Below are 67,364 nucleotides of genomic sequence, written 5' to 3'. Positions count from 1 at the left end.
CCAGACCCAGAGTTCAGACCCCACGACTGGACCCTCCCCCACCAAAAAAAGTCTTGTGTCAGCTGGGTTCTGGTGGCTCAGGTCTGTAATCCTAGCTACTCAGGGAACTGAGATCTGAGACCTGTGGTTCAAAGCCAGCCTGGGCAGGAAAGCCCATGAAACTCTTATCTTCAATAAATGACTCAGAAAAGGCTGGAAGTGGTGACATGGCTCAAGTATAGAGCTCTAGCCTTGAGCAAAAGCAGCTCAGGGACAGTGCCCCAGTCCTGAGTTCAAACCTCAAGATCTGCACACACACACACACACACACACACACACACACAAACATTAAAAAAAAATCCCATGCTTCCAGGTGCTGGTGGCTTGTGTCTATAATCCTAGCTACTTAGGAGGCTCAGATCTAAGGATCAAGGTTCAAAATCAGCCCAGACAGACAAATCTAAGAGGCTCCTGTTTCCAATTAACCAGCAAAAAGCCAGAAGTAGAGGTGTGGTTCACGCAGTAGAGCATCAGCCTTGAGCAAAAAAAAAAAGTCAAGCAAATGGGGCACCGGTGACTCATGCCTGTAATACTAGCTCTTCAGGAAGCTGAGATCTGAGGATCACAGTTCAGAGCCAGCCCAGGCAGGAAAGTCTGTGAGACTCTCATCTCCAATAAACTACTCACAAAAAAGCAGAAATTGGTGCTGTGGCTCACTTGATAGAGTGCTAGCCTTGAGTACAAAGAGGCTCAGGGACAGAGCCCAGTCCCTGAGTTCAAGCCCCAGGACTGACAAAAAAAAAAAATTAAGCAAGAGAGGCAAGTGAATTCAAGCCACAGTACTGTATCAATATCTATAAATGTATATACATATTTGATATAGAATTTATTCTGTTTATTTATTATTCTATATAAGTATTGAATATATTATTGTGTAATATACTCGATCTAGACTATATAGTATAGAAAATATAATCATATAATATTCTAATTATATATTATGTACATTTATTAATAGATTATATATATATATAAATGTGTCAGGCAAATGTTCAAGTATACAAGGTGTGGCCCCATTCTTCTTCCCCCCCACACCCCAAGATCAAGTTCAATCTCGTCAACTGATCATTCAAGCCTCCCTCTATGTAATGAAACCCAAACCACCTTTCCAACGTTATCTCCAACAGCTCCCTGGCACCACAGGCCAGTTAGAGGTCACTTCTTCCATCCTTTCATCTTGGTACGCCACAGTTACACAGGCTATGTAACCTAGAAATCGGCAGCAAGCAAACAGGCTAAAGGCTGCAGGGAAAAATCGGACATGGGCAGGGGGAAACCAAGGCGGCCGAGAGCGCAGGCCAGACAGGAGCGTCTGCGCATGCGCAGAGGGGCCCGGGTCAACGCCTGTGATCCTCCAGAGCGCACTCTGCCGTTCCCAAGGGGAGGAGGGGGAAAAGGGGCGGGTCCCGCTTGTGCGTCAGAGATGGTACTCGACGCCCCATTGGCTATCCCACCCGCAATGGGAAGAACAGTCTGGAAAGGTGGTGGGAGGGGCCAGAGGCCCGAGGCTCAATTCGACGCGCTATTGGCTGACCTAGTAGTTAGGCGCTCAGGAAGGGAAAGAGAGGAGGGGGGAGGAGGAAGTGGGAGGGGCTTCGGGCAGGATCTACAGCCACATTGGTGTAGCAGGAGATAGCGTGTTGGAAGCTCATTGGTCATTGCGGGAAGGGGCGGGAAAAAAGTGGCGCGAGGCACGGCAGTTCCTCTCTTGGCTGCTTTCTCGTTCCTTCTCTTGGCCTCATCCGGGCCAAGTCTGGCTCTTCTCGAAGCTGTGGTAACCGTAGGGCTGGTGTCCAGGAGCGGACACGACCCCTCCACTCCCTGGGCCTTCTTCCCCCTCTTCCTAACACTGAATCCCCTTCCCCAGGCACCCTCCTTTGCCCTCCCCCTCCCCCCTCGCGCTGCTCGCGACCCCCATCTCTCCCTTCCCCCCTCCCCCGCAGGACCTCTGGGTGCGGGGCCTCGTGGCCTGCCCCCTTTCCTGGGACCCTGGAGCCGGATGGGGGGGGGTGTGACACGGATCCAGTGTTGGGGGGATGGGGGCTGCTGGAATGGGGGTGTACCTGAGTAATAACTATGAAAAAGAAGGGATGCGTGAGGTTTATTGTTAGCGCGTGGGATTCAGGAGCAGCCGTGATTTCTTGTGTTTGTGCGAGAATGCCTGTGGCCACCTTGTGGGGTCCAACGGAGAAACTGGCATCCAGAGAAGAGCACTATTGGCCTAGATTGGGGCTCAGCATGCAGCAGGGATCCAGAGAATGATGGAAAGAATGAAGGAATGATTGAGCCGAGCTAGTAAAAATGGGGCAGGCAGGTCCCTCACAATGATGTCGTTACTAGGAAGGGACGGTATGAGAACAAAACCAAACGGAAGGAGCACAGCACAGATTTAAGGCATGGTTTGTGCGAGATTAAAATTTTCAAGGGACAAAAATATTTTTAGGCCAGTGGCTGGTGGCTCATGCCTATAACCTAACTATTCAGGAGGCTGAGATCTGAGGATGGCAGTTCAAAGCCAGTCCCAGCAGGAAAGTCCCTGAGACTCTTTATATCCAATGAGCCCTCAGAAAGCTGGAAGTGGCTTTTTGGCTCAAAATGGTATAGTGCTAACCTTGAGTAAAAAGAGGTCAGGAACAGTGCCCAGGCCCTGAGTTAAAGCCCCAGGAGCAAAATAAAATTAATTAAATAAATAAATCAGAAGTGGGTGTGGTGGCTGGCCTGTAGTCATAGCTACTCAGGAGGTGAGCAGGAGAATGGAGAGTTTGAAGGGGAGGGGGAGTAGCCAAATTGGTAGAGAGCTTGGGAGAGGCCCTGGGTTCAATCCCCAGTGACCCAGTGTGTGTATTTGTGTACATATATATATAAATACTATATATACACACAGGTACTATAAATAAAACACTATGTATAAACACTACATATACATATATATGTACACAGGATATATACACAAGGAATTGCATAAATTCATAGATGGGAGTGGGGATTACCTCAGTGGTAAAGTACTTGCCTAACACCTGCAAGGGTTCAATTCCCTAGTACTTGGTGGAGGGGGGTGGAGAATCCAGCAGAAAGGGCTGTTTAATGAAAGCTTTTGAGGGGGCTGGGAAAGCCATGCATATGCCTGAAACTGAGATTCATCATGGGAAAGTGGGCAGGTAAGCTAAAGAAAAGAAGCTGGGCACTGGCGGCTCATGCCTGTAATCCTAGCTACTCAGGAGGCTGAGCTATAAAGATTTCAGTTCAAAGCTAGACCAGACAGAAAAGTCTGTGAGACTCATAGCTCCAATTAAGCACCAAAAACGCCAGAAGTAGAGCTGTAGCTCAAGAGGCAGAGCCTGGAGGATAAAAAGCTAAGGGATAGTGCCCAGGCCTTGATCAAGCCCTAGTACTGGCATGCATGTGCACACTCACGTGTGCGTACACACAAATCTAAGGAAGGAAAGGGATATGGGGATTTCTTAGGAAGGAAGATCCATGGAAAAGGTGAGAGGGTGAAGAGGGGAGAAACCAGGGTGAAGGCTAGGGCATATGACAGAGAGCCGCACATGCCTCCCTGAGCAGGAGGGGGTGGTTAGGGGAGGGCCCACACGGCCATCCTAACCTGCTACCTCTGCCCTTAGATCCATGGATCCAAAGGAAACACCTGATGCTCACCACGCCCCTGCTGACTCTGCTCCAAGGGGTGAGACCAGAGCTCCCCAGGGCATGGAGCTTATCCCCAGGAGAGCTGTGAGTCGCTCTCCGACATGTGCCCGCTGCCGAAACCATGGTGTCACTGCCCACCTCAAGGGCCACAAGCGACTCTGCCTCTTTCAGACTTGCGAGTGTCACAAATGTGTCCTCATTCTGTGAGTGGAAGGTCCAGGGAGAAGGGGCGGATGAGCCTCTGGAAAAATGGCTGACTGCCTGCTCGTCCTCTCCTCCTTTTAGGGAGCGCCGGAGAGTCATGGCTGCTCAGGTGGCATTGCGTAGGCAGCAGGAGGCGCAGCTAAAGAGGCACCTGGCTCAGGGACTAGTGAGAGGGGCAGCTCCTTTTAAAGCACTGAGCCGAGTCAAGAAAGGAGCTGCTGGACCAGTAGTCCCCCGTGAGTGTCTCTGGCTGGAATTGGAATGAGGGAAGATTCTCAGTCCTGCCACCAAATTGGTCTGTGACCCTGGGCTGCATGTTCCGCTCTTAAATCCTCCAGCTCCCCAACTATAAAATGTGATTGAATGTTAGGAGGATGCAGTGAGATGAGAGGTAGAAAATGATCAGCAGAGCCAGGTGTGGTAGTGCACGCCTGTAATCCCAGCTGCTCAAGAGCTTGGCAGTCTGAGGCCCGACCCCATGCAAAAAGGGCTAAGACCCAATCTGAAAAATAAAAGCAAAAAGGGTAAAGGGGGTATGGTTCAAGTGGTAAAGCACCTGTCTAGCAGGCCCAAGATCTTGAATCCCAAACTCTGTACCAAGGAGGGAGAGAAGAAAGGAGGGATGCAGGATGGGGAGGGGAGGGAGGGAAGGAAAGAGAGAGAAGGTGGGAAGGGAGGGAGGAAGAAGGAAGAAAGGAAGGAGCCAGATGAAATAAGACCTGTGTGTTGGGGTTAGTGTAGGCTCACTAAATCTCTCTGGTTGTTTACAGCTGGAAAGGAGAACATAGCCCCTCAGCCTCAGGGTTCCCATGGGGCAGTCCCACTGGCACTGACACCCCCTGGGAAGGTAAGAACCTGGCCTTCAGGGAGAGGCTCCCAACCTAGCTCCTGTGCAGACCCCTTCTCGGTGCCCTTCACATCTGGGTTCTAATCCCAACCTTGGCATGCTACCAACTCGTGAGCAGGTCACTTGTTTTCTGTGGGCAAATTAAAGAGGGTGGAACATTAAGGCCCAGCCCAGACATTTCCCCTTCTCAGAGCATAGCCACTCCTCCTCTAACCTTATACCTAACTCCAATCTGTGCCATCTGCCCTTCCAGGAGAACTGTGGGCCCCTGCTGCTCAGCTGTCCCCCAGAAACCTTGCCTTTGCCCTGGACTCCAGTGCCTCCAGGCCCTTGGGGCCCTGGACACTGGCTGCCCCCAGGCCTTTCCATGCCACCCCCAGTGGTGTGTCGTTTGCTGTGTCAGGAACCTGCTGTCCCTCTGCATCCCTTCGCTGGTAAGAAGGGAATTCAGCCTTCATTCAGCAGAAAGGGAAGTGGGAAAGGTCGCAGGTGAGAAGAGGGAGGAGAGAACGGTCACCTCTGAGACCTGAACATCTCATTCTCTTCCCCGCCTTAGGCTTTGACCCTGGCACTTCCCTCCGCCTGCCTGCACACGGGCCCCTCCCGCCTTGCCCAGGATCTCGATCGGTACTGACCACTCCTCTTTCTGGAGAGCCTCAGGGACCCCCTAACCTGCCCCACACGTGAGTAGGGACACAAGGATACATATTTATTCTGAGCCTACTTCTATGCTAGACACTGTAGTGAATGATAAAGATCTCAGATTAATAGGTCTGCCATTACCTATCTGGGAACTTTTGCACATGTCTGTACCTTTCTCAGCCTGGTTTTCCATATATAAATGGGAGATGTCATTACATTCAGGTTATAATTGTCATTCTGTTTTTCATAACAGTAATGTATGGGACACACCTAGCATGGACCCTGACCTTGATGAAATACTGGCTATCAGATCTTAAGCAGATAAGATGGAGTAGGGTTATGTGCTGAAACTGAGCACTAGGAAAGCCACAGAGGGCCAAGAAAAGGCCAGGAGCCATTAGAGAAAGCTTCTGGAAGTTGGAGCAAAGCTAATCTTCAAGTTCCAAAGGGATTAGAGAACCGGGGGAAGGAAAACTAGGTAAGACAGGGACAGAAACCCCAGTCCCTTTAGGCATTTTGTTCATTTTTAAAAACTGACACCAGTGATTTCCTGTAATCCTCACAGTATCTTTGGAGGGAAAAGCTGATAGAGATGTTCATTTTCTAGAAAACAAAGTAAGCCAACCCAGGGGACAAGACTTAACCAAGCCCTCGAAGTCTCCGAATCCTAGCCCAGAATGTCTGACCCTCTTTCCACGTGTACATGTCTGTTTACCCTCCTTGGCATCTCTCCCTCCTTTTAGATGCTCCACACTGATACTCCAGTCATGTGGTACCCCGGACACACTCCTGCTGCAGCCACAGGTCCTGGGGAAGAAGTGGTATCCTGACCCAGGGAGGAAGTGGAGATTGGGGAGGGGAAAAGTAGGAGATGAAAGGCACCAGGGGCAGAGGGAACAGTGGAAGGGCAAGAAGAAGCAAGGGTTTCCAGCCCTCTTCTCTCCATCTCCTTTGCAGGCCCCTGGAGCCTCTCGCCTGGCCTGGACATCTGCTTCCTCAGAGCGGCAGCTTCAGCGAGAGGCAGCTGAGGCCCTTGTGGGTCTGAAAGATTCATCCCAGGCTTCCCGCCTGACCCCTTCTGTCCCCCCCAATCCTGCCTGGATCTCCCTCCTCCACCCCTGTGGCCCACCAGGTAATCTTCTCTCTGAAAGGAGAGGACAGGATAAGGATGGTTGGGAGAAGGAAGTCACTAGGGTAAACAGAGACTAACCAAGATGAGGGGGTCAACAAGTTGAATGTCCTCTGAGCCAGGCCCCCAAGTTCCTCAGCCTGGCCTCTGAAATTACAGTTGAAGTTGTTTAGTATATCACTTTTGCCAGTTTTGTTCTCAACAACGAATGTTAAAGCCAAGGAAAATGAGGTCTTGGTCTCTAACTCCAGCCCAAGCCTCGTCTCCAGACCCTAGCTGTCTGCTGAAGTCTGGAGAGGGAGTGAGAAAGTAATAAACAGGATCTGGCCTGGGTAAAGGTGATAATTGCTTCTCGGAAGTTCCCACTCTAGTAGGGAAACTTGGACAGTTTCAGGAGGCTCAGTGGCAAGAACCTGAGGAGTTTTCAGGAGTAATATGTGGGGACAGAAAAGGCTGAGAACCCTAATATCCAATCACGGATTGGAAACTGTTGGAACAGGAAAAGAGGCTGAAGAGGCTCAGTTTGTGGGGCTCTGGGTTGCCAGGCTTAGGAGTCTAGAGCAGCAGCCTGCACAAGTGGATCTGTGGGAAAAGATAGGGATACATTAGACTCCCTGTGCTCTACAAAGACAAGTGTGTTGGCTGCAATGGAGAGGAGGGGCTGAAGAAAGCAAGAGTGGAGGTAGGAAAATTAGCAAAGAGGAATGAAGCAGGTGGAGGAGGATGAGGCCTGATTATTGCATGGGGTAAAGAGAGGGAACTACAGGGAGGGGGATGGATGTGACGTGGTCCTGCCCCTTCCTTCCTGACTATAGCTCCCGCTGGAGGAAGAGGATTCCAGCCTGTTGGCCCCTCTCTCCGACCCACCCCAGCTCCCTCCGTCTCTCTGCATATTGGGCGTCTGGGGTCCATCTCCCTCCTGAGCTAGAACACGGAGGCAGAGGCTGCCTCACCGAGGCAGGGCGAGGGATAGCCTGTAGGCACTGCATATTCGCTATTTTACTTAATGGATTTTTACATGGAGTTTAATATAGTACAAACCTCAGGATTCTTTTTTAAGCTTTCAGGTGCTTCAGTTAGCTTTTGGTTCCTTTTGTAGTGTGGGCATTTCCTTGGCTGATAGCGGATATTCACATACTCCTCATTGAGTTCTGGGACTTTTTTAGGTCCCTAAAAAAGGAGAAGGCTGTACAGTTAGAACTGACCAGAATCTAAGTACATTTTTTGCAAGCGTTCATGTTTGGTGTATACCTGTGCACTCATGTTGGTCTCTGTGCAAGTGAAAACAAGAGAGTATTTTCATTTTGTTTTTAGATTTGTGTAAGTAAGAAATAAACCTTTGCCAACTGAAGCCATTAAGACTTGGGGGTTATTTATGACCACAGCCTAACCTAATCAATCTATCCTGACAACCAAAAAAGACTTGTTTGACTCACTTCTCCAAGTTAAAATCACTTATTCAAGAACAGCCACTAGCTGGTTGCTGGTGGCTCACACCTATAATCCTAGATACTCAGGAGGATGAGCTCTGAGGATTAAAGTTCAAAGCCAGCCCAAGCAGGAAAGTCCATGACTCTTACCTCCCATTAACTACCAAAAAGCCAGAAGTGGAGCTGTAGCTCAAGTGGTAGAACACTAACCTTGAACAAAAGAAGCTCAGGGACAGTGTCCAGGCCTTAAGTTCATGCCCTAGGACAGTACACACACAAAAAGAACAACCACAAATAATTACAAGCTTGGAATTTTTTTTCTTCATTTGTGGGGCTTGAACTCTGGGCCTCGGCACTGTCCCTCAGCTCTTCAGCTCAAGGCTAGTGCTCTACCACTTGAGCCACAGCGCCACTTTTATTTTTTCCTGGTGATTTACTGGAGATAAGAGTCTCATGAACTTTCCTCCCCGGGCTGGCTTTGAACCGAGATCCTCAGATCTCAGCTTCCTGAGTAGTTAGGATTACAGGCGTGAGCCACTGGCACCTGGCTCTTGGATTTCTTTTTTCTTTCTTCCTCTCTCTCTCTCTCTCTTTTTCTTTCTTTCTTCCTTCCTTCCTTTCTTTCTTTTTGCTGGTTGTGGAGCCTGAACTCTGGGCCCGGGCGCTGTCCCTCAGCTCTTTCAGCTCAAGGCTAACGCTTTACCACTAGAGCCCACAGCACCACTTCCAGCTTTTTCTGCTTTATGTGGTGCTGAGGAGTCAAACCCAGGGCCTCATGCATGCAAGTCAAGCACTCTACCACTGAGCCACCTTCCCAGCCCCTTGGATTTCTTATTATGGCCAGATAAGAATATTAGAGATGGTGGAGGGTTCACTAATTCACTGATGCCATAACTTAAGTGCCTGCTCTGTGCCAGTCATAGTTTCCTGCTCACCAGAGACCCACAAATACAGGGCCAAACAGATTATATAAATGAGTAAAGAAGGCCAGATGGTGGCTAGCAAACTGAAAGTGTACGCCCTACCTAAGGGGCAGCTTCCTCTTGCCCTAGTGGATGGGTCCAAGCAGAAACAATTAGGTAAGAGTTACATCTTGGATTTTATTTTAACTCAAGGACTGAGCACTGTCCCTGAACTTCTTTTGCTCAAGGATAACACTCTACCACTTGAGCCACAGCGCCACTTCTGGCTTTTTCTGTGTATGTGGTAATGAAGAATCGAACCCAGGGCTTCATGCATGTTAGGCAAACATTCTACCACTAAGCTACCTTTCCAGTCCGCTTCTTTGGATTTTTTGAGGAAAAAAAAAAAAAAAAGCAGGTATTAGAGGCATCGCTCAGGTGGTAAGAGCATCAGCCAATGAGAGAAAGCATCAGATACTGAGTTCAAGTCCTCATCTTGCTTCCCAAAAGAAAAAACAATCCATAGAAACAAAGTTTCTATGTTCAATATCTTAATTTTCAAACATTAGCCGGGCGCTGGTGGCTCACGCCTGTAATCCTAGCTACTCAGGAGGCTGAGATCTGAGGATCGCGGTTCAAAGCCAGCCCGGGCAGGAGAGACCTTGAGACTCCTATCTCCAATAAACCACCAGAAAACCAGAAGTGGCGCTGTAGCTCAAGTGGTAGAGCGCTTGCCTTGAGCTGAAGAGCTGAGAGACAGTGCCCAGGCCCAGAGTTCAAGCCCCACAACCGACAAAAAAAAAAAATAAAATTAAATAAAAAAATAAAATTAATTTTCAAACATTGGCACAGTTTTTCTTTCCGGCCAGTCCTGGGGCTTGAACTCTAGACCTGAGCGAGCGCTGTCCCTGGACTCCTTTTGCTCAAGTCTAGAGCACTCTACAACTTTAAGCCACAGCACCACTTTCAGCTTTTTCTGTGATTAATTGGAGATAAGCGTCTCACTGATTTTCCTATCCAGGCTGGCTTCCAACCACAATCCTCAGATCTCAGCCTCCTGAGCAGCTAGGATTAGAGGCTTGAGCCACCAGCACTCCGCTGCCATTTTCTTTTTTAAATCTCGTCCTGGGGCTTGAACTCTGGGCCTGGGCACTGTCTCTCAGCTCTTCAGCTCAACGTGAGTGCTCTACCACTTGAGCCACAGCTCCACTTCTGGTTTTCTGAGTGGGCTGGCTTTGAACCGAGATCCTCAGATCTCAGCCTCTGAGTAGCTAGGATTACAGGCATGAGACACCAGCGCCCGGCTTCTTTTTCAAATCTTATGTAGGCCAAAAGCGTTATATATTCGAATCAGCTTTGGCTAAATGGAATGCCAGTATGATGCTGATCTAACATGACATTTTTCCAGATGCATAATTTCAAAGCCATGCAGGACAGAAGGAGGAGCCAAGTTAATCTTACCATTCTGGAGTTTGAACTGAGGGTCTTGCACTTCCTAGGGTGGTGCTGTACCACAGGTTTGGAAGAACCTGTGAAAGGTTAGAAGTGATCATTACACTGCTCTCACTTCACAGATACCTCACCACAGGCCTCCCTGCAAGGAATGCATTACAGAGAAACAGGCGTAAAGAGGTAATTGGCTTGTCTGAAATTTCAGGAAAGTCTTCTACAAGACAAGGGAGAAATTCCCTTTACCTTACTGGGCCTCAAATGAACAGATGATAGTTTTTATAAAGCAGAGAGTGAACAATTTGGGACTCCAGAGGACCAGCACAAGTCAGAAGGATTTTCTGAGTCTTTTTCTACTCAAGCAATCATTACATAATAAGATTTTACCTACACTGGTTTCTTAGTCCTTCTTTAACCATTCTGAACATATGAAGACCTGTTGAGCTATTCCAAAGTCCCATCAATTCCCACCTTTAAATAAACAGACAAAAAACTCAGAGGACATGCCGGATTATGGACCCTTTTTTCCTGATATTATCTATACACCTCTTTTTCAAGATGAATAACAGTGATAGTATCCAATTAGAACTTGTTCTCTTATTTGGAGCAGGTGAGTGGATTCTGCCCCCTAACCAATTCCAGAGTGACAAACCTACAACACTTCTCTGGAGGCATTGTAAGATATCAAAAGGTTTTAAGTCCACTTCGTATCTTCCATCACTTCCTAGTTGTAACTTAGATATATGATTGTCCCTTAATAGACCTGCCTAAGCCTTACTGCGCCATGCTCTCTCCGTGACAGATGGCCAAGCCCACACAGTCACAGAGCAGTGAAGCATTGCAACATGCAACATAGTTCACACTGCTGCTTAGGGCCAACCCAGGGTCCTCTGTGTACCAAGGTCACGCTGCTGGGAAGGGTGTAATTTGGGGATACAGGATGGCCTGAAAAAAGGAGGAAAGAGGGAAATGATAGAATTGGAACACAGGGCAGGTCTTCTCACTTCTCTGGAGTCTACCTCCTCTTCAGAGCTAGACTTGGCGAGGCTTTTCACCTCTTAATTAGATCAATTTATCTTTCAGCTCATTTGGACTTCACAGTGGGACCTGTGAGAGTAGGGCTGGCCTGCAGAGGTCAGGCTTGAAACAGGGCAGATAAAGAATTGCCCATGCTCCCACTCTGCCATGTCTCAGGAAAGCCAGAAGGCTCCTGCTCTCTGACCAGCCCATGGACTTACCACTGTTTCCTCTGCCACCCCCACCCTGCCCACTTCCCATTGCAGAATACCGAGAGGTGTTGCCCTGGCCCAGTAGAGGAGTAAATCTTTCCTTCCTAAGCTTTCTTCCTGTACTTCTCTTGGCACTGCAAAAATAAGTTTCCAAATATAAAGCATCATCCTTGTCTCCCCCCGCCCCCCCTCTCTCTTCATAAGACTCCTCCTCACGCCACCCAGTTTTTATTTCTGGAGTACATTTCATATTCTGTCCTTTTTTAATTTTTTTGTCATGGGGCTTGAACTCTGGGCCTGGGCACTGTCCCTCAGCTCTTCAGCTCAAGGCAAGCACTCTACCACTTGAGCCACAGTGCCACTTCCAGTTTTCTGAGTGGTTTACTAGAGATAAGAGTCTCACGGACTTTCCTGCCCAGGCTGGCTTTGAACCACAATCCTCAGATTTCAGACTCCTGAGTAGCTAGGATTACAGGTGTGAGCCACTGCACCCAGCTTATTCTGTCCTTTTAGAATTCACATTCTCTTTACTTCAGCCATCCATGAATTTGGTCTGTTCCTGATCACACTTCTAGTCTAAGGCCAACTAAACCAAGCTATATTCACACACAGGTTTCTGGCTCAACCAAGCAAATTCTGCACCCCTGTCTCCTTGTTGGCTTTATAGTCCCTGGTACATGTTCACATACACATAGTTTTAAAATTCACACCCTGCATGGAGTTTCATACATTCCTGAGCTCCTCCCCAAAGCAAGATTCCTCCTTTTCCTCTGTATCAGTATCTCTGAGTAGCTAGAATTACAGGCATGATCTACACAGGGAAACCTGTTTGTTTTTTTTTAATAGATATTAGCATTGTAATATGCTTATAAATGATTCCCTTTTTTGGGGGGGGGGTCCGGTCGTGGGGCCTGAACTCTGGGTCTGGGCGCTGTCCCTCAGCTCTTCAGCTCAAGGCTAGTGCTCTACCACTTGAGCCACAGTACCAATTCCAGCTTTTTTCTTTTTGCTTATGTGGTGCTGAGGAATCGAACCCAGAGCCTCTGGCATGCAAGGCAAGTGCTCTACCACTGGGCCATCTTCCCAGCCCACTTATAAATGATTTCATACGTAGTAGTTCAATGTGGAAATATATTTAATGTTTTCAAACTCAGTCTTTTCAACTTCAGAAAATAGCTATATACATTTATATTTTACTTTTTTGGCAAAAGCTAACCCAGTTTTATTGGACCACAAAGATCAATCATTAATGATGGGACCTAATAAGGATTGAATGAGATTATGTGGGTAATACAGGACTAGTCACATGATAAATGTCCAAATAATGTTAGGCATTCAATTTTATTTATTTTTTTTGTCAGTCGTGGGGCTTGAACTCTGAGCCTGGGCACTGTCCCTGCACTCCAGCGCAAGGCAAGTGCTTTATCACTGAGCCACAGTGCCACGTCCAGTTTTCTGGTGTTTAAGTGGAGCTAAGAGTCTCATGGGCTTTCCTGTCTGGATTGGCTTTGAACCGCAATACTCAAATCTCAGCCTCCTGAGTAGCTAGGATTATTACAGGTGTGAGCCACTGGCACCTGGCTGGCATTCAAAATTTCTATTGCCAGAATTAATACATAACACACTTATAGACGGGAGAAGTCTCAAAATAGGCAAGTGATGTGGGTCTCGGTGTCTTTTTTTTTTTTTTTTTAATGGTGGAACTAAACCAAGGATCAAGGGTAAAGAAGGGTGCAAATCTGTTGATTAAAGTGACACAGGTAAACAGGGCAGGCAAACTGAAGGTACAAGGTGAGCTTAAGGACTGCACTAATGAGTCCAGAACTAGGAGGCAGAGCCTTTGCTGCTGCTTTTTTTTTTTTTTTTTTTTTGCCAGTCCTGAGGCTTGAATCTGGGCCCAGGCACTGTCCCTGAGCTTCTTTTGCTCAAGGCTTAGCACTCTACCACTTGAGCCAAAGCACCATATCTGCTTTTTCTGTTTATGAGAGGAATCGAAGCCAGGGCCTCAGGCATGCAAGGCAAGCACTCTACCACTGAGCCACCTTCCCAGCCCCTCTGTTTTTTTAAAATTGTTTTCTTTTTCTTAAGTGCCAGTCATGGGCTTGAACTTAGGGCCTGAGCGTTGTCCACAAGCGTCTTTTGCTCAATACTAACGCTCTACCACCTTGAGCCACGGCACTACTTCTTGTTTTCTGGTGGTTCACTGGAGATAAGTCTCATGGACTTTTCCTGCCCGGGCTGGCTTCGAACCTTGATCCTCAGATCTCAGCCTCCTAAAGACATTACAGTCCTGAGTTACCGGCCCCCGGCCCCGCCTCTATCAGTCCCCGCCCTTATCTCCTCTCTGTTCCCCCTCCCTCCCCCCATAGCCGCCTCTTTCCTGCTTCTCTTTCCCTCTCCCACTGATGCAATGAAGTGATTTCCGCCCTTTCAAGGGCCGGTCTTCCGGCTCCTCCAACTCTCACGAGAACTGGCGATGGAACATGGAAAAGTGGTACCGACAGTTCTTTTTTGCCCTTCCTCTAGCTTTTTCTCATCACAGTTCCGCCCTTACTACTCCCACTTCCGGTTTGGTTAAAAAAAAAAAAACCCGGAAAACTGGTGCCGCCCGTGGTGGCCAGGCATCCTTCTATTTCCGTCTATTCAACTTCATCCCCATTACTGGCGACTACGGATGCAAACGCCTCATTCCCCAGTCCCAGCTGGAGCCTCACCCCGGGAAGGAAGCGCAGGACCCGCCCCCGTGCCCGCCCCCTCGGCCTTTCTCTCCGCCTCTCCACTTGCCATAGGCCCTCCCACCTCACCGAGCTCTCGCGAGCATTCATAACTCTCGCGAGACTTGACGCCCGACTTGTGCGCCCGGGAAACCCCGTCGTTCCCTTTCCCCTGGCTGGCAGCGCGGAGGCCGCACGGTAAGCTAGCGCTCCGTGTCGGGTTCGGTGTGGGACGGTGGGGAGGGACCCCCCCGGACCCGGGGCGCGTGCCCGAGCACTCCGGGGCACCCGGTGCGGGCCGCCCCGCCCCCTGGTGCCGCGGCCACGTGCGAGCGGCAGGCCCGGACATGCCCGCTCGGCGCGTTGCGGGAACCCCGAGGGGTCTAGCGGGTTAGTGGAGGGCTTCGTGGGGCGGCTCCCAGCACGGATCTCGGGTAGGGCTGTGTGATGGGTCTGTCTACGGTGTGTGTGAGGCGGGGGAGTAGGCCGGGCCGGGCTGGTGCGACCCACGGGGACCGTGAGGTCTAAGAGAACCGTGCGGGACTCGGGGTGGCCTGAGGAGATGACGAGAGGCTCCGATCCAGGTCACGGAGGAGCGGGCTTATCCTTGACCGAGACACCCCACGTTGGTCATCCCAGCGGCGCCTGTGCTCACGTGCTTGCCCGCCCTTCTTTCGCAGATGCCCGGAGTTACTGTCAAAGACGTAAACCAGCAGGAGTTCGTCAGAGCTCTGGCAGCCTTCCTCAAAAAGTGAGTGTGGGGAGAGGGGAGAGAACTGAGGTTTGATACTTCATCTCCTGCCATCCAGGAACTGGGCCCCTTGCCCCCAGTGTGAGGTCCGCCCTCTGGATGAGGCCTGGGTTGGTTATATTGAATGCCCAGCCACATCCTGACATCTTTCCAGATCTTGTTCGCCTACAGCTGGATTAGAGGGAAGGAGATTTGTGATTTTTGCCCATTTCTTGTTGTCTTGTTTTAGGTCCGGGAAGCTGAAAGTCCCCGAATGGGTGGACACTGTCAAGTTGGCCAAGCACAAAGAGCTTGCGCCCTACGATGAGAACTGGTTCTACACACGAGCTGGTGAGGAACTTGCTCTATGGCTGGGGATGGAGGGCTTGAGGACTCCCTGCCTCCTACCCTTCCCATGGGTCTCTATGTTGCCCCCATCCCAAATTGGCAATGGGAAGAGATACATTTTGCCTGGCACCACTTTGTACGTACGGGTGATGTGACATTTTGAAAACAAATTGGTGTTCCTGTTTTGCTTAGAATGTGTGTGTGATGAGAGAGAAAAACAACTGGGGCGTGAACTCAGCTGTTTTGCTCAAATTTGGCGCTCTACCACAGCTCCACTTCCTGCTTTTTGGTGGTTGATTGGAGCTTAGACTCCTGCCTGGGCTGGCTTTGAAGCTCAATCCTCACATCTCAAATCTCCTGAGTAGCTAGGATGACAGGACCCCAGGTTCCTTACAGAATCAGTCTCCCTTATCGCTTTTGTATTCCTAACTGGTACTTGATTGGTCTGCTCTTATTTTCATTCTTACAGCTACCAATAAGAAATTGTTTTTGTGCACAGTCAATGTTTACATTTCAAGTCACTTGTCTCTCTGTCATATTAGCTAGCTTTCATTCTGTCTCTTCTTTCTAAGTGGTTTGAGCAGGTTATTTCCTTGCCTTAAAACTTGACATAATTAATTGCATTTGCTGACTCCACAGTGCTAGGGTCACCTATCTGGACATTTCAAGATTCTGTAAACCCATCCTAATCTGGGGCTGGAGTACATGGTCTGGGTTGTGCGCAGATGGCCGTCTGTGCTGTAGTCTTCCCTGCCTTGATCTCTCAAGTCTGAAGCCTTCTTTTATGAGGTGGGAACTCCAGCCAGGCTGGATCTCATCAGCACAAAGGAAGCCGTTTAGATGCTGGCAAATCTTGAGATAAATTGATTTTGACCTTGGTACAAGTGGCCCAGCCCTTCAGAGCCTGAAGTTTTGTGTGATTGCAATGTATCAGTTGTCTGTGGGGCCCACTTAGCTTGGGCATGGGGACCACCATAATTGAACCATGGTCTCTGCTCTCTGGAGTTTGGAAGGCTAAGGTGCCTGTGGATTTAATAGGAGAGTCCTAACCATTTTTCCTGCTGGATGGGGCAGTCTATGAACCCCAAGTAGGGCTGGTTGGGTCTCTATGGTATTTGGTATTGGGAGGTTGCGCAACATTTATGTGCACCATCTTAATGATCTTGAACACAACCTCTCCCTTCTGAAAAGTTTTAGAAGGTTAGGAAGCCATAGCACGTGGATGAACGAAAACCCCGGATAATTGAGATGGGCTAGATGGCCACCTGACTGTTACCGTGGGCTTTCCTGCCCAGCCGCTCCGTGGCATGGGGAGATTGGCTTCTAAATCACTTGAGCCCAGGACCACCCTGCTGCATTGGTTTTTGTTGGGCTGTGCTGTGTCCGGTTCACAGCACACAGCTGAGGCAGCAGCTGTAACATACCCAGTGGATTGTTCCTGTCCATCCCTCTTGCAGGTGTTTGCTATCTTTTGTTCTAGAACCCAATGAGGTTCCGTCTCGTTGACCCCCATCCACTGACCCTTAACAGGTTCTCTTCATTGTCAATGAGAGACCAGTTGTGCCTCAGAGGTACCATGGTTTCCCTCAGTACCACAGGCTGCAGGGGTGCAGTAGTTGGTGGGAGGTGACTTGTCTCCTGTTCTCTCAGCCTGGCCCTCTGTTTCAGCTATGGCCCCCTCTGCGTTTTTGTGCTTATAGCTCTACCTCTAAAGTGCTAGGGCCTGGACCTGGGGTGAAGGGCGATGGAAAGGAGGGCACACAGTCTTTTCTAGGCTTCAGCATGAACAGGGCAGGTGGCAGGGATATACTAGCTGGCAAAGGTGATTTTCCACTCCGGGTGTTTCTATACAGCCCTGAGAAAATCTAAGCTGCCACTGAAGAGCTCGGTGAGCATTGTTATGACTGGTATCAGTCACTATGTGTTCCGGGCAAAGTGGGTCCTTTAATGGGCACAAGTTAGTCTGGGAACTATTAGAGCTTGGTGGATGCCTACTACTGATGAGCAATGTTGGGGTTCAACCCTCATCTGACTGCTTTGCTTGGCCTCCTTTGCAGTCTGCTGCTTTCCTTGTCTTGGTGCTGGTCCTGCCCGGGGTAGGAACTGGGGACAGGGCAGGGGGAAGAGCCGCCCAATCCAATCTGGTAGATGGACACAATACTGCCCATCCCTGGTTGGGTTGCTGGTCATTGAAGAAATGTGCCCCCAGTTCCCTCAGTTTTTTAGGGTGCTGGCTGGTGTCCAGGGCTGTTGACCTGAGAGCTGTCCCCAGGTCATACCATCCATCACCTGGCACCACTCCGGAGCGCCTCCCAGGAGGCTGTCATTGAAGCTGGGCGTTACTGTGGCCTGCTATGCAGGCCAGGGGCTGTGCTGGGACAGAAACTTCTGTGTGCTTGTGTAGGTGACTCATGTCTCCACCGTAGTGCTTAGGGCCCCTGCCCCACTGTCCCCACCTGAGCTCTCCAGGGTTGAGCTGCTTGTGGCAGTGGGTCCCCTGTCCATTTCTGCTCTGACAATGCCTCCCCCCTCAACAGCCCTGCCAGTGCTGGAGTGTCCTGGTTGCAGGCCATTCTGCTGTGGCAGAAGGGGGGTGGGGGGAACCCTGGGTCCTGTCTGGTGATGGTGCCTCTTCCTTACTAAAGGGTGACAGTAAGGTGTGTGTGTGCGCGTGCGCATGCACGCGTGCGTGCATATACCCACTTGCACAGGAAAGGCCTCTTGTGCTGATCAGGGTCCTCATGCTCTTCCACCTCCCCCCAGCATCCACGGCGCGGCACCTGTACCTCCGGGGCGGCGCTGGGGTCGGCTCTATGACCAAGATCTACGGGGGGCGGCAGAGGAACGGCGTCATGCCCAGCCACTTCAGCCGAGGCTCCAAGAGCGTGGCTCGCCGGGTCCTCCAAGCCCTGGAGGGGCTGAAAATGGTGGAAAAGGACCAAGATGGGTATGTTGTGGGGAGCCAGGGCCTCCTCCACCACTAGAGAGGTGCCCTTAGCCCTTGGAGGTGGGCAGGGGTGCCGCCAGAGAGCAGATGGTGCGGGGCCTCACCCTGACCTCTCTGGCTGACTTCCTCGGCTGCAGGAAGGTAATTTAGCGACTGTCCGCTTTCATTAGCCTGCTCGTTAACTTTTTCCAATTGATTTTTCGGGCTTTTGATCTAATGCTTGCACAAACGACACCCTGTCAGCTCCCAGGAGGGTTCCCACTCCTACACCAGCCAGGGCCAGCTTCAGGGCTTGGCTGGCATGGTGCCTAAGAGGAGGGGGGCTGAGTGTGTGACTCTTCCCTCCACAGGGGCCGCAAGCTGACACCTCAGGGACAAAGAGATCTGGACAGAATTGCCGGACAGGTGAGGCTGTGCACTGGTGTGACCGCCACCTCCCCTGGAGGGCACGGCTCTGGGCAAGAGAAATGGGTTTGTGCTGGAGCTGGAGGGAAGTTGGAATGCAGGGGGTAGATGATCCCGCGGCAAGTCAGCTCTTTGATTACTCCTCATCTTGCTGAGCACAGGCGACCTGTCCCTGTGTTGTCAGGCGACATCTTGAGCAATAGTGAGAACCCCAGCCTAGCACTGAGCCATGTCATTAAGTCAGATTCAAGAGTTGTGGACTGTTGAACAGTCAGTAAGTTATTAAGAATAAAGGAGTTGGGCCAGGAAGGTGGCTCAGTGGTAGAGCACTTGCCTTGCATGCATGAGGCGGCTCTGGGTTCAATTCCTCAGCACCACATAAGCAAAAAGAAAAAAGCCAGAAATGGTGCAGTGGCTCAAGTGGTAGAGCACTAGCCTTGAGCTGAAGAGCTGAGGGATAGCACGCAAGCCCAGAGTTCAGGTCCCACGACTGGACCCAAAAAAAAAAGAATAAAGGATCCTGGCACTTGTCGCTCACACCTGTAATCCTAGCTACTCAGAGGTTGAGATCTGAGGATTGGGTTTAAAGCCAGACCAGGCAGGAAAATCCTTGCGACTGATCTCCAGTAAATCAGCAGAAAACTGGAAGTGGTGCTGTGGCTCAAGTGATACAGAGCTGAAGAGCTCAGGGTCAGCACCCAGTCCCAGAGTAAGCTCCATGACCAAAAATTAAAGCTGTCAGCCCTCTGAGGGAGAATCCTGAGACTCAGGTCAGAACTGACTGCCAGCCCTTGCCCCTCACCTCACCTCACAAGGCTACTATGGGAGCTTATACTCCCATTCTACTTCTGGAGCTCCATAGGGTTATGGAGATGGAGTAATGCGGGGGAGAGGGCATGCAGGTAGGTACCCCAGCAGAAATCCCACTCACCTTTCTCTTCTGTCTTTTCCCACAGGTGGCAGCTGCCAACAAGAAGCATTAGAACAAAGATGCTGGGTTAATAAATTGCCTCATTCGTAATCCCGGTCTGGGCCTCTTGATTGTGAGCTTTAGCTTTGAGACCTGAGGAAGGTTATCCTGTTGTGAGGACTGGCCCGTGGCTCTGGGAGCTGCAGGGCTCCATGCCTGGCATGGCTTTAGCACCTGCTTTTGGCCTCTGGTTATTCCTGTCTGAATAAGATGGCTTTGGGGAGGTCCCTGCTGAGTCCTGGACTGGAGTAGGGAAGAAGGTCCCTAGATGTGTGAAAAGGGACCTGCGGGCCTCCCCAGTGGCCTGGCCACGTAGCCCTGTGTCTCCAAGTCAAGGCACCCTGGGCTTGGGTGGGCCTGCTTGAGGCTTCCCCAGTATTTAGGGAGGAGGTGTGCCCTCGTCTCCTGCCCTGCTTGTACATTCCCATTTCTAGGAGAGGTGAATTGAACATGGAGGAGACTCCCTGGCTGGCCAAAGATGCCTGTCATCCCTAGGAATAAGGGGAAACGCAAGATTGCAACCCAGACAAGGCAGAGCCCTGCCTTGGAGGTTTCAAGTGTTGGGCCCTGAATTCAGTGTCTCCACACCAAAATTGTAGGTGCTTCCTGGGGCAGGGCTGGCACAAGGCTGTTCCATAAATGTCCTGCTTTAGCCTCCCCAGTGCTGGGATTCCAGTTGGGTGCTACCCTACCCTTCCCCAAATTTACTTTTTTGGGGCTTGACCTCAAGGCCTGCCACTGTCCCTGTTTTGTTTTTGCTGCTCTCTGCTATTTGAATGCCTAGTGATGTTCCTTCTGTGGGACCCTATGCACCTTTCTTGTCTTCCTCAGCTGTGATGCTTATTCAGCAAAATGCCACCAACAGCTGGCTTTAAGCAGAATCCCAGGTAGGCACTCTTGGTCTAGCCATACTTAGTAAACAAATGAGTTGGGTGTGGAGGGTCACCTGTAATCCTAGCCACCCATATGGTAGAAAGATCTTCTGTCAAAAAATAACGATTGGGCTGGGAAGGTAGATCAGTGGTGGAGTGCTTGTCTTGCATTCATGAGACCCTGGGTTCAATTCCTCGGCACCACATAAGTAGAAAATGTTAGAGTGCTATCCTTGAGCTGAGGGGCAGAGTCTAAGCCCCACAACTGACAAAAAGTATAGCTCAAGTAATACAGTAGTTTCCTACTGCCTCTTCCCTATAGGGGGTTGACCATGCCAAAAGGTTTGTATTTAATAGAAATGTACCACCTGCTGGACAAATCCCTACCCCACCACCATCTCAGCCTAGGTGCTGGCCCTTAAGCTCCTTTTTGCTCAGTGCTTGTTATCTTACCACTCGAATTACAGCATTCCTTCCAGCTTTTTCTCATAGACAATTACCTGGTGTGGCTTTAAACCTTCAGATCTCAGCCTCCTGAGTAGCTAGGATTATAGGCATGAGCCACAGTCACCCAGCTAAATGTAAAAAATGTTATGTGCCTGTAACCTTATAAAATGAATACTTACATTGGGAATGAGCATAGATGAGGTAATTTGTGGGACTTCCCAAGGCTAGAAGTGTCAGAAACATTGGGACCTAAGCAACTCTCTGCAGCCTGTTACCACGCTGTCTCAGAAGGGAGAAAACTGAGACTCTGTGCAGGTCCTGGGCCTTCAACTCAGGACCTGGGTGCTGCCCTTTAATTGATTAGCTGAAGGCTCCATGATTTGAAGTCTCAGGAATTTTTCTGCCCGGAATGAATTTGAACTGTTATCCTCAGATCTCAGCCTCCTGAGTAGGATTACAGGCATGAGCCATCAGCACCTGGCTTGGAAATGACATTTCTTGATGTGAGCCTTAGACCATTGAGAATGAAAATGTTTCCTAGAGATAGGAGCACCCAGTGCCAAGCCTCAGGTATAAGTCAGAGCACTGGGTAAACTACAGATGAAGGTGCCCAGTCAGGCCACCTGGGCAGGAGAAGCAGCCTGCAAACCCACAGCTTCGCCTTGCCAGCCACAGGGGGGCAGACAAGAGCCTGAAAACCGCCCAGCATTGGAGGAATGCTGAGGGTGAATTCCTTTAGCTCCCAGCTCTAGACCTGGACTTCCTAGTGAGGAAGCCATAAGGAGAAACTGAGGCAACAGGGCACAAGGACTGGATACCTAGTGTTTTTAGACACTGGGCTTTAGACAGGGGCTAATGGCTCACACCTGTAATCCTATCTACTCAGGAGGCTGAGATCTGAGGATGGAGGTTCAAAGTTGGCTCAAGCAAGAAAGTTCAGGAGACTCATCTCCAATACACCAAGCCAAACAAGCTGGAAGTAGCCAGGCGCCAGTGGCTCATGCCTTATCATCCTAGCTACTGAAATCTGAGGGTCACGGTTCAAAGCCAGCCAGGGCAGGAAAGTCCTTGAGACTCTTCAATAAACCACCAGAAAACCGGAAGTGGTGCTGTGGCTCAAGTGGTAGAGCACTAGCCTTGAGCTGAAGAGCTGAGGGACAGTGTTCAGGCCCAGAGTTCAAGCCCCACGACTGACCAAAAATAAAAGTCTAGAAGTTGAACTGCAGCTAAGCCTTGAGTGAAAAAGCTCAGTGACCGTACCCACACCCTCAGTACAAGCTCCAGGGCTGGCAAAATAACACCAAACATTTGGGTTTTATACTAGCCAGGGGGGCAGGGCTAAGGGAGAAGAGAGTGAATGCAGATAAATACGGTTGGTGGTTTATTTACATGTATGAAAATAGAACAATGAAACCTTTTTGCAAATGTTTTAAGAAGTGTGGAGGTGAGGTTAATTAGGATACATTGTATAGATGTTACAATGACATTCTGCTTGTACAATTAATACATCAGAGTAAAATGTATCCTAATGTTTCTAAAGAGGAAAAAAAGGGAAACCTTTCTCTTTCTTTTTGGCCTGGAGCTTTATACCACTTGAGCCTTCAGCCCTTCTTTTTTTTTCTGTATTTTTCTGGCCTCAGGCACAATCTGCCTGTGGCAAACCTCATAGCTGAGAACACAGGCACCCACTACCATGTCCAGCTTATTTATTGAGATGGGGAGGGGGGTGGAGGGAGGGAGGTGTTTCCTTTTTGCCTCAACTGGCCTCCACCTGTGAGAGTCTCCTTATCTCCACCCCCTTGGATTATAGGCCTGAGCCACCTCACTTAGAAACTGTTCATTGCACATTGTAATAATTCCATAGCTTCACAAAGACAGGTTGTATCCACATTTCAGGGGGGAAAAAACACCGAGGCTCAACTGAGATGCAAAATAAAGACTTCTCCATTTACCGGTGGCTCACACCTTGCTACTTCAGAGGCTGAGATCTGTGGATTGAGGTTCATAAACGAGGCAGGCAGGAAAGTCTGTGAGACTGCTACCTCCAATCAACTAGCAAAAAGCCCGAAGTGGACGTGTGGCTCAAAAGTAGAGCAACAACCTTGAGCCAAACGCCAAAGGACAATGCCTAGGCCCAGAGTTCTAGTCCCAGGAGCAGTGTGTGTGTGCGCGCACACACACACACACACACACAAGGCTCAGGAGAGAAATGAACCTAGTCACCCAGGCAGTTGGATAAGGGTGCCCTTCCTAATTTGGTCTTCATGAGTGGCAGCATTTACTGAGCTACTACTACACACCAGACCTGGTCCAGAGCTATGCACACACAACCCTCCACATCCTGAGAGAAAAAGAGAGACAGAGCAAATGGGGGCTCAGATTTTGGAGGGGCAAAATCACCCTGCAGATTCTCTGAATTCCGGCTCTCTCAGGCTTCTTTCCCGGATTCACCATGGCAGTAACAAGCCACCTCCTCTGCACCCCAGCAGTCCTGTCTCAGGGGGGTTGTGGTCACCACAGGTGCTCCAGCTGCTCTAGGCAGAAACCTTACTACAGCAGGCAGCCAGAGAGCCGGGTAGTGGGGGCCACTGGAGCCCATCTCCGGTGGGGCTGGGCAGGAAATAAGGCGGGGCTTGGGGTAGAATTTGGTACCCTAAGACTGCTGTGACCCGGACTAACCAACCCACTTCGAGAAGATGCCTACAGGACTAGGATCACCACTTACCACCATCTTTGTCCTCTTACTGACCGCAGCCGGCCTGGGTATGTGGCTAAACGGTGGGCATGGGAAGGGCTGGAGGGAGGGGCCTCCGGATAGAGGAAGGGCACCCCCAAAGGGAAAAGAAGCAGAGCCAGGAGGAGCTGGGTGGCCGTTAGAAATGACATCTGGCCGGGCGCTGGTGGCTCAGGCCTGTAATCCTAGCTACTCAGGAGGCTGAGATCTGAGGATCACAGTTCAAAGCCAGCCCGGGCAGGAGAGACCTTGAGACTCCTATCTCCAATAAACCACCAGAAAACCGGAAGTGGCGCTGTAGCTCAAGTGGTAGAGCGCTCGCCTTGAGCTGAAGAGTTGAGGGACAGCGCCCAGGCCCAGAGTTCAAGCCCCACGACTGACAAAAAAAAAAAAAAAAAAAGAAATGACATCTGATGCTGGTGGCTCACACCTGTAATCCTAGCTACTCAGGAAGCTAAGATCTGAGGATTGCAGTTCAAAGCCAACCCAGGCCAAAAAAAAAGGCTGTGAGACTCTTGTCTCCAATAACCAGAAAACCGGAAGTGGAGTTATGGCTTAAAGTGGCAGAGCGCTAACCTTGAGCAAAAGAGCTCAGGGACAGCTTCTGAAGAGTTCAAGCCCTACAACAACTCCTTCTCTGCCTGGGTAAGTTTCCAATCTTGATCCTCAGTTCTCAGGCTCTGGAGTCACTGGGATTATAGGCGTGATCCACCAATACCTGGCTTTCATAGAGGATTTCTTGATGGTTGCACAAGGAAAATCATGGGTCCAGCTGCAGGTAGGACCCTAGACCTTTAGGGTTCCTGACCCACTCTCATTTCTCATCTGCAGGCCCTGGGTGCCAGGCTCTGTTGTGGCACAAGAGTCCACCTTCCATGACCGTGAGCACTGGGGATGAGGCTCGACTCTTATGCCTGCACAAAAATGCCAGCAACCTCAATGTCACATGGTGGCATATTCTCCAGAGCAACCAATCATGGCCCCCTATATTCTTGGGTCTGGGCCGAGGTGCCCAGGGCGAGTGGGTCATCTCGAAGGTGAACAAGACCCACGGGGGCATATACCAGTGCCGGGTGCAAGACAAGGAAATACCAAGACATTCCTGTGGCACCTACCTCCGTGTGCGTGGTGAGTGTGCAGATCCCCGGCTCCCACTGAGAACCCTCCTACTTTCTTCCCTTCTCTGTGTCCTACCTGGGCTTTGAACCAGCCACTAAGGGCTCAAGGTGCAGCCTGTGAGGGAGGGTGGGGAAGGGCAGGAGGGCAGGGATCTGAGTAGCAGCACCCCTTTTCTTCACAGAGCCACCCCCCAGGTCCTTCCTGGAAATGGGTGAGGGCACCAAAAACCGCATCATCACAGCCGAAGGGATCATACTGCTGTTCTGTGCCGTGGTGCCCGGGACACTGCTGTTATTCAGGGTGAGCCCCATCCCTAACCCACCCCCAGGGACCCACCACCCTCAACCCAGCCAGGGGCCTGGGTGGGCCAGAATGGAAGCTCCCAAGTGCCCAGCGGGTCCTCTGCTGTTTAAGATTCTTCCACCGTTTGGGAGAATCAGAGCATCTATCTCCCAGACCAGGGGCTCTCCACCTGCCGTCCCCCCTGCAGATGAAGACAGCCATAAAGCAGGGACAAACAGACCTGGGGGGGGGCTCCCAGAGTCACTTGCACTGGCTTTGCCGTCGCACCTTAGCCCACAGAGAAACAATTATTATTTACTGTACTTAAAAAAAAAAATTGGTGGTATTGGTGTTGAACTCAAGTTGAACTCTGTCACTTATGTCAGACCAGTTCTTTTTTCTTTGGCTTTAGTTAATTTTTCAGATAGGGTCTCTTGCTTTTGCCCACCAACCTCTGACCAAGATCCTCTTGCCTATACCTCACTTGTAGCTGGGATCATAGACATGTGCCATCAAGCCTAGCTTATTAGTGTGTGTGTGTGTGTGTGTGTGTGTTACTTGGGCTTGCACTCTGGTCTTCATGCTCATGCTAGGCTTTTTCTGTTCAAGGCTGAAGCTCTACCACTTAAACCATACCACCACTTTTGGTTTATTGATGGTTAGTTGGAAATAAGACTCCCACATTTGCTTCCCTGGCTGGCTTCAATCCTCAATCCTCAGAATTAAGCCTCTTCAGTAGTTAGGAGTATAGTCATCAGCTACCAGTACCCAGGTGTCTGTCTCTCTCTTTCTTGTCACTTATGGGGCTTGAGCTCAGGGCCTGGATGCTGTCTCTGAGCTCTTTTGTTCAAGATTAGTGCTCTACCACTTTGAGCCATAGTACCACTTCTGGTTTTCTGGAGGTTCACTGAAGAGAAGAGTCTCATTGATCCTTTTCCCTGGGCTGGCTTTGAACCATGATCCTCAGATCTCAGCCTCCTGAGTAATTAGGATTACAAGTATGAGCCCAGTTCAGATTTATTTATTTATTTATTTTTGTGACAGAGTCTCCATAGTTCATTACCCAGGCTGACCTTAAACCAGGATTCTCCTCTTTTCTTTTTTTCCCCCATCGTGGGGCTTGAACTCTGGGCTTGAGTGCTGTCCCTCAGCTCTTCAGCTCAAGGTGAGCGTTCTACCACTTGAGCCACAGTGCCACTTCCAATTTTCTAGTGGTTTATTAGAGATAAGAGTCTCAAGGACTTTCCTGCCCTGGCTAGCTTTGAACCATGATCCTCAGAGAGCCTCCTGAGTAGCTAGGATTACAGGCGTGAGCCACCAGCCCCCAGGATTCTCCTCTTTCCACCTCCTGAATAGCTGGGATGATAGCTGTGAACCACCCTACCCATTAGTTATTGTTGTAATTCACAAATAATAAGGCAGTGGAGACAAAAGGAAACTAGCTTTGGGTCCAGAGAGAGAGAGAGAGACCTACCATGCCCCATCCTCAGTATGCAGCACCTTGTGCCCCCCATCTCTTTCTGGGAAGATTCCCTCCTGATATCCAGGGAGGGTTGGAGAACTTTTGCTCCCCCCCCCTGCCCCGCCCCATCATCCCCTACAGAAGCGGTGGCAGAATGAGAAATTTGAGGCCGATGTTCGGGATGACTATGAGGATGAAAACCTTTATGAGGTAAGCAGAGAATGCGGATGGGGTAGGGGTGGGTGTATGGCGGGGGGGGGGTGTATAGCAGGGACTGCAGCCATCCAAGTGCTATGCCCACCTCTCCTCCTCCCTGCAGGGCCTGAACCTGGATGACTGCTCCATGTATGAGGATATCTCCAGGGGACTCCAGGGCACCTACCAAGATGTGGGCAGCCTCCATATTGGGGATGTCCAGCTGGAAAAGCCGTGACCGTGACCACCACCACCAGCAGCAGCATCCTCTCACCCTGCCCCTGGCTGTTGTGTGCCCAGCTCCAAGTCTGTCCTCTATGCCTGTCTGGGGAAATTCTCTTGTCTTTTTTTCTCCACTTAGCTAGCTTCCCTCTGCACTATCCCCCCCCCCCAAACCACCCCTCCCCTGGCTGCCTTTCCCAGGCTGTCTCCCCAGTGGGTAATGAGCCCTTAATCGCTGGGGAGGGAGCCCTTAAGAAGGCTGATTGTTGCAGCCTCGTTAGTATATCCCCCCCACCCCCCCAGCCCTGTCATGGCCACTTAACAGTAATAAATCCTCTCCAACAGCAGACCTTGGCAGGAGTCATGGATCTCAGAGGAACACCCCGCTCCAGCTCCTTCTCCAGCTCCTTCTTCCCCGGGACCCATGAGTCTGACTCAAGTTGGCCCCTCCTTTCCTCAGCCTCAGGATTCTGGACCAAAGCAGTCCCTGGCCTAGGCCCATTCCAGGAAGCTGAGGACTAGATAGCCAGCTTGGAAATGCCCCTCCTGTTCCCCCCCCCCACTTCCCCAGAGAAACAGGAAGTCTTTGGAAGGGGAAGTCCCCACCACACCAACAGAAGGGCTGGTTTGGCCCCTTTCCAAGCGCCCCTCATTTTCTCACCCCTCCCTTGTCCCTAAGCAAATGGGGACTGTTGGGGGAGTTGTGGCTACCAAATTTTGTGCGCATATCTAAGCTCTGGAAACACGTAGGCTACTATCTTGTGAGGCTGGCATCCTACTTCCCCAGGGAGGATTTAAAGAGTGTGTGGGCAGCCAGGTGCCTGTGACTCACGCCTGTAATCCCAGCGATTCAGGAGGTTGAGATCTGAGGATCACTTCAAAGCCAGCCTGGGCCTGAAAGGCCATGGGACTCTTATCTCCAATTAACCACCAGAAAACCAGAAGTGGTGCTGTGGCTCAAGTGGTAGAGCGCGCCTTGAGCTCAGGGACAGCGCTCAAGCTGAGTTCAAGCCCCACCTCTGACAAAAAAAAAAAGAGTCTATGGACCATCATGTGTGGATGCAGGAGCAATCCAGAGTCACACAGCTAGGGAAAGAGACAGACTCAGAGGGGCAGAAGGCCAGGGAAGAAGAGAGACAGAGATGCAGTGACTCGTGGAAAATGCAGACACAGACAGAGCCCAGACACCAAGACAGACAAGGAAAGAAGAACCCCAGGGAAAGTGGGGAACACTGAACTTGGAAGAGGCTGAAGGGAGACTCACTGGGAAAGGAGGGAAAGGACTGAGCCAGGTGTGAAATAGTCAAGACCTGGCCTGGTGCAGGTGGCTTGTCAGCCCAGCTACTCAGGAGGCTGAGATCTGAGGACCTCAGATCAAAGCGTTTGGGACAGGAAGAAGTCCACAAGTCTCTGATCTCAGTTCACTACCAAAAAAAAAAAGCCCAAAGTAGAGCTGTGGCTCAAGTGATAGAATGAGAGCCTTGAGCTTTAAAAATCTCGGTGACGGCTCGCAGGCCCTGAGTTCAAGCCCCGGGACAGGCACAAGGAAAAAAAAAAAGGTAGATGGGGGGAAAGCAGGGCTCAGAGAGAGGAAGGACCCGAGCAGGAAGAGCAGAAGACCCCACCTGGGAAAGGGAATGAGGGACCGAGATCCAGGGCGAGGGTCCCAGGCGGGGTCAGGCGGCCTGCGGCCGGGAGGGGGAGGCCGCAGGGCGCGGGGTTCGCCCCTGGCCCGCAGATAAGGCCAGGAAGTCGGGGGATTGGGAGACGCAGAGGATGGGGAGGGGAGAGGGATCGCGAAGTCCCCCCCCCCCCGCGTCCCGCGTGAGGACAGACAGACATACAAAGCATCCACGGAGAGCCGGGCGGGGCTAGTGCCCTCGGGGCAAGGAGGAGCCGGCGGTCGGCGAGGAGAAGGGGAAGGAAGCGGAGGTGCCGGGCGGGCGCGGGGCGCGGGCAGGAAGCAGGGAGGGGCAGCGGGCGGGGGCCTCCGGAAAAAAAGAAAAGAGAAAAAAAAAAAAACCGCCCCAACTTCCTGCCCCGCCAGAGCCAGGAAGCCGGAGCCTGGACACCGGGCCCGGGATCGCCCGCCGAGCCCGACCTCGGGCGCCCCGCCGGTCACCACCCCGCGCGGACACCAGGTACTGGAGGGGGAGGGGGTGGCCCCGCCCGGCCTCCGCCCCTCGGCTGCCCGGAGAAATGGGGAAGAGCGGGCTGCGGGGGTGCTGGGACGCTGCTGACAGCCGAGGGGCCCCCGGCTTGCAGCCTCAGAGCCCGCGGCCTCCTCTCCTGGGATCTCAGTGTACCCATCTGTCAAAGGGACGGATGCCCAACCAATAGATGGGGGTGGGGGTGGGGGTGAAGGATGGTTTAGGCTTCTCCCCTAGATCGTCCAGTGGAAGAAAGGACGATCACATCCATCTATCTGTGGGGAAACTGAGGCACGGGGAATCAAACAGATGGGTCCCTTTGTGACACTATCTATGTCCAGTTAATTTGAACTTGAACGTGGCTTCCGCCCGCCCTTACGCCGACCTCCAACCCTGCAGGCTTGAAGGTCACCCCCAAAAGAAAAACAATAACAAACTTCCGTGCAGGGCCGGTGTGAGGCTGAGCGTTGCAGAAAGGGTTTAGAAACTTAATTTTTTTTCCCGGGTCACTAATTATACCCTGGGAAATAGGTGTTGGGCAGAGAGAGCTGGACCCTTCTCTGCATTGCACGGAGAAGCAGATTGAGCCCTGGGCAGTAACTGCTTCTAGAAAGTTACATTGATGCCGGCGAGCCAAAGTTAAACTTAAGCTCAGAGTTTTGCAGCGGAGCGGACTGGCGGGATGGCCAAGGGATCTGATGGATCAGCGTTCGGAATTCGGGGAACTGGGGAGACAGAGAGGGGGACCTCCTCCGGGCTCCCCCCAGTTCGAGGTCCGGAGAATTGAGGTGTCGAAGATCGCCGAGATTTGCGTTCTGTCTGTCTGTCTGTCAGAGCCAGGAGTTTTGGGACCTCCCGCTCCCTCTGGCGGAGGGGGCGGGGCCCCGGGAGAGTGACAGGAGCAGTCGAGATGACGGAAACGTCAAGCCCTCCACGTCAGGCTAGAGCGGCCCTCATTGGCCAGCGTGGCGCCGCGGAGAGCTAGAGCGTCCGGCGCGGCGCAGTCGAGGTGTCGGGGAGGCCGATACCTGGACAGGCGTCAGGCTAGAGCGGCCGGCGGGAGGAGTGGGAGGAGTGGAGCTGAGCGCCCAGGCGCCTGGTGGGGCGGCTAGAGCGACGCGGCGGCGCGGGTGGGGGAGGCCTGGAGCTCGCGCGCGGAGGCTTCGGTTCCGGAGGCTGCCCAGGGGGGCTTCTCGGCCCCCCCCACCATCCGAGCAGGTGAGGGACGCGGCTCCAGACGGGCTCCCCCCGGTGGGCACCGGACCCCTGACGGTGCACTCTCTTCCCCCACCCCGGCATCCCTAGCTATCCACACTGCCACATCCGCTGGCATTTGAGGACCCCCTGGAGACCCCCTTCCCCCCCTTTAGGGCTCACGAAGGCCCTCCACGCTCAGTAGAGTTGACAGGGGTTTCTGGCTAGCATCCCTTAAACCTGGGGCCCTAATAAATAACAACAACAACAACAACTTTAGGCCCGGGACTTACTTCACACCTATCAAATTCTGTGCCCCCTCCCATCCCCTGCTTTTTTCCTATAAAACCAGCAACTTTCCCTCTGTAGTCGTGATGCCCAGATTCTTTAGACCCACCGTATTTGGGGTTGGGGTGGGAGGGGGAGATACACATTCCTAGAACCCTCTTCAGGTTCTCAGGTTCTTGGAGATTCTGGGCCACTTGACTTGGGAGCCCGGAATTCTGCACTAGAGACCTGGCACCTGTTCATGTGTACCTCCTTTTCTTCAGGACAACCTCACACATCTCAGCCCATGGATTCTTCTAAACCTGCCTTGACAGCTTCCTCCTTCCCCTCCCCCAGCCTCAAGCACACTGGGCCACCTCTGTCCACCAGAACTCTAGGCTGTCAGTTGCCTGTTGATCGATCTCACTTGATAGCTCTATCTTTGTAGGACCCTATATCCTAAACCTCAAACACTCCCATCCCATTTCTTATTTTTTGTCAGTCGTGGGGCTTGAACTCAGGTCTTGGGCGCTGTCCCTGAGCTCTTTTGCTCAAGGCTAGCACTCTACCACTTTGGAGATAAGCGCCTCACAGAATTCCACCAGGGCTGGCTTTGAACCTTGATCCTCAGATCTCAACTTCCTGAGTAGTGAGGATAACAGGCCAAAGTCACCAGTTACCTGGCTCCCTTTGTGGAGCTGCTTGCTCCAGTCTGTACTCCTGCCCAGGCCACACTGTCCACATGCCCCTCCCTGTCCTTCCCAGACACAGTAGACCTAATGTATCTCAGACCTTTGATTGAAGTACTGAGATTTTAGCTTCCTAAAGGTGGAGTGTGTGTGTGTGTGTGTGTAAATGTGTGTGTAATGTGATCAACTCTGGAGCCAGACTACTTGGTTTTTAAATCCTGTACCTTATGACCTCTGTCTCAGTTTCTTGTAAAATAGGGATAAGAATGACAGTAGTCCTCCCAAATAAAGCAAATCCAAGTCAGGAGCTGGGCATGATGGTACCCACAGCTATAATCTTAATTACCTGGGAGGCCAAGATTGGGAGGATCAAGGCCAGGCCAGCAAAAAGGTTAGCAAGATCTCATTTCAACAATCCTAGTTGTATGGGAGGTACACAAAGGAGGATTGCTGTCTGAGGCCTACCTGTACACAAACTCAAGACTTTACCTGAAAAATAATGAAAGCAAAAGAGTTGGAGGTATAGACTATAAATGGAATCCTTCCTAGCAAGCATGAGGCCCTGAGTTCAAATCTCCATCATCCCCCCCCACCCAAAAAATAATGTTGGCTTCATGAGGTCATTGAGAAAATGAAATTACTTAAAACCTTTAAGGTAATAGTGCTGTTTTTGTCACATACTGAGTGCATGTCACATACCGAGTGCATGTAAAGTGATAGCTCTTCTTTTAATTTTTTTTTTGTCAGTCATGGTCTTGAACTCAGGGCTTAGGTGCTGCTCCTGAGCTCTTTTGCTCAAGGCTAGTGCTCTACCACTAGCACTACTTCCAATTTTCTGGTGGCTAATTGGAGATAAAAGTCTCAGACTTGCCTGCCTGGGCTGGCTTCAAACCATGATCCTCAGATCTCAGCCTACTGAGTAGGTAGGATTATAGATATGAGCCACCAGCATCTGGCGATAGCTCTTATTTCTTCTTCCTCTTCCTCCTCTTTTCCTCCTCCTTCTCCTTCTTCCTCTTCTTCCTTTTCCTCCATTTTTCCCCTTCTTCCTCTTCTTCATCTTTCTCTTCTCCTCCTTCTTTTCCTTCTCTTCCTTCTTTTCCTTCTCCTCCTCGTCTATCCTTCCTCCTCCTCCTCCTCCTTCTTTCTATTATTATTATTATTATTATTGTTTTGTTGGTGGTGGTCATGGGGCTTGAACTCTGGGCCTGGGTGTTATTCCTGAGCTCTTCAGCTCTAGGCAGGTACTCTACCACTTGAGCCACAGCATCACTTCTGGTTTTCTGATGGTTTATTGGAGATAAGAGTTTCCTGGTCTTTCTTTGAACTGCCATCCTCAGATCTTAGTTCCCTGAGTTGCTAGGATTACAGGCGTGAGCCACCAGCACCCGGCTCTTCCTTTCTGCCCTGCCTGGCTTTGAACCAAGATCCTCAGAGTTCAGCCTCCTGAATAACTAGGATTATAGGTGGCAGCCACCAGTGTCAAGCTCTACTTCTGCCTTTTTGGTGTTTAATTGAAGATAAGAGTCTCATGGATTTTCCTGCCTGGAGTGGCTGGGAACCAGAATCCTCATATCTCAGTCTCCTCAGTAACTAGGATTACAGGAATGAGCCGCAAGCACCCAGATGCAATTTTATTTATGTAAAAAAAATTTTTGTCCGTTTTGGGGCTTGAACTTAGGTTTCTCAGTACTATCCTTGAGCTCCGTTTGCTCAAGGCTAGTGCTCTACCACTAAGCCACAGTGCCACTTCCAGTTTTCTGGTGGTTCGTTGGAGATAAGAGTCTCACTGATTTTCTTGCTCAGTCTGGCCTCGAACTGACTGCCATACTGAGATTGCAACCTCCTGAGTAGCTAAGATTATAGGCATGAGCCACTGGTGCCCAGCTACATAATCATTTGACAATGCTCAACTCTTGAAATTAGTCAGGCTTGGATGGTGGACAGCTACACATTATGGAAAAGAATAAATTGGATGCCTGGACAGGTGGACCCTTGGGATGGTATTTGGACATTGGAGAAGGCATCATTGTTTAGTAATTGGCATCAAATTATACCTCCCACTTATTGAGTACTAGGGAGGGGCCCTCTAGAGGAGAAAGCTGGCTCATGCAAGGAGGGTTATAAATAGCTTTGGGGTGTGAGATGCTGTCCCTCCCTCAATGGTCCACAGAAGACTTTGCTGGAAAGGTTCTGAGAAGAGTGTGGACATGGGAAGGGAGACTGAGAAAGGCAAAGAAAGGAAAGGATGGGAAGAGTCAGCTTGAGATCCAGAGCTAGATCCAGAGAAATTAGCATGGGAAGAGTGGGAAGGGAGGGAGGAGAGCAGGGGAAGGAAGGGAGCAGGGAGAGGAAGAAGATACAAGTGCCTGGACTGGGAAGGTGGCTCAGTGGTAGAGCGCTTGCCTTGCATGCATGAGGCCCTGGGTTCGATTCCTCAGTACCACATAAGCAAAAAAGAAAAAAACCGGAAGTGGTGCTGTGGCTCAAGTGGTAGAGCTAGCCTGGAGCTGAAGAGCTGAGGGACAGCACCTAGGCCCAGAGTTCAGGCCCCAGGACCAGACTAAAAAAAAAAAAAAAAAGATACAAGTACCTGAGAGTGGGCTGTTCAAGACCCTCTCTGTTTTTTTTTTTGGGGGGGGGCAAATACTGAGACTTGAACTCGGCCTAGCCATTGTCCCTTAGCCTTCTCCCCCTTGAGGCTGGTGCTGTACCACTTGAGCCACAGCTCCACTAGAGCTTTTTGGTGGCTATTTGGGATGAGAGTCTCCGGAACCTCAATTCTCAGACCTCAACCTCCTGAATAGATAGGACTACTGGTGTGAGCCACTGGTACCAGGCTTTAATAATTTTACATTTAAATATCAACAATGAGTTGAAACTGACCTTCTTTGTTTTTTTCTTTTTCTTTTCCTTTTTTAAAAATTTTCTGTCAATTGTGGGGCTTGATATCCTGGCCTGGGTGCTATTCCTGAGCTTTTTCACACAAGGCTAGCTCTACCACTTAGTGGATGTTTAATAAGAATCTCATGGAGCTGTGCTCACGCCTGTAATCCTAACTACTCAGAAGGCTGAGATCTGAGGATCACAGTTCAAAGCCAGCCTGGGCAGGAAAGTCTATGGGACTCTTATCTCCAATAAACCACTAGAAAACTGGAAGTGGCGTTGTGGCTCAAGCGGTAGAGTGCTTGCCTTGAGCTGAAAAGCACAGGAACAGCGCCCAATCCTAGAGTTCAAGCCCCACTATCACCCCCCCCCAAAAAAAAAGAAATGGAATTTCCTGTCCTGGCTGGCTTTGAACCTTGATCCTCACATCTCAGCCTCCTGAAATAGGTTAGGATTACAGGTGTGAGCCACTGGGCCTGACCCTGCCCTGATTTTTCTGGGACCAGAAGCCTAAGAAGCTGGGGATGATAGGATCCTGAACTAGAAGAGTCTAGAGTGAGGCCCCAGGTTCCTGAGGGAAAAGGGTTCACAGTTTTGTTTTCTTTTGTGTGAAAGAGTTGGAGGTTGGGGGTTCGCCTTTGTGACTTCCTGTCACAGGAAGTAGGGCTGGTGGGTTCAGAGGCAACATCCTGGCCTAAGCCTGTCACAGACCAGAGAGCTCCCCACACCTCAGGCCTCTCCTTCCTACCTTCCCCAGAACTAACTCAGCTCCACCTTCCTCAAGGCCCCAACCCCTTGGGACCAGCCTTTACCTCCCTTGGCCCTCTCTCTTTTAGAGACCCAAATTGCCTGCTTTCCCCACCAGTCCCCCCCTCCCCCAGGGCCAGGAACCCTGGGCTTCAGGGCCTGCAGCCTTTTCTCCCCCACATCCCCCAAGCGCCCTTCCTTGGGCTCCCCGCCCCCTGGCTGGCCTGTGAAGGGCTCTTTGTGGCCACACAGAGGCCCCATTGAGCTGGGTAGGCCGGGTGGGGGGTGGCTGTTTACTCACCTTCACACCTGGGCCAGGAATCTGTGAGTAACCTCCCCTCCCACCCCACTCCACCCCTAACCGCAGCCCCTCCTCTCCCCAGCCCTGCAAAGCCCTGGACATGGAAGACGTAGCCCGAGGGGCGGTGAGTATAGAGCTGGACTCAGCCAGGATTGGGGGGGGGGTGGAGAGGGTTGGCAGCTGCAAGGCAGGGAGCCCTGTAGCCTGAAGCTGTCTCTCCTCTTCCTCAGGCCCCAGGGCCTCCAAGACCTGGCCTAGTGCCCATCAGCATTATCGGAGCGGAGGATGAGGATTTTGAGAACGAGCTGGAGGCGGTGAGCAGAAGCTAGGGTGCATATGCTTCTGTGCGGTCCTTAGTGGGTGTCCTTCTTCCGTTCTTCATCTCTGCCCATCTTCTGTCTCTCTCCACCTTTCACCTCTAGTCTAGTGTTCAACCTTGAGTCACTGCTCCACTTTCAGCTTTTTTTCTGGGGCATGGTGTGTGGGGTAGTTAATTAGAGATTAGAGTCATGTATTTTTCTGCCTGGGCTGGCTTTGAACCGTGATCCTCAGATCTCAACCTCCTGAGTAGCTAGGATGACAGGTGCAAGTCACTGGTACCTCGCTTCTACTCCTCCTCTTCTTGGTCTTTGTCAGTTGTGGGGCTTAAACTCAGGGCCTGGGCATGGTCCCTGATCATTTTTGCCCAAGTCTAGTGCTCTATCACTTTGAACCACAGCCCCATTTCCGGTTTTCTAGTGGTTAATTGGCAATTAAAGAGTCTCATGGATTTTCCTGCCTGGAGTTGGCTTTGAACTGTGATCCTCAGATCTCAGCTTCCTTAGTAGCTAGGGTTGTAGGTATGAGCCACCAGTGCCCAGTTCTCTACCCTACTTCTTGTAGCCCCAACTTATCACTGCCTTCCCTGCATGAGATGCCATCCCTTCTCTGCAGAGCAGCATCTGATTGTGTCCATTTACCCAGCTGCCCTTACTGTCACCTTAACAGCACAGACACAGCTCCCCACCCACTTTCTACCCCATCATAGCTCCATTGGAGGACAAGCCCAAGCTCCCCTGCACCCCCCCCCCCTTCCGGCACTCAACCTCCCTGTCCCCATGACCAGAACTCAGAGGAGCAAAACAGCCAGTTCCAGAGCCTGGAGCAGGTGAAGCGGCGTCCAGCCCACCTCATGGCCCTCCTGCAACACGTGGCTCTGCAGTTTGAGCCAGGACCCTTGGTAAGGATGCCCAGGAAGGGAGAAGGGGGAAGGCTGGGGCAGGCAGGCACTCAGTGAGCTGCACTGATACTGATCAGCCTGGATGCTGATCAGCCTGGAGGGCATGGAGATCCAGATCCAGAACGTAAAGGTCATAGGGCAAGGCCAGACGTGGGGGCTCTGCACCGGCTGTGGTGTGAGTGCTCCATGGAATCCTGAACAAGTAGCAAGTACAGAGCATGCTCAGAGCAGGCTGTGTGCACAGCGGCCTGGCAGAAACCACGTCCTGTTCCCCTTTTGGGCCTGTGACAGCATCAGCCTCCCGTAGGAGACACAGCTCCTCCTGGGCGCTCTGGAGGGATGGATATCAGGCTGGTCTCCCCAGGGGTTGTCACCAGACAGGTGTTCAGGGTGGATATTCTCGAAAAGACTATGAGCCATTGTAGGTCTCGTCGATCCTGACAGAACCAGGGAACCTTCCTAATCAGGGTACCAGTGGCCCAGGCCTGTAATTCTAGCTACTCAGAAGGCTGAGAACTTGAGGCTCTAGGTTCCAAGTCAGCATGAGCAAGAAAGTCCATGAGACTCTTAACCTCCACATTAACCACATCATGAGGAAACAGGACCATGGGGAGCCACATAGAATCAAAAATATTGGCTGGGAAGGTGGCTTAGTGGTAGAGTGCTTGCCTAGCATCCATGAAGCCCTAGGGTTCGAGTCCTCAGTACCACATACACAGAAAAAGCTGGAAGTGGTGCTGTGGCTCAAGTGGTAGAGTGCTAGCCTTGAACAAAAGCAGCTCAGGGACAGTGCCCAAGCCCTGAGTTTCAAACCCCTGGACTGGCAAAACAAAACAACAAGAACAAAAATATTCCTGGTGTGCCACCTCTCCTCCTCTCTCCCCCTACCCGGAGGCTGCAAGGAAGATAAGGGCCTCGGGCAGTCAGGGTAGAAATCAGGGAGTGTTTCTCTACGGTAATTTTCTTTTTTTGGGGGGGGGGTGTCCGGTCATGGGGCCTGAACTCGGGGCCTGGGCGCTGTCCTTCAGCTCTTCAGCTCAAGGGTAGCGCTCTACCACTTGAGCCACAGCGCCACTTCTGGCTTTTTTCTTGTTGCTTATGTGGTACTGAGGGATTGAACCCAGGGCCTCAGGCATGCAAGGCAAGCGCTCTACCACTGAGCCACCTTCCCAGCCCGGGAGTGTTTCTCAAAGGAGGTGACAGTTGACCCCCCTAGCCCCAGTGTGGCTTTGCTGGGGGAGCAGGGGAGCCAGGAAGGAATAGAACCGTGCTCTGTGTCCTCTCCCAGCTCTGCTGCCTGCATGCCGACATGCTGGGTTCTCTGGGCCCCAAAGAGGCCAAGAAGGCCTTCCTCGACTTTTCCCATAGCTTCTTGGAGAAGACCTCGGTGAGACACCTGCTGCCCTGACCCTTGACCCTGGCCCCTGCTTGGTCCTTCCTGGAGACCCCTTTGTGCATCCCCTAAGCTCCACCCACTGAAGAACACACCCATCTGGGCCCTATTTCTGCCCATAAAGCATCCTGGCCCACAACCCTGTGGCCCCCCTAGGGCCTTCCCTCCTCCCACCTCACTCCAGTCTCCCCCCCGAGCAGGTCCTGCGGGTCGCAGTTCCTTCCAACGTCACCTTTGAGCTTGGTAAGGAGGAGCCTTAGGGATGAGGGAGGGTCTCTGGCTGGTTGGGCCAAGAAATCACCTTCATTCATTCATTCATTCATTCCTGCATAGTGGTGACAGCCCAAGGAAGCTTGGCTGTCAGGAGCCAGGGCCTCGGAAACGTGGTCCCGTGGTCCCCAGCCCCTAAATGTGTCCCTGCAGACCGCACTCGACTTGACCTCATCTCCGAGGACGTCCAGCGACGCTTTGTGCAGGAGGTGGTCCAGAGTCAGCAGGCGGCCGTGAGCCGGCAGCTGGAGGACTTCCGCTCCAAGCGGCTCATGGGCATGACGCCCTGGGAGCAGGAGCTGGCCCAGCTGGAGCCCTGGGTGGGCCGGGACCGAGCCAGCTATGAGGCCCGCGAGCGGCATGTGGCTGAGAGGCTGCTGGCCCACCTGGAGGAGATGCAGTAAGTGGGGACCAGGCTGAGCCACCCTTGGCATCCACCAGCTCTCATTCACATCAGGGTTCGTATTGGAGTCCTGGGGCTCAAGCCTACCCTGCCATTTTTTTAAATTGGTCGTGGGGCTTGAACTCTGGACTTAGGCACTATCCCTCAGCTTTTCAGCTCAAGGCAAACTCTCTACTGCTTAAGCCACAGCGCCACTTCTGGTTTTCTGGTAGTTTATTGGAGATAAGAGTCCCACAGAGGGCTGGGAAGGTGGCTCAGTGGTAGAGCGCTTGCCTTGCATGTATAAGGCCCTGGGTTCGATTCCTCAGCACCACATAAGCAGAAAAAAAAAGAAACCAGAAGTGGTGCTATGGCTCAAGTGGTAGTGTGCTAGCCTTGAGCTGAAGAGCTGAGGGACAGCGCCCAGGCCCAGAGTTCAGGACCCACGACCGGCTCCCCCCCTCCAAAAAAAAAAAAGGTCCCACAGACTTTCCTTGTCCAGGCTGGCTTTGAACCATGATCCTCAGATCTCAGCCTCCTGAGTAGCTAGGATTACAGGCTTGGGCACTGTCCCTCATCTCTTCAGCTCAAGCACTCTACTACTTGGTCCACAGTTCCACTTGTAGTTTTTTGGTGGTTCATTGGAGATAAGAGCCTCATAGACTTTCCCTGCCCTGGGCTGGGTTACATGATTCTCAGATCTCAGCCTCCTAAGTAGCTGGGATGACAGGAGTGAGCCACTGGTCCCTTCACAACTTTGTCAGATGTTTTTCTTCTCCCCCACAGACACACCATCTCCACAGATGAGGAAAAGAGGTGACCGGGCAGAAGAGCGCAGGCGAGGTGGTTGGTCTGGGCCTGAGGAGCTCCCTGGCTCTGCTTCCTCTGCCTCACAGGAAGTGCTGTGGGAATTGGGAAGGGAGGCCCACCTCAGCCTCTGGGGTAGTCAGGTACTCCCGATGGGGGTCTGTGTACATTGGGGTCCTCATCACCTCCTCCCCACAGTGCCGCTGTGGTCGCCGCCATCAGCCTGTACATGCGCTATCTCGGAGTGCGGACCAAGAGTGGGGATAAGAAATCGGGACGTAATTTCTTCCGGAAAAAGGTGCTGAGGTCAAACCTGGCCTTTTCCTCTTCGGGGGCCTCCCCCTCCCCCACACCCAGGGGAGCCTCAAGACTGGACACTTGAGGTTTGGTTCTGCTTTGTGTCATCTTAGGAATGTTCACCCCTCCTTCCCTGGCCCCCATCCTCCTATAGGTGATGGGGAACCGGCGGTCAGATGAGCCCCCCAAGACCAAGAAAGGGCTGAGCAGTATCCTGGATGCTGCTCGATGGAACCGGGGCGAGCCTCCAGGTATGGGGGGGCCAGGGCCATAGCCCTGCCTGCCGTGTCTTCCCCAGGCGGTCCGTACCTCACGTCCCCCTCTCTCATTTCAGCTCCAGACTTTCGACACCTCAAAGGCGAGGTTGATGGTAATGAACTTGTTGTAGCAGAGCATCTATCCTGGGACCTGAAGGAGGAGGGGTGGGGGCTGGACCCTTGTGTCTGAGGGAGGGAGGGGGCCTGGGATCTGGACCTCTGGGTCTGAAAGAGGAGATGGTGGGGTCTGAGGGAGGAGGACTCAGTGTGTTGGGAGGGTTGTTTCTGGACCTTAAGGGAGGAGATGGAGTTAAGACCCTTGTGTCTGAAGGAGGAAGGCTGGAGCTGGACTCCTGGGTCTGATCAGGAGGGGAGGCTGGGGCCTGAGCCTGTGTGTTTGAGTAGGGAGGGCTGGGATCTTTATCCCTGGGTCTGAGGGAGGAGGGCTGGGGCCTGGACCCCTGGGTCTTAGAGCAGTGGGGTGGGGAGCGGGTACCTTACTGGGGCTCTGGGGCCTTAAGAGAAGAGACAGAGGCTGATGTCCTGGGCCTCAGTGGTTGGTATGGAGACCGCTGCTCTTCCATTTCCCCTCCTTCTCACTGTCTCTCCAGGGGAAAAGCCAGGTCCTGTAGACCGGAAGGGAAGCCTTGGCGTGCCTTCTCGGGACAGGACTATTGGGGCTCCTAGTCAGGACACCTCTGGAGTCTCCCTGAGCCCTCTGCCTGTGGACAGCCCATATCGGGAAGCAGGTGAGAGGTTCAGGGGCTGGGGGGGCCCGCACGGGGCGGCAGGGTGAGTGCCACCAGCCCCAGGGACACCTCTTGGGGTAAAAGACTTGGCTCACTATTGACACCTCCCTCCTTCTTACCATCTGCACCTGGTTACCAGTGAGCGCGTGTGCACATGCAGGTTCTGGGGCATGAACTGAGGGCCTGAGTGCTGTCCCTGAGCTTTTTTTGCTCAAGACTAGCACTTTTCCACTTAAGCCACATTAAGCCTCAGTTCCACTTCCAGCTGTTTTGGTGCTTAATCGGAGATAAAGAGTCTCATAGACTCCTGCCCAGGCTGGCTATGAACCTCCATCCTCAGATCTCAGCCTCCTCAGCAGCTAGGATGACAGTGGTGAGCCAATGGTACGGAGCTCCATGGACTTTGTAATGTGCCTCACTCCGGCCTCACCTACAGGATCTGATACCTCCCTGGAGCCGGGAGACACTCCTTCACAAGGCCCCCCTACAAGTCTGGAGCCCCCAGCACCCCCAGAAAACCCAGAGGACGGTGCTGAGACAGAGAGGTACCTGGGCAGGGTCTCAGGAGGGCCTGGGCTGAGCAGGGACAGCTGATGGGGGCTGGGAGGGTATGTGGGGGTTGCAGCCGCCATTTGCACCTGCCTGTTCCCAGCCATGCCCTCACTGCTAGCTCCCTCCTGCCTTTGTTCTGTATCTGTCTTCAGTCCTTTCACTTTCCTCCTTTCTTCCTTCTTCTTCCTCGTTTGCGGATCCTTCTCCTCTTCTCTTTCCTCTGTATTTCCTGTCCCTCTGCCTCCTTTCTGGCCAAATTTCCTTCTACACCCTCCCTTCCTCTTCCTCCACTCCAAACTATCTGCCTTTCCCACCCCTTCCATTTTCTATCCTTCCTCTTCTTTAAGCCCCGCCCTCTTTAAGCTCCACCCACCTGGCTCTTCCCCTGCTCCTGTCCCATCCACCCCGTTCCCCCCCCCCCCCCCCGTGCTCCCTGCTCCCTTCCTGCTTCCTTCCCGGGGGCCCTGTCCCCCTCAGAGTTGGGGGACAGGTTCTGCCCCCTGCCTGTCCTCGTGCTGCTGCTTTGGGGACCCTTTGAGGGGGGGTGTGGGGAGGTGAGCTGGGTTCCATTGGGTCCACCTCTGACCCTGTACCCTCTCTCCCCAGAAGGTGGAAGAGGTGGGTGCCTGGGCCCTGGGTGGGGGAGGGCCAGCCCTCCCCTGCTTCTCCCAGCCCCTCCCTTACCCCCCCATGGCCACTCCATCCCCTCCACCCTCCCCCCATGAGGGGTGGGTGGGGACATCACCCTCCCAGTTGAAGAGCTAAGTATGGAAATCCTTCCCTCTTTCTCCATGTCCCCACCTCAGGGAGGGAGGGGTCCCTCTACCCTCTTGGCCGCCTCCCCTCCCCCCCCCACCCCAGCAGCCCACAAATCCCACTATTCCTGACAATTCTCTTCTGTTGCATGTTGGTTCCTGTCCTGTCTCCCTGTCCCTGTCCTGGTCTTTCCCTGTCCCTGTCCCTGTCCTGGTCTTTCCCTGTCCCTGTCCTGTCCTGTCTCGTTGTCCCTGTCCTGTCTATCCTGTCACTGCCCTGTCTGTCCTGTCCCTGTCCCTGTCCTGTCTCCCTGTCCTGGTCTCTCCTTGTCTCTGTTCCGGCCTCTGCCTGACTGTCCTTGGCCTTGGGGTGCAGGCTGCCAGGGCGTCTGGGGCGCTCAGAGAGCCTGCGGGTGAGTGACCGCCGCCGGCCTTCCCGGGGCAGCCTCGGGGCTAAGGGCCGGGGTGGGGGCCGCTCCCGGAGCGACGTGGACATGGACCCCAGCTCCGCCACGGCCGTGCTTGGCCCCACCCGACAAGCCACGTACGTTACTCCCTGTCCACACAGGCCGTCTGGAGAGTCAGGGAAGGGAGGGCTCCCAGAGCAGCGGAGAACTGGGCAGCCAGTGGCCGAGGCCACAGAACCCCTGTCCTAGGCCTTGGGAGAGAGGGGTGTGGGGTTAGACCACTCTAGGGGCCACCAATGCCAAGACCACAGAGGAGTCGAAGGCTCCTCCCTGGGGTACCACCAAGCAAAGGGTACCAACGAAGGCCTCTGTCCACAGCCCTGAGCCTGGAGATGATGGGGAGCCGGGACGGTCAGGACTGGAGCTGGAGCCAGAAGAACCCCCTGGGTGGCGGGAACTGGTCCCCCAGGACACCCTTCTGAGCCTTCCCAAGAGCCAGGTGAAGCGGCAGGAAGTGATCAGTGGTGAGTGTGGGGCCCTATCCACCCTACTCTGGCCAAGGACAGGCACGGGGAGGCGTCCACCTCCATGTTTGTTACCATGGGGAGAGCTTGAGACAGGTGAACCCCACAGTAGCCCCCTCAGAGGGAGAAACATCAGTACAACAGCTAACGTGACCCATTCAGGCTACTTGGGAGACGTGAGGATAGAGATTTGAGGCCAGCTCTGACAAAGTTACCCTGAAATCATCCTACCTGAGAAAGTAAGACCAGTGCCAGTGGTTCACAACTATAATTCTAACTACTGAAGAGTCTGAGATCTGAGGATTTCAGTTCAAAACCAGCCCAGGCAGGAAAGTTTGTGAGACTCATAGCTCCAATAAGCCACTAGAAAACCGGAAGTGGAGCTATAGCTTAAAGTGGTAGAGCACTAGCCTTGAGCAAAAAGGCTCAGGGACAGTACCCAGTCCTTGAACTCAAGCCCCAGGACCAACAAAAATAAAAAGTAAAAGGACTGGGGTTGTGGCTCAAGTGGTAGAGGGCTTACCTAGTGTGTGTCTGTGTCTGTGTGTCTGTGTCTGAACTCAGGACCTTGAGCTTGGCTAGGCAGGCATTCTACCACTTAGCCAAATCTCCAGCACTTTATTGCTTAAGTTACTGTTCAGATAAAGGTCTCTTGTTTTGGCCTGTGGCCATAGACCTAGCTCCTCCAACCTGTGCCTCCCAAGTGGCTGGGACTATAGGTTCACACTACCATGCCTATCTTTTTTTTGTCTTTCCAACTTTCTACCCTGGCTCACCACAAATTGTGGGCTTCACAGTCTCTCCCTCTCTAGTAGCTGAGATTATAGGCATGAGCCACTGCACCCAGCCTTGTTAGTTAGTATGATCTTAATGGCTTAGGGGAAAAAGGGTTCCCATAGGGAGCACTTGGGGAAAATAAATGAATACATTAGCAGTGCTTGCTTCTGAGTAGAAAAATAATAGTGTATTGTTTCCATCATGATTTTGCTATCTGCTTGGTGAGACTTTTTTTCCTCAGTTGCTAAGCTTGAACTCAGGACCTGGCCACTGTCTGAGCCTCTCTTTGCTCTTGGCTAGTCAGGAACCTGAGATCTGAGGGATCCTGGTTTGAATCCAGCCTGGGCAGGAAAGCTCATGAGACTCTTTATCTCTAAACACTAGAAAACCAAAAGTGGTGCTGTGGTTCAAGTGGTAGAACACTAGCCTTGAGCTGAAGAGCTGTGATACAGCACCTAGGTCCAGAGTTCAAGCCCCACGACCAACAAAAAACAAATAGGGGCTGGGAAGGTTGCTCAGTGGTAGAGTGCTTGCCTTGCATTCATGAGGCCCTGGGCTCAATTCCTCAGCACCACATAAGCAAAAAAGAAAAAAGCTGGAAATGGTGCTGTGGCTCAAGTGGTAGAGCGCTAGCCTTGAGCTGAAGAGCTGAGGGACAGCGCCCAGGCCCAGAGTTCAAAACAACAACAACAAAAAACCAGCCAGGCACAGATGGCTCATTCCTATAATCCTAGCTACTCAGGAGGCTGAGATCTGAGGATTGCAGTTCAGAGCCAGCCCAAACAGACAGATCCTGAGACTCTTAATCTCCAGTTAAGCCCAAAACATCTGGAAGTAGAACTGTGCTCAAATGGTAGCGTGCTTGCCTAGACCAAAAAAGTTCAGGGACAGAGCCCCAACCCTGGGTTCAAGCCCCAGGACCAGCACCAAAAAACAAACAAACACGCACCAATAACAAAAACCAGAAAGTAAGGCTGTGAAGATATCCGGATGGTTAGATATAGTTTGCTGGCAATGGAGTCATCTGCTTCCCAGTTTACATGGGGATTTCCAGGTTTTATCCTCTGCAGACAGTCCCAACACAAGAGAAAGGGTGGTGGCTCAGGGAATCCTTAAAGTTGTGTGTGTGTGTGTGTGTGTTTTTACGCATGTGTACATGTGTGTAGTTGTGTACACACATGCATGTGTATGCACCAGTCCTGGGGTTTGAACTCTGGGCCTGGGCGCTATCCCTCAGCTCTTCAGCTCAAAGGTAATGCCCTACCACTTGAGCCACAGCGTCACATCTGGCTTTTTTCTGGTTTTAAGAATCGAACCCAGGACCTTCATGCATGCGAGGCAAGCACTCTACCACTGAGCCACCTTCCCAGCCCATCCATGAGCTTTTTTTGTTTGTTTTTTGCTCAGTGCTAGCACTCTACCACTTGAGCCACAGTGCTACTTCTGGTTAATTGGAGATAAGAATCTCACAGACTGCTGGGCGCTGGTGGCTCACGCCTGTAATCCTAGCTACTCAGGAGGCTGAGATCTGAGGATCTCGGTTCAAAGCCAGCCCGGGCAGGAGAAACCGTGAGACTCCTATCTCCAATAAACCACCAGAAAACCGGAAGTGGCGCTGTAGCTCAAGTGGTAGAGCGCTCGCCTTGAGCTGAAGAGCTGAGGGACAGCGCCCAGGCCCAGAGTTCAAGCCCCACGGCAGACAAAAACAAACAAACAAAAAAAAAGAATCTCACAGATTTTTTCTTCCCTGGCTGGCTTAGAACCTTGATCCTCAGATCTCAGCCTCCTTAGTTGCTAGAATGACAGGTGTGAGCTACTAGTGCCCTGGCTTATCAAAGGATATTTAGGAAGGTGAATGACTCAGAATGTCCCCCCAGTAGGAAGCACCCCTCTGGCCCTGTCCCTCCCCCAGTGTACCAGAGACAGTCCCCCCCAGATCTGGCACCCTCCCCAGCTTCCTGCTTTGGGGCTCCCCACAGAACTGCTGGTGACAGAGGCTGCCCATGTGCGCATGCTGCGTGTGCTACACGATCTCTTCTACCAGCCCATGGCGGATGGGGGCTTCTTCCCCCTGGAGGAGCTACAGAACATCTTCCCCAGCCTGGATGAGCTCATCGAGGTGCACTGTGAGTTCTGGGCTGAGTCCCTCCTGCTCCCTCCTTTTGTGTGTGTGTGTGTGTGTGTGTGTCAGTCATAGGGCTTGAACTCAGGACCTGGGTGTTGTCCCAGACCTTTTTCACTCACAGCTAGTGCTTTACCACTTGAGCCACAGCTCTACTAGTAGTTTAGTGGAGGTAAGAGTCTCATAGACTTTCCTGCCTAGCCTGGCTTCAAACCTGGATCCTCAGATCTCAGCCTCCTGAATAATTAGGATTATAGATGTGAGTCACCAGCCTCTAGTCAGCTCCCTCCTTTATGCCTCCCTAGACCCAAAGCTCAGCAGCCTCTGTTCCAGGGACCTCCCATTCCTGTCCCCATGTGCTCATTGTCCCTAAGGAGCAGACCGATGCCTGCAGCCAGGTTCAGACAATCCTCTCGGGGGGGCCCCCACCAAACACCCCTTTTCCTTAAACCCCTCCCCCAGCTTTGTTCCTGGACCGCCTGATGAAAAGGAGACAGGAGAGTGGCTACCTCATCGAGGAGATCGGAGACGTGCTGCTGGCCCGGGTGAGGATGCCCGCGCTGCCCGGCCCCCTCCCCCTCCCAGGCAGGGGTGCGCCAGGCCTGGCCTAGTTGAGGCTTCCATCTCTGTTTGAGGCAATGTTCCTGCTAATCCCACCTGAGACCTTGCCTGGCTTGACTCTCTCTAGTTTGATGGTGCCGAGGGCTCATGGTTCCAGAAGATCTCCTCCCGCTTCTGCAGCCGACAGTCATTCGCCTTGGAGCAGCTCAAAGCCAAACAGCGCAAGGAGCCTCGATTCTCCGCCTTTGTGCAGGTGAGGAGGCAGGAGCAGGTTTTGGGGTCCTCGGGAGGATGGCTGGGTCTGGACCCTTGGGTCTGAGGGAGGATGCTGGGTCTGGGGAAGGAGGTTGGGGGCTGGACCCCCTGAGTCTAAGGGAAAGGGGCTTGGGCCAGGATTCCCTGGGTCTGAGGGAAGAGGCTAGGCCTGGACCCCTGGGTCTGAGAGAGGAAGACTGGGATCTAGATTTCTGGGTCTGAGGGACGAGAACTGGGGCCTGGACTTGTGAGGGTGGAGGGCCTAAAGCTGGGGTCTTGGATCCTGGGGGACTGAGGGGCTGAAGTCCTGGCCTTGGGCCCCCAACACTGCTGTCCCCTCAGGAGGCAGAAAGCCGCCCACGCTGCCGCCGCCTGCAGCTGAAGGACATGATCCCCACAGAGATGCAGCGGCTGACCAAGTACCCCCTGCTGCTGCAGAGCATCGGGCAGAACACAGGTACTGGCCTGACACCGCCCCCCACTCCCCCCCACCCCAGCATGGCCTCCCATGGAGGGTGGAGGTTCACCCTGGCTGGCCTCTCCCTTGCCCACAGAGGAGCCGGCAGAACGGGAGAAAGTGGAGCTGGCCGCCAAGTGCTGCCGAGAAATCCTCCACCATGTCAACCAGGCTGTTCGTGACATGGAGGACCTGCTGGTGAGCTGGGCCTCAGCAGCTGGGCCCGGGCTGGGCGCGCTGGCTCCCTCCTGCCGTCCTAGCTCCTCAGGAGGCTGAGCTCTGGGTCCTGCCAAGTTACTCTTGGCTCTTGACCTCTTTGGGGAGTTACTGAGGTTGTACCCCATGCTTGACTTGTTTCTGTGACCCTCCCGTCTCTGGCAGAGGCTCAAGGATTTCCAGCGGCGCCTAGATTTGTCCCACATTCGGCAGAGCAGCGACCCCATGCTGAGCGAGTTCAAGGTGGGCTCTGTGGTGCCCCCCCCCCCCATGGCCTGTTCTGTTCCTACTGACAGAAAGAGGCTCTGATTCCACCCTGCTGCTGGCCCCAAACTCCTGTCTGTCCCCCACCTGTGGTGCCTGCTGCCCTCCTTTCCCTCCTTCCCTCCCCTCTGCTGACCATGGCTCCCTCCTGCCCCAGAACCTGGACATCACCAAGAAAAAGCTGATCCATGAGGGCCCGCTAACGTGGCGTGTGACCAAGGAGAAGGCTGTGGGTGAGTGCCCAGGTGGGGCGGGGCAGGGCAGGAGGCCAGTGAGTGGGATGTGGGGAGCGACGTGAGCACCCACCGGCCTCACCCCACAGAGGTCCACGTGCTCCTGCTGGATGACCTGCTGCTGCTGCTCCAGCGCCAGGACGAGCGGCTGCTACTCAAGTCTCACAGCCGGACACTGACGCCTACCCCCGACGGCAAGACCATGCTGCGGCCCGTGCTGCGGCTCACCTCTGCCATGACCCGGGAGGTGGCCACTGGTCAGTGTGCCGCAGGCTGGCAGGGGGCGGCGCACCTGTGCAGGGCTGGGGTCCCTCTAGCAGTCGGGATGCGCACTCGGGGGAAGCAGGGAGCCAAAGGGGCCCAGCGACCAAGAAGTTGGCCCAGGCTCTGGTGGCTCCTGCCCTGTCATCCTAGCTACTCAAGAGGCTGAGATCTGAGGAGTGTAGTTCAAAGCCAGCCTGGGCAGGAAAGTCCATGAGACCTTCATCTCCAATGGGCCATCAAAAAAAAAAAAAAGCCAGAAAAAAAAAAAAAAAAAAGCCAGAAATAGAAGCCATGGCTCAAGGGATAGAGTGCCAGCCTTGAGTAAAAAAGTTCTCAGGGGGCTGGGAAGGTGGCTCAGTGGTAGAGCGCTTGCCTTGCATGCATGAGGCCCTGGGTTCGATTCCTCAGCACCACATGAGCAAAAAGAAAAAAGCTGGAAGTGGCGCTGTGGCTCAAGTGGTAGAGCGCTAGCCTTGAGCTGAAGAGCTGAGGGACAGCGCCCAGCCCCATGACCGGACCCCCCCCCCAAAAAAAAAAGTTCTCAGGCACTGAGTTCAAGCCCCAGGACTGGCACAGGAAAAATGTTGCCCTGCAGCTGTGGACAGGAGTGGGCGGGGGGGGGGGAGAGGTGGGGCAGCAGTTAGCATGGGGCTGGGGGAGAACACGGGGCCCAGGGAGGGTGCATTGCGTCATTGCCTCTCAGGGGCCTCCCAGCCTCTAGCTTGTGCCCAGGGACTGGCACGCAGGGAGTAGGAGGGGCCTTCCTGGCTGTGAGCCCCATCTCCCCCTCCCCCTGCAGATCACAAAGCCTTCTATGTCATTTTCACCTGGGACCAGGAAGCCCAGATATATGAGCTGGTGGCACAGTCTGTGTCAGAGCGGACAAAGTAAGAGGGATCCTTAAGGGCAGATGGGGTGGGAGGTCCTTGCCTGGCTGGTGGGGAGGGGGCGCGGAGGAAGCTGACTGCCCTGAGCCCATGACCTGTCTCCCCAGTTGGTGTGCCCTCATCACAGAGACTGCTGGATCCCTGAAAGTCCCAGCCCCTGCCAACCGCCTCAAGCCTCCCCGGCCCAGCCCAAGCAGGTGAGGGGGCAGACACCTGGAGACCGGTCCGGGTATCCATGGCAACCAAGCTCAGTGTGCCTGTGTGCCCGACCCATCAGGGCCTCTGTCTCCTAGCTCCACACACCCCCAGCCCCTGCCAACCCCCAGAGCCAGGGGCATGGGGTCACCCAGCACTTCCTCCTTCTAGCACCCGAGAAACCCTGCTCAGCAGCTCCGAGAATGGCAACGGTGGTGGCCGAGACATGCCTCCAGCAGAGGGTGAGTCAGGAGGGGTACGGGGGTGCTCTGGGTTGATGGGGGAAACATCCAGGATCTGAGCACCCTCTCTGTTCCCCAACCAGCCCAGACTGAGAGAGCTCTCAGAGACCTTCTGCCCTTCTGCAGACCCGGTGCCGAAGGCCAGCTCGCTGTCACAGCCCTCCAGAAAGGTAGCATAACCCCCATCCTCCAGGACCACCAAACATGCCCAGACCCTGTTCGCACTGTGTGTGTGTGCGCGCGCGTGTGTGTATACACAGGCGTGTGCCAGTACTGGGGCTTGAATTCAGGGCTGGGCACTGCCCCTTAGCTTTTTCTACTCAAGGCTGATGCTCTACCACTTGAACCACAGCAATATTTCCATGGTTTTGGTATTTAAGCCCTGACTTGCTTTGAACCTGATCTTCAGATCACAGCCTCCTGAGTACTAGCTAGGATGACAGGCAGGAGCCACTGGTGCCCAGCAAGACTTGAAAACCCACGTTTCTACCCCATCTACACCCAAGTTCCTCTTTGTGCTGCAGCTGCCCTCTGCCCCCCCCCACGCCTTCCATCTCCAGCCTCCCCTGCACCCCTTTTTAAACCTCTAAACTCCAGCCCAGGGCGCTGCATCTCATAACTGCTCCTCCCCCCCGCCCCCCCCCCAGTGCTGGCCCTGAAGCAGCTCCTGTTGCCTGCGGAGGAAGACCGTGGGGCGGGGCCTCCCGGAGAAGGGGACGGGGTGCCAGGTGGTGGTCCCCTGGGACCTGCACAGACCCAGGAAGTTCAGGAGCACCTGCTCAGCTTAGAGGAAGCCCTAAAGCAGCTGGAGGTGTGACTGGTGGCGGACCCGGGTATGGCTGAGGCGGGAAGACAGCGCCCCCTCTTAGCCATAACCTCGTCTTCCTCCCTGACCAGGAGTTAGAAGAGGAACTCTGCCGCCTGCGGCCCCTCCTGTCTCAGCTCGGGGGGAACCCTGTCCCCCAGTCTAGCTGCACTTGAGGTCTCTGCCCTGGCAGGTGAGTGGGTGGAGGGGGCTGGGCGGCTGCCCCTTGAGGGGACAGTGGCTGTGTCTGTTCCATCTCACCCCTGCCCCCTCCGCCTCCTGCTTCGTCTGCTCCTCTCTCCACCCCCAGGCCTTCCGCCAAGAGGAGAGAAACGAAGGAGAAGACGTGAGGGCCCCCCATCCCAAAGCAACTGCAGCATCACCTACCCCAAGGGCCGGAGAGGGAGCCAAGATACCAAGGCCACAGCCTGGGGGCTGCCCCCCTGCGGGGTCCCTGCTCCTCCCCCTCCCCTGCCTTCTCTCCTCATTTTTCTGCTTGGGGGGGACTCAGGGCTTCACTGAAGGGGCATCGCTGGGACCCCTCCCCTTTTCCTGGGCCATCTCAGTATTGCCTGTTGGGGGACACCCTCCCACTCCCCCCCACCAAGTGCCTTTACTCTTGTGGGGTTTTTTTTGTTGGTTTTTTTTTTTTGGTACCCTGGAGGTTTATTTTTAATATATATTATCTAAGGACCCACGGTCTGTGTGTGCGTCAGTGCGCCCCCGTCTGGGGCCGAATGGCTGAACATGAATTATTACTCCCAGATGCTGCCATCCCCATCCTCTGCCCCCCCCCCCCCATAATCATCTGAAATTCTGGGCATCTCTCACATCTCACTCTTTTATTTTTGTAATAAACTCTCTGGTGGTGGCTGCCGGGGTTGGGGGAGCTGGTGGGGAGGGGGCCCCTCTGGGCAGGGGCTGGGGGCGGGGTTATTGCTCTGAGCCCCCTGTCCCCAGGGGGGCCTGTGTGGGAAGGGGCTGGAGATGGGGACACGCAAACACATAGGTCACAGCACAGGGTGGACGGAGGAGGCTGGGCGCCATATTGCACTTGGAGAGTGGGGCCAGGCGGGGACCCCCCTCAAACTGGAACCTAGGGAGGAGGCCGGAGGCCATCGTGTTCCGGGGCTGGGGAAGACGGAGGGTGCCGAGGGCTGGTCCTGCACCCAGGGCTGGTGTTGGGGGCAGACTTGGACAGAAGAGGTTGTGCGGGTGGTCCTCACCTCCTCGAATCCATTGCCTCCCCGGGTCTCAGCTGCCAGCCCCTCCTTTGCCCACCTCAGCTTTGGGGGGCACTGGGAGGCCTTCATCACCTTCGCTATCTGAGCTGCAGCCGCTCACGTCGGTAATCTCCAGCTCCGAGTCGCTGTCCTCCTTCCCACCCAGCGTGGCCTCGGGGCCCCCGGCCCCAGGCAGTGCCAGGCGAGGAGCCACTGCCAGGCCTGAGGGGCGCTCGGGACCCAGGCCCTCCCCTGTGGCGGCCAGCAAGGGTGCGGCCGTGGGACTCCCCCCTGCCCCCACAGAGGGCAGGTGGCCCAGGGAACCCAGGGGGTTGGGGTAGAAGTGAGGGGGGTAGAGCGAAGGGGACAGCTTGGGGAAGGGGCCCGTGAGGTACGGGTTAAAGTTCCAGGGGTACTCTGGGAAGGTGCGGCCGTAAGGACCCAGCAGTCCGGGTGGCTTGGAATAGCCAGTGGCACCTGGGGGACATGGGGGGGAGGGCTGAGCCATGCACTGTGGGGTGCTCTATGTCGGGGCCCCTCCCCCCATGCCCTCCTCACATTGTGTATCTCCCACTTTTTTTGGGGGGGTCAGTTGTGGGGCTTGATCTTAGCCTGGGCGCTGTCCCTGAGCTCTTTCACTAAAGGCGAGCGCTCTACCACTTCTAGCCACAGCACCACCTCTGGTTTTCTGGTGGCTCCTTGGAAATAAGAGTCTCACAGACTTTCCTGCCCTGGCTGGCTTCGAACTGTGATCCTCAGATCTCAGCTGGGATTACAGGCTTGAGCACCCGGCTGTGTCTCCCACTTTTACATGGCTCTCCCCCCTGGTCTCCCCTTCCCTTAGTGCCCCTGAACCCTTCTTCCGATTTGTCCTCCTCCCATTTGGCTTTCAAACACATACTCCTTGCACACTGCCTGGCCCTGAGCCCCCTCCACCCCACTGGATGTCCCCCATCTCTCCGCTCCCACACAATCAGGCCCTTACCAGAGCCCAGGAACGGGAAGGGGCTGTCCAGACGCAGTTTATCCGTCTCGGGAGTGAACAGGGGTGTCCTGGTTCCCGGCTCTCCCAGGCGTGGGGCAGAGAAGAGGGTCTGCAGGGCCTAGAGAGGAGTGGAATGGGAGATGGCGCCGTTAAGACAGCACCCCCTCTCCCAGGGGACTCATGGTTAAGGGGGGGATACCAGGCACCCCATATTCAGTTCTGGGAGCCAGGTATCTAAACTCACCTCTGGGGTGAGGGGAGGCGCATCTGGCCCAGGCCCCCCTCCAAAGGGGCCGGGGGTCAGCAAGAGCGGGGAGCCGGTGGCGGCAGCCGCCACATCCAGCAGTGGGTAGTTGACCAGCACGACCTTGCTAAAGTTGAACTTGTACGTGAACCTCTTGCCTTTGGTCTTGTGCAGGATGCGTTTATTGTAGTAGTAACTGTGGGGACAGAGTGAGGGCATGCTGGGGAAGGCCGGGGAGCCCCAGGGACACTGAGGCAGGGCTCCAAAGCTCAGGGCTTGGCTCCTTCCAGCCTCCCATTCACGAGTCATCATAATAGCCACCCTATTGAGCCCTATGCTTTGGGGTGCACTGGGAGGCAGTCCCAGCATGTGGGGCAGGGGCAGGGGCGATGAAGGTGAGGTGTCCCGGGCCTGCAGTGCACACCCCCCCTTCACCATAGGGTCCCGCAGCGCACGCCCCCCACCGCAGGGCCCACAGCGCACACACCCCCCCTCACTACAGGGCCTGCAGCGCACGCCCCCCCCCCCCTCACCGCAGAGCCCGGCTCAGCTTGTCGTAGTTCATGTGGGGCTTGCACTTGCGGATGCCCCAGAGGCGGGCGACCTCATCCGGGTCCTTGATGACAAATTCCCCGTAGTCCCCCTGCCAGGCGATGACGCCCTGGTATTCCTCCTTCTGCAGCAGCTCAAGGATAAAGTGCCACAGCTGGATCTGCCGGGAGCCAGGGGATGACTCCGGCTTGTAGGCCCAATCCGGGAAGGCAAACCCTGAGGACGAGAAACCGGGAAGCATGGCCTAGGGGGTCAGGAGGCCAGGATGGGGGGCTCCCCAGCCCTGCCCTGCTGTGTCTAGTCCCCCGATTGTCCAGACAGCGGGACAGGACCCCCAGGCTTGGCATATAGGAGTGGGGGGGCTGGTTTCCTGCAGGTGGCCTGTAGGAAGCAGCAAGCAGGAAGGGCACCTCTGGGCAGCAGTAGACCTTCTCTTCCCTCTGCTACTGGCTCGCTTAGGAAGGCCTCTGGAGTCTCACTGACTCCTCTGCTCCCCATCCTGTTCCCCCCATTCCCTGAGGCCCCCACAGGCCCCAGCATGTGCACACATCTCTGAGCCCTGTACATTGTGCCCTTCACAACCCATTCCCCCACCCCCACTCCACGCCTCTGCTCCAGTCTATAGACAACTGTCCAGGGGGAGTGTGTACCGGTGTGTGTGTGCACAGACACACACCAGTCCACTGCACAACAGACACCCAGCCACATGACACGGTAGGACACACACCGAGGGTCATTGAGAGAGATCAAAGTCCCAGCACCCAGGATCACACAGCACCACATGCTCCAGACCCCGTCCCCTTTCGCCCCTGGGGACTGGGGCCCACCAACACAGTTGCGTGACAAGACACGGGAGCCCAAAGGCCCCACGGACACCCAGTGTGGAGACAAAGCGGCAGCAGGACACACGCCCCCCCAGAGACAGCACAGCCAGGGTGCCACAGTGCGACAGCACAGCCTCCCACCCTCCATCCACAGGCACACGCGTGTCAACACAGCCCACGCACACTGACCCAGCGCACCCTGAGCGGGGCTTCCTGACCCTGCTGCCCAGGCTCTAGAACTAGGCATAAATGCAAAGGGAAAGGGGACTCAGCCAAGACCCTGGGGCACACACCTGTTCGTCACCATGCCCAGACCAGAAAGGGGAGAGAAACAGAAGGGGCCTGGGGAGGACCCACATACATGAAGACGGCACTGAGCTAGAAGATGGCGGGGGGGGGGGCCTGGGCCCTCTTGTTGGGCAGCCCTTTCTGGCTTCCAGGGGTTTCAGAGCTGGGGTCCCAGCCGGGCTGCTTGGTGTGTAAGCGGGTGCTGATGCTAGGTAGGATCCCCTTGGGAGGGAGAAATTTTAACTCCTAGTTCTTTATTTCACACCCCAAAAACATGGCTTCCCAAGAAACCCACACATATAGAAAGCCAAGTTGACAACATGAAACCCAACTCAGAACAAACATGGTCCTCAATTGTGAGGGTACCCTGCTTGGTAGAGAGAGGGTCCACCCCGGTATTCTACATACATGGCTGAAACCGGCCTGGCCCCCAACACAGAGGCCAGGGATTCATCCACTGTCCCCCCAATGCATCAAGACCCCTGTCAGGAAAACTACACGCTCCTTCACCCCTCTGAGTCAGGGACACACGAACGTGCACACACACACACACACACACACACACACACACAGGCTCCAGCCTAAACACCCTCAGATTGCCTGGGCAGCACACGGACACACACAAGCAAGCACACAGCTCATGCATGCAAGCAGATGGCCCGTGCCTGCCCCGCGTGTTCCCTTGCACAAACACGAGAGGGGTACACACTTCCCAACGAGAGCCAAAGAGCCAGGCTCCCTCCTTCCCTGCCCCGCACTGAGGACAGGCTGCCACCGGTGGGACACGCAACCTCCACGCTGACCATCCTGCCCACAAAATCCCCAGTCCTGAACAAGCCATCCTTGCTTCCCTGGGCTCTGGCTGCCTGTCCATCTGTCCCTCTGTCCTTCCAGCCCTGGGCCCTGCCCTCTCTGTGAGCAGATCCTGGAATAGGTGTGCGGTGTGCGTGTGGCAGAGATGCTGGGGGACCCCAGCCCCCCTCCACACCTCACCCACCCTCCAAAAAAGACCTGCACGTCTCCTCAGTGGGCTGGGAAGTTTCGAGCTAAGTTTTTCCATGAAGGAGGCTTATTCAAGGGACTTTGATGGAAAGCAGAGGAGCAAGACACACACACAGGTGGATGGGGAGAGGAGAGAGAGAGAGAGAGATGGGGGGATCAGTTACCGGGGGTCCAGAGAGCCGGCAGAGCGGGTGGGGCGAAGAGAAGATCAGAGACGCAGCTACAGTCCATGGCGGCCGGGCCCTGCAGAGGCCAGGACAGACAGACAGACAGACACAGGACAGGACAGCAGGAGAGACAGACATGGATCAGCCAGCTGCTAGGGTTGTCCCCCTCTCCCAGAACTCCCACCCCCCAAATCCCTTCCCATTCCCGCCCCCCAAATCCCTTCCCATTCCCGCTGCTGTCCCCCTACAGAGTTCCCTCTGCCTGCTGGTCACCCCCTCCCAGTCTGTCCATCCGTCTGTCCAGCTGCAGCCTGAGCAATTGACCTTCCCTCTTCCCCGCAGGCTCGTCTCCTTCCTCGGGTCCTCCTCCGTCTCTAACCGGCTCTGCTCCTGGCGGGGTCCCGCTCACTCAGCTCTTACCACCGCCCGCCCCTCATCTTTCCTGCTATCTCCCCCTGCCTCGTGCCCGACCTCAGGGCTGGCCCCTGCTTTTCCACATCTCCCGTCTCCCCGCGTGGCTCTATGTGCCACTCGATTCCTACGCTCCCACCAAGAAACTCGCCCCCACCCCACTGACCCCCAGCGCTGTCTGCTCAGAGCTGGCCACCTGCAGACCAGGACCAGAGGATGGGGTGGGGCAGAGCCCGGGTCCTCCCTGCCCTCAGCTCCAGCCTGAGTCGAGTCCGCACACCCCTCACCTAGCCGCCAACCTGCGGCTCGGGCTCACCCCGGACTTCCCAACTCCCGCCACTGCGATGATCTGGTTTCCCCCTCGGACTCTCCTCCCACTTGGCTCTGCCTTCCCCCCTCGGACAGCCATTCCCCTTGGATCCCCCCAATTCAGACACCATTCCCCCGGGGTCTGCCTCCCCCATCAGACGTCCACTCCATTCTGGTTACCTCCTACCCCTCTCACCCCACACCCCTCAAGACACCCCATGCACCCCCAGACCTAGATCCCTCAGTCCTCTGACTTCTTCAGACACCCCATCCTTAGGGCCACCCAAACCCACCCCTTAGGTTCCCCCCAGCTCCCAAGACCTCACCTTGGGGACACCCACGTTCCCCTCCCTGTCTCCCCCAAACACCCCAACTCAGCTTCCTTCCTCAGGCCCACATCTGCCTCCTGAGGTCTGGGGGGGGGGAGTCCCACCTCCCACAGCCTTCCCACCCCACCCCTGCCTCTCACCATCACCTGCTACTCCCTCCACACCCCTTTCCTGGTCCCTCCTCCACCTGGCGGGTCTCTCCCCATCTCCATCCTTCAGTCTCTTCCTGAGTCTCTGCTGCTCCCCTCCACCCCTTCTCTTCTCCCTGCCTCTCCCCCGTCCCCCCCCCCCGTCTCTTCCCCTCTCGGCCCCACCTCCCCAATTTGTCTCTCAAGTCTCTCTCAGCTTTCCCTTTGTCTCTGTCTCTCTCCCTCCCCCTCTCCCCTTCCTCCATCTCCCCACCCATCCCGTCTCTCACTCCTGTAGTCTCTCCCTTCTCCTCTCCCCAGCTCTCCCTCCCTCCCCACCTCTCTCCCACCTCCCTCTCTCCCGGCCTCCTCCCCGGGTTCCCCCCTCCTTCCTCCTGCCCCCACCCCCTCCCCTTGGCCCCTCTCATTTCCGTGTTGGTTTTGATTTCTCTTCCCAACGCTTTCAACTCCCCGCCGCCTCCTCCGGACACGTTATAACGAGGAGCCGTGGGATCGGCGCTCGGGGCCCTGCTCCCACGCTCCCCCCCTTGCCACTGCCGCGTGAGCGAGCCGGGGATCTCTGCGGCTCTGTGCCTGCCCCCCACCCCACCCGCCTGGGTCCCGAGTCAGTTCAGTCCCCCCCCCCAACCCTGTCCCACCCAGCCACTGCCGCTGTTTCCACCCTAGACCACCGCTCCCAGCCTGGGTGTCTGTCCCCGCGTCTGTCTGCGCATCCTCCTGTCTTTGGTTCTCCGCAGGGTTTGCCTGCTTCCCCATCTCCACTTCCCTGTTTCCACTTTGGGCAAAGTCTCTGTCCCTGTCTCTGTCCCCTCCCTACCCCATCCCATCTCCAAGTCTGTGTCTCTGGGTCTCTGCTTCAGTCCCAGTGTCCCTCTCTTGGGGTCCTTTTGATCTTGCCCTGCCCCTGGCGCCCCCCTAGCCCCATTGATCGCCAATCGACCCATGGAAGAAGCCAGGGCCTGTGGCCCGGGGCTGTAAGGTCCAGGCAGGGGCCAGGTAGGACGGGGTGGCTGGATGGATGGACAGACAGCCGCAGCACCAGTGGTTGCAGAGGGGAGCAGCATAGCCCCCCCTCCCCGCTGGCCGGCCGCATGGTGCAGATGGGGACTCCGGGCAAGCTTTAATTTTTAATTTTATTTTGCTTCCTCCACTCCCCCCCTCGCCCCCATCTCCACCGCCCGCAGCCACGGCTTGGAATGTGTGTGTGTGTGTGTGTGTGTGTGTGTGTGCGCGCGCGCGCACGCGCGTGCGCACACACATGCATGTAAGGCAGCCGGGTGGAGAGGAGCTGGCTTTTTTGCTTCTTGTCAAGCTCAATCACACAGACCCACACCAACCTAGGCACACCCCGTACCCCAAGTGATCCACACCCTGCCTGCTCACACCCATGCACACATCCACACAAGCTCATGTGCCCCGCCACTGTCAAGCAACATGGAACTACAGACCCAGAGAAACAAAGTCAGACTCACCACCCCAAAGTCAACCACACAAAACACACCACCGGCACACACAACTGTGGGCCCTGCATCTGTAAATCACACACCCCAAAACGGTCATGTACAATGTGACAGTCAGTCACACAGAAAGACACACAATTGGACCCAGAGACACAAGACACCAACTCAGCCTCACACAGAAACAAAGACCCACAATCACAAATCCCAGACTTTCTCTCTCCCTCTCTCTCACACACACACACATACACAAAGGCTCACAGTCCAATACAGAAGCACACACAGGACACCCAATCACACACAGAGACAAGATCACACAGAAACAGACAAATCCCCGAGACCTTCGGCCACCCACACCCATAGTCATCTGCAGAGATGGAGAGACACACAACACAGCCAGCCACAACCAGACAGCAAACTCGTGGAGGTGGCCTCATTCACACACATATTCACATACACTCATACACTCACATACACGCACTCACACACACACATACATACACACTTGCTTCTCCAGGACAAGGCTTGGTTGAGAGGTTAGCTATACTCAAAAGCAACCCCACCCAAGTCCCCGCTGCTCCTGTCACCATCTGTCCCTCTGTCTGTCCATCCATCTGTCCATCCATCCTCAGCCTTCTCAAGCATGGCTCTCCACATGCACATGTGTCTGACTCATGCATGTGTGTGTGTAAAACGTGCACCCATCTCAGACCTTCTTCTGTGGCTACCTTAGCACACTCTAGCTGTCAGCATCTATCTGTCTGTCTGTCTCTGAAAGTCTCCCTCTCTGTGTGTCTCCGTTTCTGTCTCTAGGCACCTCTGTCTGTCCCACCGTGTCTCTGGGGGTCCCTCTGTTTTCCTGCTCCCTCTCTGCCTGTCTCCCCCTTCTGCCTCCCCCTCTCCCCCCACCCCCCACAACCCCCCTGGGCTGGGGTTTAACCAGTTGTTTTGATTTCTCTAAGCTGTGCTGGACGCCTCCGGAGCCGCCTCGGGCCTCACACCGCCCCCAGCCCCTTCATCCCTCACCGGGCCCCGTCCCCACCCCCCTTAACACAGTCTGCACAAGTGGAATGAAAATTGATTTTTTTTTTAAATTTCATATCTTCTCCGGGGCTCTGTCTAAAGAGGAGAGAGACGCAGTCCAAGACCCCTCTCCCACTGCTGCCCCCGCGCACATGCGCATGAGCACACGCACGGGCACACACGCACAGGCACACTCACACGCACACCCAGCACAGACACACTCAGAGTCCAGGTTCTCCAGCCTCCTCAGGCCCCGTACAGGACGCAGCCATGCACATGGCCCTCAATGGGCCTGGCACACCCCAGGGTCATAGGGTGCCATGCTGCCCACCCTGTCCTGTCCCGCCAGGTGGGCGTGTGACCCATGCTGACTATGTGCGACTGCAGCTCCACCCATGCTGCTGCTGCGTCCATCTGTCCTGCTGGGCCTGTTCCCCTCCCCCCACCCCGCCCCACCCCACGCAGTGCCTGACCACGCCCACCCATGCCACTCTGTGCTGCCTGGCCCAGAGAGAGACCCGTGCCTGGGGTACACGCAGATCATGCCACACTGTACCATACCACACATGCAGCACACCACGCCACATGCCACACACCACACACCACACAGTGTCATACGCCACACCCCAGAGCACACCACACACATCAGCCCCACACCATGTTCACACATCAGCACCTACTGCACATCACACACACACACACACACACCATGTACACGCCACACAGAGACACAGCAACACCCAGACACAACACACACAAATACCAGACAACACCCCACACGCACACCACATACTGCACATTGCACACTGCACACACAGCCCCTCCTAACCCTCATGTGGGCACACAAGACACAGGAACTGCAATACAGTTGCCCCTAACACACACACACACACACACACACACACACACACCGTGACCAAACCTAGTGTCCACCCACCATCACAGAACTGGGCACAAACTCATACAAGCTTCCCCCAGCCACGCATGAAGCCACGCGAGACTCCATTGCACAACACACACACACATACACAATCAGCATCTGTACCCAGCCCAGATCCCAAGACAACACCCTGCCACTAAGTTTCCCAGACAAGTGGGGGTCTGACACAGGCTTGGGGGTCCCCCTGGCTGGTCCCTTACTCCACACTTACCAGCCTGGCTCCTGGGGTGCACTCAGGCCGCACCTGCTTCTCTCTCCTCACCCTTAAGGTCATGGCTGCCACTCGGCCCACAAACACCACACCCGGCTCAGCCCTGGAGCGCTGGACTGTCGCACTAGATCACACGGCTGAGCACCACGTGGGTTCCACGGACAGGACACGCGTGGCTTATGCAGCCCCACGGCCTGACACATCCACACCTAGTCCCCTGTGCCCGGGATCCTGCACACACCGACACAAGCCACACTCACACAACTGTGACCCAAATCACACAGACACACAGGCAGGGACCTCAGCAGAGACTACCTTAGGTAGGATAAACAGGGGGACAGGCTGACCCCCCGAAGGGGGGGTGTTCCCTTGGGCCTAGAAGAGGTGTCCTGACACCAGGTGTGAGGGGGGTAGCTAGTGGCTGGAGCCCCCCGCCCTCCCTCCTCCTGTCTCTGTCTCCTGTGTCTCTGTCTCTCTGGGTCTCTTTCTCCCTCTGGGAGTTCCAGTCTCTGCCTTGGAGGCCCAGGGCTGCGGCCGCATGTGAAACAGTATCAGTGTATGTGGAGGGGGGGCGTGAGGGAGCGTCCCCAGGGAGGTGGGAGCCGCAGTGCCACGCACCCCGCCTACCAAACAGCATGGGGAGGGAGGGGAGAGGGAGGCCAAGGCGCCATGGGCTCCAGCTGCGGATCCCCACACACTGACTGCCAGCCCAGAGCCACTCTCCCTGCAGACACCCACATTACTAGAAGAGGCTGGGGCAGGGGAGGGACACCTAGAGAGGAGGAAAGGACACACACACACATGCAGAGGGAGATAAGGGTGGGGGCAGAGACAGGGAGACACACAGAGATGACACTGAGAGACAAAGAGGCAGGAGAGATGTGAATTGGGGGGGGGGACCAGAAAAGGGGGAGAGAGTGGAGAGGCTGAGACAAAGTAAATTAGAGTCAGAGGTCTCAGGCAGGGAGCAAGGGCGCACCACAGACCCCGGGTCACAAAGGAGGCAGCGGAGGGGGCAGAGATGCGGAAAATTGAGGGATTAGGTCCCAAGCAAGAAGTGGATGAAGGAGAGTCGAGGCGGTAAGAGGGGGAGCCCAGAAAAAAAAAAGAACAGCCATGCGGATTCATGGTCTCCATCTGTCATCAGCCCACCTCACCCAGCTTCTATCCTGAGAGCCTGTGTCCCCTGGGGACATGGCAGCTCCCAAAGCTACCTTCCACCTGTCCTGGCTCTCCTCCCCTCCTCCTGGGCCATCCCTGGGCCCCATCTTCACAACCTCTACCCCAGCTTCGGTCCCACCTATAGTCTCAGCCTACTTCCTGGGCCCCAAGCCCTCCATGACAGAGTGATGGCTGCCTGGGGGTGGGGAGGGCAGAGGGACAGGATGGTGAGGGAACGCTCAGCCAGTTTGAGAGCTCTTCTGGACCGACCAATCGCAAGGATTGGGAGCCTCTGTGTCCTGCTCCGGGGCTTGGCACCAAGTATGCACAGAAGGAAGACTGTCTGAGCAGAATCCAGATGAGACTGCGTGGCGGGGAAGCAGAGAAGCACACAGGGGCAGCAGGGCGAAGGCAGGTACAGCAGGGGGTGGAAGGGACAGAGACAAGAGAACATGAAGGGGGGAGGAACAGGACGGGGAGGGGGGCAGCATGGGGTGCCTGAGGGTCGGAGACAGAAACAGAATCCATGACTCAGAAGGGATGAGGGAAGGAGACGGCAGGGGGCAGAACTCTGGTGCCCAGGGCCAGTTGAGGGCTTTGGCCAGTTGTACCGGTGTTTTGGCTACTGGGGATCCCATAGGGCCAGGGTCCAGCCAGGCTGGGGGAGGCCCGGGGCTCCGGGGGCATCAGGCGCGGTGCTAATTCAGCGCCATCGATCAGGCGGGATGAGAGCAATAAATTATCGTGACAAGATGCAATCCTGGCCCGCACACTGCCGCCGAGGCGGATCGATGCCTGTCCCCAGCCCGAGCACGGGGGCCCAGGCCCGGGCTGCGCTGGCTGGCTGGGCCACCTCTCTCTCCATCCTTCCGATCACACACACACTTCCTCCCACTGGTGGCCGGGCCAGACCAGGAGGAGACCCACGGAAGAAATTCTACCCTGATCTTACCCGGACCCTCTCATTTCTCTCAGCACCCCCTCTTCATCACCACCTGTGAGCTAGGGATGGCTCTTGATGCCCATTTCACAGGTGTGGAAACAGGCTCAGACAGGGCAAGTGACTTAGCAAGTAAAACCTTGAACTTGAACACAGGCCAGGATGACTTTCAAGCCCTTGATAGCTCGACTGTCCGAGGAGAGAGCAAGGGGTAGAAGAGACAGACAATGGGATAGATTACAGAGCCCCAGTCAGAGATACAAAGAAAGACTCAAAGAAGCTGTATGTTGGTGGTTCACATGTACACTCCTAGCTACTCAGGAGGCTGAGATCTGAGGACTGCCAGGCCCCAGGCCAAAAATAAAAGTCTAAGAGAGAGTTTTACCTTCAATTAACCAACAAAAAAATCCAAAGGCGTGGAGGTGTGGCTCAAGTGGTAGAGCACCAGCCTTGAGTGAAAAAGCCAAGTGAGAGTGTGAGGCCCTGAGTTCAAGTCCAAGTACTGGCCCAAGAAAAAGAAATAAGAAATAGAACAAAGAGACAAGGACAGAGGAAGGAGGAGGAAGAGAGGACAGACAGAAGCAAAGGTGACCCCAGAGAAAAGAAACCAAGGTGAGGGCTGAGAAGGTGGCTTGGTGGTAGAGAGCTTACCTAGCATACATGAAGCACTTGATTCAATTCCTCAGTTCCACAAACACAGAAAGGCCAGAAATGGGACTGTGGCTCAAGTGGTAGAGTGCTAGAGAGGCTCAGGGACAGAGCCACCAGGCCCTGAGTTCAAGCCCCAGGACTGGCAAAAAAAGCAAAAAAGACACCAAGGTGGCCTTGGGGAACATGTAGAGAGAGATGGGGTGTCAGGAGGGGGATAGGGGACAGGTGGACTGAAGCTGTAGGCCCAGAAGACAATGGCTGTGAGAGGCAAACCTGTGAGCAGAAAGCTTCCTAGAGCAGAAGGTGGGCCTGGACACGGCAGGTGGTGGTGAAGATGCCCAATGGAGGTGGACAGGCGTGTCTGTAGGTTTGCAAGGTGGCCCGATGGGATGTGGCAGGGAAGGGGTGGGGTCTCCCAAGTCAGATGACCTGTGGTTGACAGCTTCCCAACAGTGTCCAGTTCCTGCGACCTCAGAGAAACCATTTGACCTCTCTGAGCTCCGTTTTCTCTCCTGGGGATGAGAAAGTCCCACGAAGGCGGGTGACAATGGGTGCCCTGTCGCAGAGACTCTTCTAGAAACCATCGCCTGCACCAGTGTGCACAGGGCCAGGCAGGTGTGATGAGATGAGGACATGGATGAGCAGGTAGGAGCAGCAGAAGCAGCAGCATCTACAGGTGGTGACAACCCTGGCCACCTGGGGCCGAGTGGGACTCCATGGTGGAGCACCTGCCTAGCGAGTACAAGGCCCTGAGTTCAAACCCCAGTGCTGCCAAAAGCAAAAAAAAAAAAAAAAAAATGAAAGTCTGGAGCTGGTGGCTCAACGCCTGTCATCCCAGCTACTCAGGAGACTGAGATCTGAAGATCATGGTTCAAAGCCAGCCCAGGCAAGGAAAATCCATGAGACTCTTATCTCCAATGAACCATCAAAAAACTGGAAGTGGAAACAGTGGCTCAAGTGGTAGAGTGTGAGCATCAAGTGAAAAAGCTCAGGGACAGCACCCAGGCTTTGAGTTCAAGCCCCAGGGCTGGCACAAAAACAGAAAGAAAAAGAAAAACAGAACTGGCGTGAGGCTCAGGGATCTGTGACCGGCGTTACTGCTACAGGTGGTGTCATTACAGCGCTGTGCACAGGGTGGGGCGGGCAGCTGGGAGCATGTACCTATGTACCATGTGTGTTTAAGGAGCCGGGCACTGGTGGCTCACGCCTGTCATCCTAGCTACTCAGGAGGCTGAGATCTGAGCATCATGGTTCAAAAGCCAGCCCAGGCAGGAAAGTCCATGAGACTCTTATCTCCAATAAACCACCAGAAAACCAGAAGTAGAAAGGGGCTCCCTGAGCAGATGGGTAACAAAGCCAGTCCCTGTGCCAAGGGCCAGGCATGTGGCATCTGCAGGTTTGGCTTCTTAAGGTGTGGCTAGCAGGAAATGGAGGGAAACAGAAGAGTTGAGAGCCAGGGGTTCACAAGATGTCCCCCATACTCAGGCAGAGTGAGGGTTACCTGGATGCTGAAGAGAAAAGGGAAAGAAGTAGAATGGGTGTTGTCTCTGGGGGCAGAGTTTGTGGCACTGGTGTCCTCTTTAGAGACAGGTTAGGAAGGCCTAAGCTGTTGGGAATCAGATGAAGAGGTGAAGGGTGCGGGGAGGGGGGTGGGTGGGAGGGGTCTGAGGGCTCAGGACTTATGAGCTGAAGAACTCAGTGGCTGTGTGGTGGAGAAGAGATAACTGAGGTAAACTGAAGAATGGGCTGGTGTGTGGAGGTGCTGGTATAATTGTGTGCGTGCACGTGCGTGTGCGTGCATACACACTTGAACTCAGGGCCTAAGGGTTGCTCCCTTAGGTGTTCTGCTCAACGCTGCTGCTCTACCACCTGAGCCACAACTCCACTTCTAGCTTTTTGGTGGCTCACTGGAGATAAGAGTCTCACAAACTTTCCTGCCCAGGCTGGCTTTGAACTGTGATCCTCAGATCTCAGCCTCATGAGTAGCTAGGATCACAGGTGTGAACCAGCATCAAGGCACTGGCGTGGCTTGAGAAAACAGGGCAAGAGGAAGGTATGGGAGAAGAAAGTGAACAGCCAGCCCCTGAAAGTGTGCAGGTGTGTGCAAGGACAGACACCCTGCCCAAGGATACATCAGTGAGAGTGTGCTATTCTGTAAGAGGTAGAGACAGGAGGCCTCAAACAGCCCAGCAGCACTGGTGACTCACACCTGTAATCCCAGCTATGCAGGAGGCTGAGATCTGAAGATCACAGTTTGAAGCCAAGAAAGTCCCCATGAGACTCTTTATCTCCAATGGATCCACCAGATCACAGGAAGTGGAGCTGTGGTTCAAAGAAGGTAGGGTGCTTACCTTGAGCAAAAGAGCTCAGGCCCTGAGTTCAAGACCCATGACTGACAAAAACCCAAACAAACATAAAAGGCATTAGACTGGGGGGAGTGGGTGGGGGGCAGAGGACTCTCAGGGGACCAGGGCTTGAAGGACACAGGGACAGGAGCAGATGCCCTGGGACCAGTGGGAAAAGCAAAGCAGGTACAGGTGACTTCCTGTGAAGGGAAGGGAGTGTGAGGGAAGAAGGCAGGAGGGGGGAGGGGGGAGCACCAAGGGAGGGAGGCAGTGCAGTGTGGACAAGAAGGGGGGGGAGCAGGGACAGGCTGTAACTGAGGACACAGGCTAGGAGCTACCTGTGAGTGTTGTGTGTGTGTGTGCGTGCCAGATACTAACCATCTGACAGGACATGCGTGCATGCCAATCCTAGGGCTTGAACTCAGGGTCTAGGTGCTGTCCTTGAACTTCTGTGCCCAAAGCTAGTGCTCTACCACTTGAGCCACAATTCTTCAGTGGCTCATTGGAGATGAAAGTCTCTGGGACCTTTGTTGCCTAGGCTGGCTTTGAACTGTGATCCTCAGATCTCAGCCTCCTGAGGAGTAGCTAGGATGACAGGCGAGACTACTGGCACTGGGCTGTGTGACTTGAGTGGTGAATGGGTCCTGCTGGGGGGAGAGCAGAGGTGGAGAGAAGGCAGAAGACAGCAGTTTAGGCGAGGGAGGCAGGTAGGAAGGGGAGGAGGAGGTGTGAAAAATGAGACGGACGCAGGGGTCCTGGTGTTGGGACAGATTTTGGACAAACAGGTGTTAGTTATCTGGCAGGATGGGTATGAGGGGACACGATGTGGGGGAACAGACCTATTTGTTGGGAGGGGGGACAGGTGAGAGGAAATGTATTCCCTGCAGAAGCAGAGGAAGGAGCAGGTATGCAGGACAGGTGTAGGAGGCTGCCTGGAGATCCAGAGGCCCGGGAGGGTCCTGTGACTGAGACTACAGGTATGTGCAGCAGGACTGCCACAGTGGGTGGCTGCCTCAGTTTCTCTCTCTTCCCCAGCCTCATCACCCCAGGGGGGGCATCTCCAGCGCTGGGGCCCGGGTGTCCCTCTCTCCGTGGCTGCGGGGCTCGGGAGGCTGCTTGGCGATGCGGAGCGCGTGCGGGCCCCGGCGGGCCGGCGGGGCAGGGGGAGCGGGAGGGGGGGCCGTTTAGCTGTGATAGATCCGCGCGCCGCTTGTCTCTTAATCTCCGGAGCGACCGATCGATTCGCTATTTCCCTTTGTTGCCAGAAAATTCGATCCTGGGCCTGGAATTAGGTCCCCGGCTTAATCTGAGCGGAAACCAGTGAGGGGGAGACAGAGACCGAGAGATAGGCGAGAGACAGGGAGACGCTGAGAGACAGACAGACGACAGACAGACACGGAGAGGGACAGACATATTGCCTATTTTAGTCATAGTCTAAGAGTTGGACCCAAAAGGGGGGGAGGGAGGGAGAAAGAGAGAGAGTCAAAGAGACAAAACCTGGAAGAGTTAAGAGATGGACTAAGAGACACAGACAGACAGACAGGGGGGGGGGCGAGGCCTCAATTGGGAGAAATGGCAGCGGTGCCCAGTGTCCAGTGCCCAGCAGGGGCGGCTGTGATGGAATGCCGGGCAGGAAGGGGGCCCAGAGGTCAGACGCCCCTGGCCCCCCACCCCTCCCCCAGACCTCAGGGGCCCCCAGGCCCTCCCCACGGACCCCGGGACCCCCCCACCGCACATCCCCACGCCGAACTCGCGCCTGAAACTCCAGCCGCCCCCTCCCATGCAAACTCTCACGTGGACCCCCAGCCCCAACTTGTCACCCCCCTCCCCAATCCCGAGCACCCCGTCCCCACCCCGCCCCAAATATCCAACTCTGACCAATAAATCCCACTGGGATCCCCAGACCCTCCATCAGACCGGAGCCCTCCCCAGCTCCGAGCCCCCCCCCAACCCAGACCCCATCGCCACCGCCGCGAACCCCCTCTCTCTCTCCCCGCGCCCCGCAAACCTCGCACCCGGGCCCGGGGCCGCACCCCTGGCGCGCCCGCCCCGGAGTCAGGCCG

General features: G+C 54.4%; 5 protein-coding genes across 8 annotated transcripts; 4 read left to right on the top strand and 1 right to left on the bottom strand.

Moving 5' to 3' along the window:
* The first annotated feature begins 3,666 nt into the window (after positions 1-3,666).
* On the top strand, positions 3,667-7,437 carry Dmrtc2 (DMRT-like family C2). The gene is made up of 8 exons (XM_013032666.1): positions 3,667-3,890; positions 3,973-4,127; positions 4,662-4,738; positions 4,992-5,172; positions 5,295-5,421; positions 6,124-6,184; positions 6,338-6,512; positions 7,325-7,437. Exons 1-8 carry the CDS (start codon positions 3,667-3,669, stop codon positions 7,435-7,437), a joined length of 1,113 nt encoding a protein of 370 aa, XP_012888120.1.
* A 6,889-nt stretch (positions 7,438-14,326) lies between these two features.
* On the top strand, positions 14,327-19,684 carry Rps19 (ribosomal protein S19). The gene is made up of 6 exons (XM_013032669.1): positions 14,327-14,431; positions 14,914-14,984; positions 15,214-15,314; positions 18,075-18,258; positions 18,609-18,663; positions 19,620-19,684. The coding sequence occupies exons 2-6, from the start codon at positions 14,914-14,916 to the stop codon at positions 19,644-19,646; spliced, it is 438 nt and encodes a 145-aa protein (XP_012888123.1). The 5' UTR covers positions 14,327-14,431; the 3' UTR covers positions 19,647-19,684.
* A 3,873-nt stretch (positions 19,685-23,557) lies between these two features.
* Cd79a (CD79a molecule, immunoglobulin-associated alpha) lies at positions 23,558-27,313 on the top strand. Its single transcript, XM_013032667.1, has 5 exons — positions 23,558-23,715; positions 24,518-24,814; positions 24,987-25,105; positions 26,691-26,759; positions 26,869-27,313. The coding sequence occupies exons 1-5, from the start codon at positions 23,649-23,651 to the stop codon at positions 26,980-26,982; spliced, it is 666 nt and encodes a 221-aa protein (XP_012888121.1). The 5' UTR covers positions 23,558-23,648; the 3' UTR covers positions 26,983-27,313.
* A 1,686-nt stretch (positions 27,314-28,999) lies between these two features.
* Positions 29,000-50,748, top strand: Arhgef1 (Rho guanine nucleotide exchange factor (GEF) 1). Of its 4 annotated transcripts, none has more exons than XM_013032662.1 (31): positions 29,000-29,107; positions 35,283-35,324; positions 35,431-35,514; positions 36,306-36,419; positions 37,708-37,806; positions 38,013-38,055; positions 38,236-38,482; positions 39,251-39,280; positions 39,470-39,569; positions 39,723-39,819; positions 39,903-39,938; positions 40,437-40,574; positions 41,011-41,119; positions 41,733-41,744; positions 42,258-42,425; positions 42,667-42,812; positions 45,569-45,715; positions 46,174-46,256; positions 46,400-46,525; positions 46,870-46,984; positions 47,082-47,182; positions 47,366-47,443; positions 47,622-47,697; positions 47,787-47,954; positions 48,761-48,848; positions 48,956-49,045; positions 49,215-49,285; positions 49,369-49,455; positions 49,933-50,096; positions 50,183-50,283; positions 50,401-50,748. In XM_013032662.1, exons 2-30 carry the CDS (start codon positions 35,301-35,303, stop codon positions 50,264-50,266), a joined length of 2,925 nt encoding a protein of 974 aa, XP_012888116.1. In that variant the 5' UTR covers positions 29,000-29,107; positions 35,283-35,300; the 3' UTR covers positions 50,267-50,283; positions 50,401-50,748. The 4 variants fall into 4 exon arrangements, with proteins under 4 accessions (XP_012888116.1, XP_012888118.1, XP_012888119.1 ...); XM_013032663.1 differs by lacking the exon at positions 29,000-29,107 and adding an exon at positions 29,650-30,334; XM_013032664.1 differs by lacking the exon at positions 41,733-41,744.
* Positions 50,749-51,344: 596 nt separating this feature from the next.
* On the bottom strand, positions 51,345-56,195 carry LOC105998018 (ETS translocation variant 3-like protein). The gene is made up of 6 exons (XM_013032613.1): positions 56,103-56,195; positions 55,373-55,451; positions 53,076-53,310; positions 52,543-52,738; positions 52,299-52,416; positions 51,345-51,790 (listed from the first exon to the last, which is right to left on the bottom strand). Exons 1-6 carry the CDS (start codon positions 56,193-56,195, stop codon positions 51,345-51,347), a joined length of 1,167 nt encoding a protein of 388 aa, XP_012888067.1.
* Between the last annotated feature and the right edge of the window lie 11,169 nt (positions 56,196-67,364).

This window comes from Dipodomys ordii, unplaced genomic scaffold, assembly GCF_000151885.1.
Source record: "Dipodomys ordii isolate 6190 unplaced genomic scaffold, Dord_2.0 Scaffold156, whole genome shotgun sequence".
In the NCBI taxonomy this organism is placed as follows: Eukaryota; Metazoa; Chordata; class Mammalia; order Rodentia; family Heteromyidae; genus Dipodomys; species Dipodomys ordii.
This window is presented reverse-complemented; position numbering and strand designations above follow the sequence as displayed.

Bases quoted from the DNA above. Each gene is read 5' to 3' on its own strand.
- Dmrtc2 (XM_013032666.1), top strand. From the start codon at position 3,667: ATGGATCCAAAGGAAACACCTGATGCTCACCACGCCCCTGCTGACTCT. The intron at 3,891-3,972 runs GTGAGTGGAAGG...TCCTCCTTTTAG, and splicing joins CACAAATGTGTCCTCATTCT to GGAGCGCCGGAGAGTCATGG. The intron at 6,185-6,337 runs GTCCTGGGGAAG...TCTCCTTTGCAG, and splicing joins CACTCCTGCTGCAGCCACAG to GCCCCTGGAGCCTCTCGCCT.
- Rps19 (XM_013032669.1), top strand. From the start codon at position 14,914: ATGCCCGGAGTTACTGTCAAAGACGTAAACCAGCAGGAGTTCGTCAGA. The intron at 14,985-15,213 runs GTGAGTGTGGGG...GTCTTGTTTTAG, and splicing joins CTGGCAGCCTTCCTCAAAAA to GTCCGGGAAGCTGAAAGTCC. The intron at 18,664-19,619 runs GTGAGGCTGTGC...CTTTTCCCACAG, and splicing joins TGGACAGAATTGCCGGACAG to GTGGCAGCTGCCAACAAGAA.
- Cd79a (XM_013032667.1), top strand. From the start codon at position 23,649: ATGCCTACAGGACTAGGATCACCACTTACCACCATCTTTGTCCTCTTA. The intron at 24,815-24,986 runs GTGAGTGTGCAG...TTTTCTTCACAG, and splicing joins CACCTACCTCCGTGTGCGTG to AGCCACCCCCCAGGTCCTTC. The intron at 26,760-26,868 runs GTAAGCAGAGAA...TCCTCCCTGCAG, and splicing joins AGGATGAAAACCTTTATGAG to GGCCTGAACCTGGATGACTG.
- Arhgef1 (XM_013032662.1), top strand. From the start codon at position 35,301: ATGGAAGACGTAGCCCGAGGGGCG. The intron at 38,056-38,235 runs GTAAGGAGGAGC...GTGTCCCTGCAG, and splicing joins CAACGTCACCTTTGAGCTTG to ACCGCACTCGACTTGACCTC. The intron at 50,097-50,182 runs GTGTGACTGGTG...CTCCCTGACCAG, and splicing joins AAGCCCTAAAGCAGCTGGAG to GAGTTAGAAGAGGAACTCTG.
- LOC105998018 (XM_013032613.1), bottom strand. From the start codon at position 56,195: ATGGCTGTCCGAGGGGGGAAGGCAGAGCCAAGTGGGAGGAGAGTCCGA. The intron at 53,311-55,372 runs GTAACTGATCCC...TCTCGTCCTCAG, and splicing joins GCCGGCTCTCTGGACCCCCG to GGTTTGCCTTCCCGGATTGG. The intron at 51,791-52,298 runs GTAAGGGCCTGA...CATGTCCCCCAG, and splicing joins CTTCCCGTTCCTGGGCTCTG to GTGCCACTGGCTATTCCAAG.